Raw genomic sequence first — 72,089 nt, forward strand, 5'->3', positions numbered from 1 at the left:
ATTATTTTATTATTATTTGCTTTTATCTATTCTATTTTTGCTTCATTATTTTCCTTATTTTAATTTTGTTTTATTTATAATATTAGGAACAAATGTATAGGTTGTAAATTTATTCTTTCTCGCCCGATTATTATGTATCTGTCCCATATCCATGTAATAGTTTAGGAATTTATTTTTCTTGCTTTTATTTTTGTAAATATTTATTGCGTGGTTAGTAATTTAGAGAGTGCAAAAAACTAACGGTAAATAATTGAACTTAGAAGATTAAATTCAAGAAAAATATCTGAAAAATAACACTCGCACACGTAAGTCGATCTTTGATCGCCATCTGTACTTCCTAGGGTATTCCTCTTGGTTGCCTTCTTTAAATGGTCAAATCCCTCAAAAATAGGGGTGTCTTAAGCAAAGTCCCTTCAAACAGAAAAATCATCAAGTCCCTATAAACTTAAAAGATCAAGTCCCTACGAGGTTGCCTACCATATAATGATCTTGTCCCTTCGGTAAATATGATGATAGTCCCTACGAGTTGCTAAAGACACCCCTTATGTTGCCTTCATTGACCATACGATAACCCTACGCCCGTCCCTTAAACACATCCAAGGTAATGACTACCTATTCCTTAATAATAGGGACAATCTTACCATTGAAAGAATATACGAGAACACGAAAGACTTAATCTAGGGTAGGTATCTCATAGTTACTTGCTCACACTTTTCAAAATTACTTTTACACCTCACAATTTCTAAACTAGGCTTTGTATACACCCATACGAGGGTCATTACTAAGTACTTAAAGAATTTTTTCTAATCACACACTACACTCTTGCAAACAAACAAAGTGAGCTAAGTAACTAAGAGCCCATGGATAACCATGGATATAAAGGGTGCTAATACCTTCCCTTTGTATAACCTACCCCCCGAACTCAAAATCTTTTTAAGGTCTTTCCTGTTCTTTTATGTCCTTTCCTTTTGGATAAAATAAAAGTCGGTGGCGACTCTTGCCATCCGCAACATTTAACTAAAGTCAGTTCTCCCACCGTGTTACAGAACTGGCGACTCTGCTGGGGACTTAATAAAAGAGGGGTACCCTTAGGAATTAGATCACTTTAAAATTTTTTGCCTTGTTTGCTTTATACTTATCTGTTGGGTGCTCTTATGTGTGAAAGAACCTAACCCGGATCTAGTGTACCTTAGGTAAATGGCAATAGACCAAGGAAACTGTACGGCGTATATCGATATGGTTGATCTGGTGGCCATAGTTAGTGTGACTTCTTGGTTGGTGCTTATGTTCCTTAAGAAAGTTGAGGATAATATGAGGCTGCCATATGTTGTCAATACACTAACTGACTTTTAGAACCCTAGTCATCCCATCTTGGCCTTTAGAAAGTAGTGAGGTAACCGGCTTTGGTGAAGACTGAAGTTGGTTGATACTCGATACTACACTCATTGAGATCCTAAACTTGGAGGGTTTTGGTTGGCAAGTAAGTTGCCTACTGAATAACCACCCTTGTGAAGGATCAATGATTTTGAGATCCCTTAGAACCTGGTTACTTTTGTAGGACAGGATGAATCAACTAAACTTCAGGGGAGGGTACATACCTTTAAACCTCATGCAAGCCTTCAAACCTAGGGCTATTGTGTGACTTGTTTGTGTGTGCCACATGTTTGTGATTGAACATAACATCATAGCATCATCATGCATCATAAGCATAGCATTTTCACTAACCATTTCGAGGACCAAAGGATTTATCTTTGTTCTTTGTTGCAGGTCATGGCTTCTGCTCGTAGGAATACTATCTGGATCAACTTTGTAGGAATACCTCCTAAGCTTAAGGAATTGGTCTCTCAAGTTTCTGAAAACTCCCAGTTCATCAAGAGGCATGGTCACCTACTGGATCTAGTCACTTCAGGGTTCAATGAAGACATGATGAGTGTCCTGTTTCAGTTCTTTGACCCTAAACATCATTGCTTCACATTTCCCGACTATCAGCTGGTTCCTACAATGGAAGAGTTCTCCAAGCTTCTGGGTATACCTATTCTTGATCAGAAACCCTTCACAGGCTTGGAAAAAGAGCCTAAACTTGAAGTCATTGCTGCAGCCTTACATTTAAAGAAATCAGACATTGTCCTAGAAACAAGGAGTGGAGTTAAGGGTATTCTTGCTAAGGTATTGATGGAGAAAGCTCAAGTATTCCTGAAGGCTATGAGTTATGATGCTTTTGAGGAGATCTTCGCCCTATTGATTTATGGCTTAGTACTGTTCCCCAATCCAGACCAGTTCATAGACGTACACGCCATCAACATATTTCTGACTCGCAATCCAGTGCCTACATTACTTGGAGACATCTTACACTCTCTTCATACCCGTACTACGAAGGCACGAGGAACTCTGATGTGTTGCATACCTCTATTATCTAGGTGGTTTATTTCTCACCTTCCTCGATCAGTGATGAAGAATGAACAAGGGTTCAGGTGGTCCAAGAGGATTATGTCACTTTCTCATTCAGATATTCGTTGGTGCTCTAGATCTATGGAGAATGTTACCATCATTGACCATTGGGGGGAGTTCCCTAATGTGCCACTCCTTGGCATAAGAGGGGGCATTACCTACAACCCTTCTTTAGCTCTACGTCAGTTTGGTTACGCTCAGACTGATGGTCCTCATGACATGCTTATTCAGGGTATTGTGTTCGACTACGACAACGATCTTCAAGGTTACCGTCAAAGGTCCATACGAGCATGGGGTAAAGTGAACAAGGTTGACAGCAAGACTCTGGAACCCAAGTACACTATTCCTATGGAACCATATCTCAGATGGGTACGATCTCGTGCTCAGACTCTTATGATGCCATATCCTGCTATCCTGCCAGTTACCATGGAGCCTGTTGCTGAAGGAGATACTTCTTACATCATTCTTCATCCAGACATGCCCACTGACATGGAAGAGTTACAGAGGTCCTGGATCCAGTTGAAGGAGCAAAGAGATACTTTTGAGACTCATTACAAAGCAAGTCAGGAAAGAATCCTAGAGCTAACAAAACAACTTCACGAGGAGCGGAATCTCAACTCATACCTCAACACAAAGAGGAAACGTCCATGGGAGACTTAAAACCCCATTTTTTGTATTCATTTCATTTTTATTGTAAGCCCAAGGGGCAAACAAGTTTATTACTAATAAAAGTTTACTTTTTGGTGGTTTAAACAAATTTAAATCCTACGGTCCTTGAAAACATTGCATAAGCATCTACATACCATATTATTGCATCATAGGTTTCTTATGAACATGTATCTTATCTTCTCGCTGCTTATTTCAGCAGAAATGGCTCTTGAACAGACTGTCAAAGATCTCCAGACTCAGAATGCACAATTCCAAGAGTTGATTCTGAACTTGTCCAAGGGGCAAGATGAGTTGAAGACATTGCTGGCTAAGAAGAAGAAGAAGACTAGAAGATCAGGAGGCCTTATCAATCTGGGAAGAAGATTCAGAGGCCCTATCAAGACAAAGGAACAGGTTGATGATTATGAGTCTGAAAATTCTGAGAAAGAGGGAGGTAGTCCCCATGATACTGTGGGAGATTCTGATTCTGAAGCAAATTATTATCATGATCCTAATGAAGATAAGTACAAGATGCTGGTGGATAGAATGAATGCTATGGAGTTACAAAAATCTTCTGGGCTGGATTTTGAAGATCTGAGTTTAATATCTGGAGTGGTTATACCTATTGGTTTCAAGGTTCCTGCTTTTGTGGTGTATGATGGTGTCTCATGTCCCAAGCTGCATTTAAGATCCTATGTCCGGAGGATTCAACCACATACGACTGATAAGAAGTTATGGATTCATTTCTTCCAAGAGAGCTTGTCTGGAGCTCAATTGGAATGGTACTATCAATTGGAGAGTGTCAATATCCGTGATTGGAATGATCTTGCTGAGGCCTTCTACAGGCAATACCAATACAATGCTGATTTAGCACCTACTCACATGCAGCTACAAAGCATGTCAATGGGTGCTAAGGAGAATTTCAAGGAGTATGCCCAGAAATGGAGAGACCTGGCTGGCAGAGTTCAACCTCCTCTGACTGACAGGGAGCTAGTGGATATGTTTATGAGTACGCTGAATAGTCCTTTCTATAGTCACCTCATTGGAAGCTCATCATCTGGTTTCACTGAGCTGATAATGACTGGAGAGCGTGTGGAAAGTGGCATAAGAAGTGGTAAGATACAGGTGGGTGCCTCTTCATCAAGCACTGCAAAGAAGCCCCCTAGTGGAAAGAAGGAGTCTAATGTTGTGTATGGTCAACCTGGCCGTAACAGAAGTCACCAATCCGTAGGAGCAGTTCACATTTCTAATCCTACTCCTGCAACACCAGAGCTACCACAGAGCAATCAACAGAAGCCTAGAAGATAATTCACCAAGATCAACATGTCACTGGCCCAAGCCTTGCAACACATGTTGAAAGGGGAACTCATTACTTTGAAGGACCCTCCTCAGAATCCTAATACTTCCTCTCCTCGGTACAATCCTAATGCACGATGTGCCTATCATTCTAATTGTCCGGGACATGACACCAACAATTGCTGGGTGCTGAAAAATAAGATTCAAGATATGATTGAAGCTGGGGAGATTGAATTTGACCCTCCTGGGACTCCAAATGTGATTACTGCTCCCATGCCCAATCATGAGAAGACTGTTAATGTTGTTGATGAAGTTTCATATGTTTCCTTAGTAGCAGATGTGACTACTCCCTTATCTATTATCAAGAAGAAGCTGGTGCAGGCTGGATTCTTTCCAGGTTGCAACGAAGACTGTTTTTATTGTGCCTACAAACCTGATAGCTGCTGGAAGTTGAAAGATGGTATTCAACGCCTCATGGACAATTACACTATATTGTTTGAGAGAACTCCTTCTGTGGAAAGTATGTGTGAACACCTAACTCGAGGTAAGAAGTTTGAAGATGTGGATATGGTTGATAAAGTGCCAGTGAAGATTACCTCCAAAGGCCCTGTCAAGATCACTTCCAAGGGTCCTATCAAAATTACTGCTGAAGGCCTGGTGAAGACTGTTGCTGAATTTAGAGTGCCTCCCATGATTATTACCACTCCTGGCCCTATTCCTTATACTTCTGATAAAGCTATACCCTGGAATTACGGTTCTGATGTTTATATCCATGGTGTTAAGCAGGAACCTTTGACTGATACACCTGTTACTAATGATAACCTTGATGTTGATAATATTGCTGGATCTAGTAAGATCACCAGAAGTGGAAGAATTTTCTCTCCTCCAGCTACCTCAAAAAATACAGTTCTTCCAACTACTACCTCCACTTCTGAGCCAAGTACTGATGCTCGAGGCAAGGGTCCTGTGGTTGAACCTGTGCAAGCTGAAGCACCGACTGCTGAAAATCTCTCTAAACAGATGGAAGAAGTGCTGAAGATCATTCGTAAGAGTGATTATGATATTGTTGACCAGTTGGGGCATACTCCCTCCAAAATTTCCATGTTGTCTTTGTTGTTGTGTTCTGAGGCTCATGCTAAAGCCTTGATCAAATTCTTAAGGACTGCTCATGTACCAAATGAAATTTCTGTGGATCAATTTGAAAATTGTGTTGCACATCTGACTTATGATAATGGGTTAGGTTTTTCTGATGCTGACTTGACTCCTGCCAAAAGAAACCATAACAGAGCTTTACATATCTCCATTGAATGTAGGGGCACTACCTTGTCTCATGTGTTGATAGACAATGGCTCTTCATTGAATGTACTTCCCAAAGAGGTTCTGAACAAGCTCAGTCTTGAAGATGCTGTGTTAAGATCAAGTAATATAGTGGTGAGAGCCTTTGATGGTTCAAGAAGAGTGGTGCATGGAGAAATAGACCTCCCGATCAAAGTAGGCTCTCAAGTCTTCGATTCTACCTTCTATGTAATGGATATTCGTCCTGCGTACTCTTGTTTGCTTGGGCGCCCCTGGATCCACGGGGCAAGTGCTGTGACCTCCACTCTACATCAGAAGTTGAGATATCCAGTGAAGGGGAAGATCGTAACTGTTTATGGAGAGGAAGAATATATGGTCAGTCATGTGAATACATTTAAGTATGTTGAAGTAGAAAGTGAATATGTTGAGACTCCTTGCCAGACATTTGAAGTAGTTCCTTGGGTCGTTCCCGCTACTGAAGCTCCTCCTGTGGTTAAAAGAGTTCCTGTGGTTACCAGAGTACCTCCTACAATGGCTTCCCTCAAAGATGCTAGAGCTGTGGTTGAAGAAGGTGGTTGTACTATTTGGGGTCAGCTTCCCGACATTCCTTACAAGTCTGACAAGTTTGGTATGGGTTTCACTGCAGAGTCCCAGAAGGTTGTTCGTCGTGCTCGTGCTGTTCGTATCACCAATCCAGGGAACATGAAAGATCAAATCAATGTTGTGGGTGACTATAATGAAGACTACAATCTGGATAACTGGATTTTTCCTACTGTGGGTGATGGGCTCAACAATTGGAAGACTGAAGACGTTATTCCTATCTCCTTTAGTCAGGAGTAAATAATATTATTGCGTTGTTATTTTTAAGCCTTGTGCCTTACCCGGGGCATAATGGTATGCTTGTTTCGGGATGTCATTTCATTTGCATACTTCATTCAATAAAAATCAATGGACGTTTCGTTTTCGTAAATATTGGGCTCTTTGTTTTTCTTTTATTTTATTTTCATCAGCTATGTGTTCCTACACACACCCACATCACTAAAATGAAGATCCTCATCCACTCTGGATCATGTTGATAACAGTTCTACTATTGCCAATTATAATTTCGAGAATCCGATCTATCAAGCTGAAGATGGAAAGGATGAAGATTGTGAAGTACCTGTAGAGCTTGCTAGGTTATTACAACAAGAAGAGAAAGTTACATAGCCGCATGAGGAATCAATTGAGGTTGTAAATCTGGGTACTGAAGTAGACAAGAAAGAAGTCAAAATAGGAGCAGGCTTGGAAAACAGTGTCAAAGAAAGATTGAGTCGGATGTTACGTGACTATGTAGAGGTTTTCGTTGGAAAAATCAAGAGATGATATGGAATGATGAATGTCAAGAAGCTTTTGACAAAATCAAGAAGTATCTCCAAGAACCTATAAATCTGATGCCACCAGTTGAAGGAAGACCTCTAATCATGTATTTGACCGTGTTAGAAAATTCAATCGGGTGTGTGTTGGGGCAACATGACGAGTCTGGTCGAAAAGAGCATGCAATATACTACCTTAGCAAAAGGTACCGACTGTGAAACAAGATACTCCCAGCTCGAGAAAGCTTGCTATGCTTTGGCTTAGGCTGCTCGCCGACTAAGACAGTATATGTTGAATCATACCACTTTATTGATTTCTAAGATGGATCTTATCAAATATACGTCTGAGAAACCTGCTCTCTCCGGAAGAACAACAAGATGATTGCTGAACTCTGCACGCAGTTCAAAATAAAACACCATAACTCTTCTCCGTACCGGCCAAAGATGAATGGCACCGTGGAGGCTGCTAATAAGTATATTAAGAAGATCATACAAAAGATGACAGTAACATACAAAGACTGGCATGAGATGTTACCCTTTGCTCTTCATGGTTATCGCACTTCAGTGCGCACTTTGACAGGGGCAACTCCTTTCTCTTTGGTCTACGGAATGGAAGCCGTGTTACCAGTGGAAGTTCAGATTCCCTCTCTAAGAATCATGAAAGAGGCAGGTTTAGACGAGGATGAATGGATTCAGACTCGACTCGACCAGATAAATTTGATTGATGAGAAGAGGTTGGCAGCTGTTTGTCATGGTCAGATGTACCAGAAACGGATGATCAAAGCTTTCAATAAGAAGGTTAAGCCAAAGGTATATCAGGCTGGTGACTTGGTAATCAAGCGTATCATACTACCACAGGGTGATTCTAGGGGCAAGTGGACTCCTACATATGAAGGACCATTTATGGTCAAAAGAGTATTCTCGGGAGGTGCCATGATGCTTACTACTATGGATGGTGAAGACTTTCCACAGCCTGTAAACGCAGACATAGTTAAAAAATACTACGCATAAAAAGAGACCCGCTAGGTTGACTGGCCTAGGCAAAAATAAGGGCATCCCGGCAAACCAAAAGGGTTCAGGCAAAAATTAGGGATATATATAGAAAAAATGTACACCCGGCAAGTCGAAAACCTGAAAAGGCGGCTTGGGCAAAAAAGGGTATCCCGGTGGATTGAAAACCTGAAAGGGCAATCCAGGCAAAAGTTAGGGATTAAAGCGTATGACTATGTCTCGTTTGGATCACTCATGTAACTTCAACTGATGGTGCTACCTAAATCAAGTTCAAACAGATAAAGATCAATCCAATCGTTTCTGTCTCAACAACAGAAGATGAGATATTTGAAGATAATGGCAATAGTAGAATTGAAACTCAATAGGATCATTTTTCACATAGCTGTTTTCTTTGTTTTATAAAAAATTTACGACGAATTCCTCTTACTAGGATTTCTGTCTCCTTGTACAAACTTGCCTATGTATAGGTCACTTTGTGATATAAATAAAATTTCATCTTTGAATCCAGATTTACTTTTACTCTATTTACATAAGCGAAAACGTCCATTGGTTGTGTTTGAATGTATGTATACTTTTGAATACGATTGATGTTTACCAGAAATGCATAAAATGCAGTAATAGTATTTACTAAGGACGAACGAGGGTAGTAGTTCAACGAAGCTTCGCCGGTTCATCCCCACTACAAATCCCCAGTAGAGCAAATCTATCCTTATAGATGCTTCGAATTACGTCTCCCCTTGAATTTATGTCCATCTCTTTTATCCTCAGTCGGGATACTCAGGAACTTATTCCTTCAATAGAAGTACGACGAACGAATACGGGAAGTGACAAATACTATACTATCAAACAAGACGGGAACGAGTTCCTCATATTCTTCAGCAATGAATCGGGATTTATTTTCCCTAGCCAACAGTTGTTATACAAAGATATCCGGACGCTTCAGGCCGCATGATTCATACATACATCATTTACATCATACCATGGCATATCCATAAGTGCATAATACATTTACTTAGATGCACCATGCCATGCATGCATACATATTGCATAAACTAACCTTTTCCTTGCAGGATGGTTATATACAGATAAAATACTATCAACAATTCACAACAGGTCAGAAACGATCTATACGAAGATCTATTGCTGATACTTAATCATTACTCAAGGTGTCCTTGGATAGTAGGCAAACGGTTTATACGAAGATATATTCCCTAGTCTAGGATGTTTTCAGGAGAGTTAATCCTAATACTCTTTTGTCCTCGGATAGTAGGCAAACGGTCTATACGAAGATCTATTCCCTAATCCAGGATATTTCCAGAAGAGATAATCATCACGAAGATTTATTTCTACTGGTTTATTCAACAATTCAAAACAGTTCAGAGACGATCTATACGAAGGTCTAGTGCTGATACTTAATTCAGGAAGAAATCGCCACGAAGATTTGGTTCTGACACTTAAATTAAAAGTATGTTCTTAGATACGATTCAGAGACGGCCTATACGAAGACCTAGTACTGGTATCCAGTACCAACATCAAGATATTATCACCTCCTGATATTATGGATGGCATCTATAAGCCCATCTCCAGTTCTTCCAAGTGGCATCTTCAAGCCCACTTAAGCATATACAACTAGTCATTAGTGTTACTTTACGCACCGGCGAGTGCAAATTTTTGGGCTTTTGTGTTCAATTCCCTTCAACCTTCCAAGTCACGAATGGCACACAGGCCAATCTAACTCCTCAGGTTTCAGAAAATTGAATAGGGGCAGCTGTTGCACCCCAAAATTTGCCCTCTATTTTTAACTCTAACCAATTTTTTGTTTCACATTCATTTGCATCATCTTCATAGCATAACATTTTTTTCTGTCTTAATATTAGCCGGAATAATTTCTCAGAATTTACAAACAGACTGGTCAAATTAACTTTTTAACTGTGCCTAAAAATTAGTCAACGAAAAAATGTCAAGTTTAAGTTTGCAAATGTCGGTAACATTAATCTGCGGTTCACGTGGTTTAATTTGACATGCTAAAAATATTTTTACGACTATTTTTGTTCATATGTTGATCAGTCTGAGCGGTTTAAACAGTCATAATTTTTATTTCAAAATCCGACCAAACGTTGTATTTTTCCGAGTCATTTATTTCGCGCTGATTATTTTGACGTGTTCATTTTATTTTTTCGAGCATTTTGGTGCCCGACTTTTTTTTTTTGAGTCTATTTATTTTTATATTGGGTCTAGAATAAATAAATAGGTTAATTAGTTTTTATTTTAATTTTAACTATTTTAATTATTTAACTTTATTCAGTTTTTAATTTAATATTGGGTTTCAAAATAAACTTAGGCCCATTATCATTAACCTAATTTGTTCCTATATATATTTACTAGCATGACTGATAGAGGGAGGCCAAAAGACAGAACAAAAAAGAGAAACTGAGAGTGGTTGATCTATACTATCGTACACACAGTTTGGTAATAGTTTATATATGATATATACTTTATCTATTTTGTTGATATATTTGTTACTGTGTTTCAAATACATGTTCATATGTGTGACTGTGTTATGTATTCCAGATACATGCGGTTTGATTAAATATATCAGGATATCGCCGTTTTGCTTTTTATGCACATAAGTATAACATGTATAATAATTTGGTTCATGGTATTATGTATTTGATGTGTTTGTTTTTATATAAGTTTTACATGTCTCATAATATATAATATAATATAATAATAATTTTGTGTTAATAAAAATGCATATGGATCATATAATATATAATATAATATGTAACTATATATATATATATATATATATATATATATATATATATATATATATATATATATATATATATATATATATATATATATATATATATATATATATATATATTCTATTTTATGTTATAATTTGATTATGTTTTCGGATCGGATCGTGTCAATACGCCGTTTTCACATATACGTGTATGAGGCGTGACATTTGTGTTATCCGATTCAGTTGCGATGATCGCAATTTTGCGCTAGCAACGCCGTTGTTTTTTTTTTAATTCATATTTTTTTTATATACATATATTTAGATCTGCACATTTTTTTTCATAACTAACTACCCTGATTTTTCCTAAACCCTGACAATTTCGCCACAAACTCTAAATTTCAAACCTAAAACTTTAACCATGTTGTTTCCTCTAAACCATAAACCTTTTCTTAAACCTTAACAAACCTTATTATTATTTCCTATTTTCGCTCATATTTATGTTATTCATACACTGTAACTGCTTCGCCCTTGTAATATTTTAAGTTTTAACTTGTAATATTTTCAGTTTTACTTTTCGCCATCTTTATTATGTAACTGCACCAAAGCGTTGTAATAATTAGGGTTTTATTTTCTGCCATTTATTTTCTGCCATTTTATTTTTCTGCCATTTATTTTTCTGCCATTTAAATTCCTGCCATTGATCCTATATTAACTGCGTGGTTTAGTAATGTAGGGCGTGAAAACCTACTAAATTAATTATTTAATATTTTTCTATAACCTTTATTTTTTTTTGTAAATAAATAATAAATACTAACTATTTTAATAACTTTTTTTATTACTTACTTATAATAATAAATCCTTATATATTTTTTGTAAATAAAATCTAATTGACCATTTTTCTAATTGAATAATAATAATAAACCTATTAATCTAATAATTTGATATTTTCTATAATCTTTATTTATTTTGTAAATAACTAACTTAATATTTTTCATATAACTCTTTTATTTTATAATTTGTACATTAATGTATTTTAAATTCTTTTATTATTACTGATTTATTTTAAACTCATATTTTTCTAATAACTTCTAAAAAAATCTAACTTGTTTAACCTAAAATAATTTCTTTTAAAATTCTAACCTTTTTATTATCACTTTATTATTATTGTTATTTTATTATTGCTTTATTATCATTGTTTATTTATTATTTTATTATTATTTGCTTTTATCTATTCTATTTTTGCTTCATTATTTTCCTTATTTTAATTTTGTTTTATTTATAATATTAGGAACAAATGTATAGGTTGTAAATTTATTCTTTCTCGCCCGATTATTATGTATCTGTCCCATAGTCATGTAATAGTTTAGGAATTTATTTTTCTTGCTTTTATTTTTGTAAATATTTATTGCGTGGTTAGTAATTTAGAGAGTGCAAAAAACTAACGGTAAATAATTGAACTTAGAAGATTAAATTCAAGACAAATATCTGAAAAATAACACTCACACACGTAAGTCGATCTTTGATCGCCATCTGTACTTCCTAGGGTATTCCTCTTGGTTGCCTTCTTTAAATGGTCAAGTCCCTCGAAAATAGGGGTGTCTTAAGCAAAGTCCCTTCAAACAGAAAAATCATCAAGTCCCTATAAACTTAAAAGATCAAGTCCCTACGAGGTTGCCTACGATATAATGATCTTGTCCCTTCGGTAAATATGATGATAGTCCCTACGAGTTGCTAAAGACACCCCTTATGTTGCCTTCATTGACCATACGATGACCCTACGCCCGTCCCTTAAACACATCCAAGGTAATGACTACCTATTCCTTAATAATAGGGACAGTCTTACCATTGAAAGAATATACGAGAACACGAAAGACTTAATCTAGGGTAGGTATCTCATAGTTACTTGCTCACACTTTTCAAAATTACTTTTACACCTCACAATTTCTAAACTAGGCTTTGTATACACCCATACGAGGGTCATTACTAAGTACTTAAAGAAATTTTTCTAATCACACACTACACTCTTGCAAACAAACAAAGTGAGCTAAGTAACTAAGAGCCCATGGATAACCATGGATATAAAGGGTGCTAATACCTTCCCTTTGTATAACCTACCCCCCGAACTCAAAATCTTTTTAAGGTCTTTCCTGTTCTTTTATGTCCTTTCCTTTTGGATAAAATAAAAGTCGGTGGCGAATCTTGCTTTCCGCAACATTTAACTAAAGTCAGTTCTCCCACCGTGTTACAGTCTTACATGAAGATTTGGGGTTGCGAAGTTTATGTGAAACAACAAATTTCAACTAAGCTTGAGCCCAAATCTGACAAATGCTTATTTGTGGGGTATCCTAATGAAACAAGAGGGTATTACTTCTACAATCCTTCTGAGGGCAAAGTGTTTGTCGCTCGAACTGGAGTTTTCCTAGAAAAGGATTTTATTTCCAAAGGAACCAGTGGGAGGAAAGTAGAGCTTGAAGAAATTCAAGAATCACAAGGCATTGGTACACCTATGGAGGAATTAGAGCAGGAAACACAAATAGTTGTGTAAAGAGCAACCTGCTCAAGTAGAACATGACCAGCGTAGGTCAAGCAGGATACGTCACCTACCTGAGAGATATGGATATCTCATAACAGATCAAGGTGATGTATTGCTCATGGATCAAGATGAGCCTGTGACCTACTCATGGAATCTTCGTGTTGATGAAACAGTAAAACAATGTGGATTCATCAAGAACGAAGATGAGCCTTGTGTCTACAAGAAGGTTAGTGGGAGCATGATCGGGTTCCTGGTATTATATGTAGATGACATATTACCCATTGGAAACGATATCCCTACCCTGCAACAAGTAAAGTCTTGGTTGGGGAAATGCTTTTCTATGAAGGACCTAGGTGAAGCAGCCTATAAATTAGGAATTAGAATCTATAGAGATAGATCACAAAATGCTTGGCCTAAGTCAGAGTACATAGACAAAGTGCTGAGACGCTTTAATGGTTCCAATGGTTATGTGTTTTGCTTAAATGGTGGCGCTGTGAGATGGAAAAGTTCAAAGCAAGATACAGTTGCTGATTCTACAACCGAGGCCGAGTATATTGCTGTCTCAAGTGCAGCAAAGGAAGTTGTTTGGATCAGGAAGTTCATTAGTGAACATGGCATAGTCCCTAGCGTTGTGGATCCCATTGGTCTCTATTGTGATAACAATGGTGCTATCGCACAAGCTAAGGAGCCTAGACCTCACCAACGATCCAAACATATACTTAGGCATTATCACCTCATACGAGAGATAATAGATAGAGGAGATGTGAAAATATGTAAAGTACCTACACTTGACAATATTACTGACCCACTAACAAAGCCTCTTGCGCAGTAGAAGCATGATGGCCATACTAGATCAATGGGCATACGGGGTATGCCTGATTGGCTCTAGTGCTAGTGGGAGATTGTTGGTGTAAGCCCTAGAGGCCAATACTTTTGGTACTTGTATCGAATTATTTATTAATAATAAAAGGCATTTTCTTTATTATGGTTGATTAATAAAGTCCCTGGAATAGATAGTCTGTTTAATGTATTAAGTGTGACTTAATCATGAGAGCACATTAAACATAAGGACACTATTCTTAAAGTATCCGTAGTCGAGCTTTAGTGTGAAGTGGGATAACATTAAAGCATTAAGACTATTATGTTTGTAGACTGATGATCACATCTCAATATCTCATGGATCATGGATAAAGAGTTATCAAGTCTTAAACATAGGTATGAATATTAAGAGTAATATTTATACCGGATTGACCCGCTATGAGAATACTATATAAAAATTTATGCAAAGTGTCATAAGTTATTCTCATGGTGATAATAGTGTATACCACTCTTCGACCTGAAACCACTATGGATCCTAGATGTAGAGTCAAGTGCTTTATTGTTGATCCAACGTTGTCCGTAACTGGATAACCATAAAGACAGTTGATGGGTACTCCACGAAGCATGCTGAGGGACATGAGTGACCTAGATGGAATTCGCCCATCCTGCGTAACAGGATAAATGTCTATGGGCCCAATATTGAACTGGACAAGGATGACACGGTCTATACCTTGTGTTCAATATAGACATAAGGGCAAAGGGGTAATTATACACATAATTATTATCATAGGAGGTTTTGTCAGATCACATGACATTTTCGTGTCTTAGGTAGCAGTGATGTGTTGCTAGATACCGCTCACTGTTTATTATGTTAAATGCGTGATTTAATATAATTGCCAATGTCGCGAAAACCTACAGGGTCACACACAAAGGACAGATTGATGAGAGATAGAGTAACTAAGGAACATCGTAAGGTACGGTGCACTTAAGTGGAATACGAAATATGGTAAGGTACCAAATACTTAAGTGATTTTGGCATATTATGAGATATGGGCCAATGTACACTTAAGTGGGCTTTTAGCTTGAAGCCCACACAAGTGATTCTATAAATAGAACCCTTGGGTAGAAGCATTGTAACTCCACTCAGACTGAAATTCAAGTGAAGACTTGGAATTTCGTTTCCCTCTCTCTCTCACTCAAAGCCTTCATTCGTACCAGCTAGCACTGAGATTGAAGGAATACGTTCGTGTGGACTGAGTAGAGACGTTGTCATCGTTCAACATTCGTGATCGCCCCGTGGATTTGTATCCAAGGTTTTGATCGTTACAAGAGATCTGCACCAAAGGTTTGAATCGCCACAAGAGGTAACGATTCTATCACTGATCATGCCCATTTGTAAGGATCACTAAATGGAGAAATTTTTAAATTCCGCTGCGCCTTGGATGGCAATTCTCCTTCAGTGGTATCAGAGCCACTTACGAAACCATGAATCCAATAACTGTTTTTGTTCTGTATTAATATAATTAAAGACAAAATGAATCAAAGATTAAATTGAGATCGATCAAGTTACATATATATGATATATGTAATCCTGATGCAAAATACATTATATATGATATAGTGTTCTCGTTTCGTTCATTCAAACACTCAATGATTGTTTTCCTTTGAGCGATCAATGGTTGTTTGCTTCTTGATCCGACATTAGTATGGTGAAGCAATGACGTGTTGATCAATCATACTGAATTAACAATCGAGATGTGTTTGACGGTCTGAAATTGGTGCATCAGGGTTAGTGACGGCACAAGGGTTGTGTTATCAGAGAGTTATGCGATTGAGGTTGTGACTGCACAAGAGTTGTGCTTTCTAATCACTTTTCCGAACAGTGTTAACCGATTAATGCATATGGTTAACCGGTTAACGCAACACGAAATAAAAATTTTGAGTTTTTCAAACAGTGTTAACCGGTTAACGCTTTTGGTTAACCGGTTAACACAAGGCGGAAAACAGTTTTCCAAGACATTTTTCAAACAGTGTTAACCGGTTAACGCTTTTGGTTAACTGGTTAACGCAAGGCGGAAAACAGTTTTCCAAGACATTTTCAAACAATGTTAACCGGTTAACGCATTTGGTTAACCGGTTAACGCAAGGCAGAAAACAGTTTTTTGAATAGATTTCAAACAGTGTTAACCGGTTAACGCATTTGGTTAACCGGTTAACGCAAGGCAAAATTCACCCGTTCGGCTAACTCAGTGCTTTAAAAGTATCAAGTGTTGATACGAAAAGCGACATCTATTTTAAATGAATTGTTCATTAAAATGTGGTGATCGGTCGTCGAAATTTAATTTGGTTTTAATTAATTAAAGGAATTAATAATAATAATAAAGTGTTTATTATTGTCTTGTGGTGATCGGTTATGGCCTTAGTCTTCCTTTATTTTATTTTGGGTTTTAAAATACGACCTGCGTGACGTGCCTCTCTCTTAATCTCCCAAATGTAACTTCTTTTCTTATCTCACTCCCTCGTATGTAAAACGAGTTTCTTTATGTAATGTAATGATATGAAGAAAGCAAAGAAGTCAATACCAAATCTCAATCGTTTAGAGTCACCTATACACAACTCTATCATTTAGAGTCACCTATCTTACCACCTCTAATCTCAATCGATCATCATTCATCTACCATTGCCACCAAGAGTGACCATAGTTGATCAGTACTCTATCCGGTTTACATTACTATTTTAATCATCTTTGACAACTACTCTAACAACCCTCAATGACGACGCTGACAATAGTGTCTTACTTTTGATAATCATTATTTTAAATTTCTATTATTAAAATTCTTAATAAAGAAATAAATTATACACTTAGATTATCTTAATGAAAATACTTGTATTTGTTAACATTTTTATAAATAAATAAATTTGTTTTTATTATTATCTTCATTTTAATATATTTTTATGCTTTGATTTTTTTATTCCAAGAATATTTATAGGGAGAAATATAAAGATTTGGATTCAATTAAAAAAGAAGACTGAAATTCAGAAATGAAACTATACTTTATTCTTAAAGTTACAAAAATAAAAAATAAAATCACCACAAAGAAAACTTTAAGTAGTAGTTCTTAAGTTATTTTACAAATTCATACTAATCTTAAATTACATGGAAAATTTATTTTTAACAAGATTAACCATCACAAGTTTTTGACAATTTTTCAATGGCACAGGTATGCCACCATGCAACTTAGTATTATAAATATGCAGTGACATTTAGTATTATAAATATGCAGTGACATAAGGTTGGATAAGTTACCCATTGAATGTGGAATAATGCCGGTTAGATTATTTTTTCCTAAATCAACATGAATAAGTGATTTCCAATTTCCCCAACATTCAGTGAGCTCTCCAGATAAATTGTTATTAGAGACATCAAAGTAATTCAAAACAATCTTGTTTGTTGGACCATGTTGACAATATTCCTAATGGATCAGTGAGGCCGTGTTAAAAACCAACAAGTATTTGCTTGTCTTTTTGGTTGCAACAAACTTTTGTTTCACATCTTACTAAATTACATATGACAACAACTGAAAATAATAGGGCGAGTTGTTTTGTTGGGGAAGGAAATCTCATTCTCGGCGTGATATCACTAGAAATGAAGGTTTAAGATATTGTGGTTGGCTTGTGGTTGGTTCTCAAATCTACCTTGGATGCATTATTTATAGGTTGCAAATATGGAGTATCAATTGGTTTAAAGACCATAAAAGTTTTCTTTTTTACACCTGCATTATGGTTTTAAATTGCGGTTGCAACTGCTGATTCGGTTGCAGGTATTGCAATTGCGGTCATTATGCTTGTTGCGATTCACATTGCGACCGTTGCGATATGAATTTTTATAGATAGGAGGTATTTGAAATACAATGCTGAAAAACATTTAAATTATAAGTTTTTTAAAGATTTTAATATTTTGTTTTTTTGATTAAAATATTCAAAAAATCATGATTGGAACTGTTTTGTTTCATATAGTTCCTAATATAGCTACCATGTACAGTAATGTTTTTCTCATTGGTTTAGTTGTCTCGTCTCGCTAGTTTCATTCATCATTTTGGTTCCTTTTTGTATTTTCTTGCCAAGTTTCATTCCTATGTCTTATTACCTCCGTTTTTTTCATTGTAATATAGAAAAGAAACATTATAAAAAAATTTATAATATTATTCTTCATTTATTAATTGTATGAAAAAAATAAAAAAAAATAATCGAAAGAGGATATAATAATAAATACTTAAGAGTATATTTCATTCGTAATGGCTTATAAACAAAAACAAAACTGATTTTTCTTGTAAAAAATTACAAGAAAAAAATATATCAATTTTATTTCATTTAAGCATATTTTTTAAAAAAATACTTCTTTTTCAAAGTAAAATTTGTAAGAGCACAGAGTTGAAGATGAAAAAGATGATGGGAGAGAGGGAGAGAGAGAGAAATCTATAACTAACTTTTCATATGCAAAATAATTACCCTGGAAATCTAATACAAGTTGAAGTTGGTTACACGATTTATAACATCAGAACCTATCAAATGAAATTCAAATGCAAATCAAATTAAATGCAAATGAAACTGAATCTGAATTACAACTAACATCATCCCTTAATTCATATTTAACTAATTAAAATCAACATCACCAATTCCAACCCTCAAATGGATAAAGTATTCAGTCTTGATTATTTTGGTCAACACAACTGCAAGTTGCTTCTAATTGCTATAGTGAACAACTTCAAGCACTTTATTCTGAACGTAATTGTGCAGAAAATGGCAATTCGTGTCAATGTGCTTGCTCCTTCCATTCAACACTAGAGTTTTGACAAAACTTATAGTTAATTTATTGTCAATCATCAACTTCACATGCCTGCTCATCTTGATCTTCAGATCCTGCAATAAGTTCATAATCCAAACAGCTTGACAAGTAGACAAAGCACCTGGAATGTACTTAACTTCACAAGTTGACAATGCAACCATTGGTTTCTTCTTGGAGCACCAAGAAATGGGACCTCCTAGATACTTGAAGAAATATCCAGAAGTACTTCTTTTGTCAACTTTGTCTCTACACCAATCAGAGTCTGATAGCATATCAACTCTGAATCAGATTCAGCACCAAAAGGAAACAAAACTCCATACTTCAAAATATCCTTATTGTACCTCAATATCCTGACAACAACGTGGTAATGTGATCACTTTGGTTGTTCATAAGCCTACTCACTATTTCAACTGCATATCAGATATCAGGTCTAGTATTGTAGAGATATCTCAATGAGCCCACCAACTGTTTAACAGTTGTAGCATCTACTTCATCACCCTCATGCATCGATTCCAATTTTTTCCCATCAAATACTAGAAGCTTTGTGTTCAAGCTACCATTTCCGCCGTTCATCTTCGTTGTTGTACAAATTTACTCAAATCTCACTAACACTGGTGTTTCCTGTTCCCTCAGAATCAAGAAATATGATTATGTTTCAATTCAAATCTCCAATTCACTATGAATTGAATGAGTAGAATCAATCACACACGCCTCTAGATACCCATTATTGGAGCACAAGGTTGAAAATGAAGAAAATAATGGAAGAGAGAGAGAGAGAGAGATTTATAGCTAACTTTTCAGATGCAAACCCGTTACACAAACAGAAATTGATTACACAATTTATAACATCAGAACCACATAAAAATCCAAATGCAAACCAAATTAAATACAAATGAAACTGAATATGAATTACCACTAACAAAATTAAATACAAATTGCATTTAATTTAATTTCTCTCTATTTTTTTTATATAAACAACAATCAATCAAGATTGTTTACTCCATTAATAATGATGGTTCATGTGATGTTGTTGAAATCAATGATGCTAAGAAAACAGCCAATGTCATCTACACATTAATTGATATTTTCTTCAAAGACAATTTGGTCATGATGTCGGGTTACTTTTTTTTTAAATGTGACAACTTTTTTTCGGATATTATTTTTTAAAATGTGACAAATTATGATATACATAAAATATCTAAATAATTTTATTTTTTTAAAATATTTTTTTCGGTCCTCTTAAATATTTTAAATTTTTTTTAATTTCTCAAATATTTTTTTTCAAAGAATGATCCTTATAAAATTTTACATCCATATTTTTGGTTCATTCTACAATTTAGTGATGGTTTTTACAACTTAGCAACTGAATTAGCGACGGTTTTAGCGATGGTTTATTATTTAACAACATAATTAACGACACTTTTAACGACGATTTTAGAATTAGAGACTAAAAGTATGGAATGGAAAATTTTAGAAAAATTATTCTTAAAAGAAATATTTTGCGGGTTTAAAACTAAAATTTGAGATATTTAGGAGGAACACAAATTATTAATCCTTATTTTATACGGGGAAAATTCATATATATTATTTATTAAAATATTTACGCTACAGATAAATAAGATGATTTTTAAATATTCGATTCCAAACAAAATAATATAAAATAATATTTTTTATTATTATTATTATTATTATTATTATTATTATTATTATTATTATTATTAGTATTATTATTATTATTATTATTATTATTATTGTTCCAATCGATGAAAAATTATATTCCGTAGAGGTAAAGTAGTGCCTTTTCATAAAATTATGAATATGAAAATTATGAATATGAAATTGTTGGAAATCAAACTCATTATCAGTTTAACTTTTTTTCTTGGTTACAGATAGATCGAGCTGAAAACTTAGGGCTTTTCACAACATTCTTTATTACTTTTCTCCAAAAATCAAAAAAATATTGTTTTTCAATTGAGATAAAATAAATTATTTATAGTAGGGATAAATTTTTAATGTCTTAATAATTAAAAAATATCATTCAAAGTGTACCTCAAATTTAAAAGCAGCACATGAGGAATATGAATTAGTTTACGAGACCTTGACTTATGAAGTCTACCCTCGTTTATTACCTTCATTATTCCTTCTGCTCAAGTTTTATTAGATGAATTTGTACAAGTTTTTTTTTTTATATTATTTATACATTGATAACTCGTTTCATTATTTCAACATAATAAATTATATTTACGAATTTTGAACCATAACTTTATTTGACCTTTAAATTTGTTACACATTTACCTAATTTTCCCTCCTATTTTTGTCACATAATGTTTTTCTCAGGGTTTAGCTTGTCTCCTTAGTTTCATTCATCATTTTTGCTCCACCTTTGTATTTTTTTGCTAAGTCTCATTCCTATATAGAAGTATGTCTTATTATTGTACTCTATTAGTAACGATGGTTGATGTGATGTTGTTTTCTTAGTGAAGTATTTTATTTATCAACTGATGTTGAATATAAGGAGGAATAAAATTAAAAGTACTACATCTAGTTTAAGAATTGTCCACTTGATCTAACAAGTAAGCAAATGAATTTGCTTGTCGTTTTACAAACTTTTCCTCAAAGTTGAGGATACATTGTAATAAATTTTTGATGGACTTAATGATAACACTAAATTCATAGTTACCATCATAGTTGGTATGGATTGCTTGAACCAACATTTGAGAGACGCTTTCAAATATCACACAATTCAAATGCATATGGATGACTGCTTGAATCGCTTCTTTCATGACCATGTCTTCTGCTTCTATGATCGAATAATGATCAAAATCCCACAATGTACCACTAATGATGTATCTACCAAAGCAATCTCTAAGACACTGTTACCTCGGATTTTTGACACAAATAAATAATTATAACGATATGATAACTTTCATGTATAAATGGGTTTATTACCAAAAAACAAAGTGGTCAATTATGACCTTAGAGATCTCGACGAATTCGATTGTCAAAAGATTAACCACTCTGGTCGAATTGCAACCAATCAGAGACCAGGGAGGTTATTGATTTTTTGGACTTGGTGAAATTCAAAATACCCTAATTGTTTTTTCCAAGCAGTCGAATAAGGTGTAAGTGGATAAGATCAGACAATTACTTGAGAACACGTGGGAACCTATCGAAGACATGACATATTTTGCTTAGTCGGCTGTTGTAGACGGTTAACTTAGGACTAGTATATAAGTAAGCATTCACTTATGTTTTAGAGAGTCCAGAATTGTACACAAATTCTGTAAAACTCATGGTATTCGTGTGCTTGTGAGAAAAGAGTAAAAAATATATGTATATGCATTCCATTTTTTACATATCAAAGCCTTTATCTTCAGTTATTTATTGTATTGAACTTTATTTCAATTATCTTTTTGTTTCTTCTACATTTTGATTTCAATGTCAAAACATGTATCAAACCATCGATTTTCACACAATATGTCCTGTGATATTTTCGAGTTTAATCCCTTAAATGAAATCAAACTTAGTTTTGGTAGCCAAATTTCACTGTAAATAAATTGGCACATCCGGTGGGACACTTTTGTGTGAAAATTTATACTTTTTCATTTAAAAAATCATTTTGCAAAGTTTTTCATTTAAGAAACTTCTCATATTGTGAGTGTGCATGAGATTGAGGAGTGGTAAGATAACCACAAAAGAAGTTAGAAACCCAACAAGGAGATACATTAGGAGAGTGGTTACTCCTAGAAACAAGAATGGAGAACAACCATCCAATAGCACATGGACATGCACGGTCACTGCAAGTTTGTCATACGGTGAACTGGACTTTTTGTGTTTTTAATCGCAATGTCGCGGTTAGCAAGAGTCGCCACCGACTTTTCTTTTATCCCATAAGGAAAGGTGGAAAAGAACAGGAAAGACCTTAATTTAGATTCTTAGGTTCGGGAGGTACGTTATACAAAGGGAAGGTGTTAGCACCCTTTATATCCATGGTTACCCATGGGCTCTTAATTGCTCAATCATTTATGTTTTCTATTTTGAAAGAGGTGGTTGAAAAATGTGTAGGAAATGTTTTGAAAAGGAGAATTTAACTTTGTAATGATTCTTGCATGAATGTATACAAAGTGGTTATCTCATTTAGATTTGAAAGTTATTTAGAAAAATATAACTCAGCAATGATCCTAGTACGGATGTATGCTAAGTGGTGATTTTCCAAAAGGATGTTTGAAATGCGTAAGGTGGGAAAAATATTTTAGGTTATGAATGAGCAATTAAGGGTTATACCTGTCCGAGGTCTTTCCGGGCATTTCCTATCCTTATGAGGGTAAAACTGTCCTTACTATTGAGAAGTAAGTAGTTTTATCCTTGGGATGTAAAGGGTCATCGTAGGGTCATCGGCCGGTCATTGAAGGCAACAGTTGTGAGGATACCTTAGCATTCGAAGGGACTATCATCATTTAGCCATAGGCTACACCGAAGGGTCATCGAGGGACAAAATCGTAATTTCGAAGGCAACATCCGAGGGACCATGATTTATTTTATGATGATTTAACCGAAGGGTCTTTGCTAGGGGTATCCCCATATTCGCGGGACATGACCGTAATACCGTAATCGTGGGGTAACGAAGAGAGGTCCGATATCATTTATTTAAAGTCCATATTTTAACGTTCATTAGGTAATTATGGTGAATCAACACGTTAAAATCAACACATTAAAATCAATACATTAAACATTAATACATTAAAATTAATTAGGCAATCAATATGAGTCTTCACATTAAAGTGAAGTAATTTAGAATCCATCTCCACGAAGGTCTCCCACACGTAAAGTGGAGTACCTAGCCGGCCGCTTCATTGAGGATATGGAAGCCTTTACACCATTCAACACACGGGTTAGAGCATTGAGATAAAGTATGATTTGACAATTGCACCATAAGATAAACATAACAGTTATGAGTCCAGGCCAAGTGATGCAAAAATCGCAATTAGATAAACATAAGATAGAACAGCAAAGAGACAAAGCAGCCACTGTCCCGTTCGCCTCTGCTTCGCCTAGCGAAGGCTCAGCGACTGCTCGCTGCAGGCTCGCTTAGCGATGAGCTAGCGAGCGGCCACGGGTTTGGAGTTTGACAACAGCATGACTTCCGAAAACCTGCACTCTTATGGCATTTGATCACAGGCCTGTGTGCAATTGCGATATTGAAAGGGGCTGATTACTCTGGATGGCGGCTTGAGTTGGGCGGCGGTAGCTTCGGTGCGGATAAGCTGCCTTCAGGGTTCCTTACTCTGAATTCTCTAGGTCAGCAGGGTTTCTGCGCCAGGGTTTCCGTCCTTCTCTCTCCGTTTGTGTCTGTCTTTTTCGTGGCTGAAAGGGCTGGTATTTATAGTAGTAGTGGTGGTGACCTAATGGGCTCAGAATGAGGTCCAAAACTTCTGATTTTCGCAAGCTTCGCTAGGCGAAGGAATTGCTCGCCTAGCGAGCAAGCTAGTTTTGGGCTTTTTCTGGACCTGGCGCTTCGCTGGGCGAGCGTCATGATGAAGTGTTCGCTAGGCGAAGGAATTGCTCGCCTAGCGAGCAAGCTATTTTGGGCCACTTTTGGATTGGGCCTGTTGTGAGTTGGGCCTTTGTCCGTTTGATGTCAGTGCCTTGCAGAACAAGTCAGAGGAAAGCTTTGTAATATCGATGGGCAAATTTTGGGGTATGACAAAGTTCGACTAAACCAATCCCCTCTATTGCTACCACGTCGTCCATATCGTCAACCATAGTCATGTCATCGACCACAGTTATACCGTTGATTGTGAAAGAGGGGAAGGCATTCTCCCCCTCGATAACACATAGTCATTCACTGACTCCTAGATCAACTATGGCAACTGACTTCATGCCTTTTTCCACAAGTTTCATAATGCACATATGCTTGGGCACGAATAACCTTACAGTATGCCAATATCAATGATGGCAAACTTACATAACAACCCTTCGACATTTTCTACAATGTTGCAAATGTATATTCTCCATTATTGGCATCAAGGTCAGCCATAGGTAACCCTGGTCGAATCGTACAACCCCAACTAGGGATGGGATTCGGTTCCCAAGTGATGCCAACATTCACTGTAAATTCTGTGATGGCGAAAAGACAACAGATGAACGAAAGTAAGCATGATATGGTTAACACGTTTACCGAGGAAATGGGTACCATATTTAACCCTTTGATTCAAAATACTAATCAGAGTTAACAACAATTGGAAACTCAAATGAATCGAATCGTTGATTTTTTTGGTGCTCCTCAGGCAGAGGTTCAACCAATTGTGCAACCCCAAGTGGTTAGACCGAATCGAAACAAGGGGATAGTCCTTGAAGAAAACACAGTAAATTAGGGATAACCTGTACCCCCACATAGTCGAACCAGAGAGGCCTAGAGAAGTCGATCGCCTGTGAATTTTAGTGGTAAATTGAAACCATGACCCAGACCAAGTGGTCCACCGAGTCCGACAGGAAATTTTGGTAGGAGAAAATAACCTTGCAGCCATAGTCGAAAGTATAATGGCGCATAATGGTGTGAACATGGGTCTATAGAGGAAATATTTTACCTCTCCCTTGTTGGAGTATGTGTTACAATCTGAACTCCCTAAGGGATTGAAAGTCTATAACAGAAACTCCAACGACATTTTTTCAAACCTGTTCGCCTTAGTGGAGTAATTAAAAGTAAATTTTTTTAACAGTTTAATGGATGGAGTTAGCCAGCTAGGAATTGGTGTTGCTTCAACAAACAACGTTTGTGGCTGACACAAATGATAAAGAAGTGCATTAATTGCAATATTTTAATCTGTTTGTATCAAATTAACATTGAATATGAAAAAAATATTTATATTTGAGGTAAATATGTGAGACCCAATATAAGTTCTTTAGAGTTGCACCATTGGAATTAAAATTGAATGATTTGCTATAAAATGACGTGGCTTAATGGGTCCCACAAAAAACCCAAGTACGAGTTGCACCATTGGAGATGCTCTAAGTTCACCAAATTTGTCGGTGATACCAATGAGTCTACAATAGAACATATCGCTCAACATTTGACTGAAGCGGGGGACATAACGAATAATGAGAACTTAAGGATGAGATATTTTCCTAGTTCTCTTATAAATAACGCTTTTACTTGGTTTGCAACCCACCATACGCATCCATTAATGATTGGACTCATTTAGAAAGGTTATTCCATGAATAATTTTATGTGGGGCAATCTAAGATTAGTCTGAAAGAGTTGTCAAGTGTGAAGCGAAAGTCCACTGAGTTAATAGACGACCACCGTAATAGGTTCCAACTGTTGAAAAAAAGGTGTTTTACCCAAGTGTATAAGCATAAATTAGTCAAAATGGTCGTTGGGGTCTTAGATTATTCTATTAGAAAGAAGTTAGATACATAATATCGAAGTGATATGGCCCAGTTGACAGATAGAGTTTGACAAGTCAAACAATTGAAGGCTGAGAAAGTCAGAGTGAACAAAAGTAAGAAAGAAAAGGTGGCTTAAATTGACATGGAATATAATGACGTATCATCAGATGTCGAATATAACCATGTTGATGCAAACGAAGTCGATTTGGCCGAATTAAAGCTAAGACCCTCATACGTGTGTAAACTTCCTACACCAGCAAATGGGAAGAACCCTTCTAAACCTAAAAAGAGTGATAAATTCCCCAAGAAAACCTATACTTTTGATGTGACCAAGTGTGACGAGATCTTCAATTTGTTGGTTGTAGACGGTAAAATTTTAGTGCCACGAGGCGTGAAAGTGGCACCATTAGAACAAAGAAAGAAAAAAGGTCTTTATAAATATCATAACTTTTTAGGGCATAAAACTTCACAATGTTTTATTTTCATGGATCTTGTGCAGAATGGTTTGATTATTGGAGACTGAAGTTCACAAAGGGAAGCCTTCCATGAGGATAGATTCCGACCCACTATAGGTCGAGGAGGCCATCTACGTTAAACCACTAGGGGTCAACATGGTTGAGATCACTAAGGAGTTCAAGGATTTAGACATGGTAGCCGAAGTCAAAGTTGTCGAAGGTAGTGGAAATCAGATAGAGGCTATCTACCCAAAGGCTAGAGAGGACTGCTCGAGTTCCTTCACCGTTATAAATCCAAGGGTTCAGAGGTGATGTTGTGCCCGAGGCGTAGTGCGGTCTTCGACAAGAAAGCTGCTAGGAAGGTGGATGATGCTCGACAGGCCCAACGGAAGAAGGATTGGTAGAGGAATAAACCTCAGTGCCATTTCAACAAAAGGGGGGAGGCGAGGAACCAACAGTTTCCGACCCGTCAAAAGGGCAAGCCTGGCACCTATGTGCCATAATCCAATGTTGCCCAAGGGAAATGGGTAAGGTCTGCTGACTAGGAGATCTGGCCACCAAAAGTGGAGGAATTTCGAGATAGGTAGGGGTTCTTCACATATGTATCGAGAGAAGTTTCAAGTGACGGAGAAACACTCTAATGGTCCCAACAACTACAAAGGGAAGAATCTGATGTCAAGAACCCAATGGAGAAGGTTTCAGAGTTAAAAGAAAGATGAGAAAGAGGCTTTTGAATCAAGTAGTAATAAACCATACCAAAATAAAGAGAGTGACCAAGTTAAAAAATCAGTTGTGAGGCAATTATTTTTCCCCGACCCAGTCAAATCAAAGGGAAAAACAAAGGAGGGGGAATCACCCAAGGGAACTAATAATTTTAATTCAGGACCAGAGGATGACTTTATGTGATTTACAATGTGGCATCGGTGCTCCCAAGGGAGTATGACTGTGTCACAGAGGTATCTAAACTAGTGGGCTCTGACAATGAGGAAATGGTGAGGCACAAACCTCTGTGCTATTTTGCTATGAAAAATGGTTGCATAGAAGAACAAAATGCATTCTTTGAAAGGCCGGATGGAGGAATGAAGAGTCATTTGAAGCCTCTTTTCATAAGGGAAAAGGTTGACGACACTACAGTGAATAAGATTCTAGTTGATGAGGGGCTGCTGTAAACCTTATGCCTCATTTTTTGTTGAGAAAAATAGGAAAATACGACACTGATTTGAGGCCACATAATATGGGGCTATCGAATTATGATGTAAAAACATGACATATGGTAGGCGTCGTTCAGGTCGATATGACGGTTGGATCGATAACCCGGCCTATGATTTTCATGGTAATTACATCGAAGGTGAGCTATAACCTACTCCTTTGTTGAGAGTGGATACATGGCACATGCGTTGTACCTTCGTCGCTCCATCTGACGATAGAAATTTGAAGAAATGACGGAACCATGGAAAATGTAGAAACAGATCAGGGGTACTTCACTGCGGAGGTAAATCATGTTGATAAAAGGAATTTTGACAAGAATCTAGCTAACATAGCACCTTGAACATCAATATGGTTTGCATACATGCCTTTGGAAGAGGCATTTTATTCTCTCAGGCTTCACCCAACCCACAGATTTATATGGGATAGTGAAATCATGGACGACAAAAGTTATGACACCATCCGACAACTAGTTGGGGTGACGAATTGAAAGATGATGTCTAAGTTCAACGCTTTAAAAAGAATTTCGCCTTATGTAGCCGAAAATAGATTAAAAGCGGCCTTGGAGGCTGAGGTACCACATATGGTTGTTGAAGCCAATGGGTTAGAAATATTAGACGTGGGGGAAAAGAATAAACATTGAGCCCAAACCACTCAAAGAGCTGTAATTAGCAGGCATAGGAAATGATGGTGTGGGAGGCCAGAGGCTCGATTGCATCTATGATGATGAGTCTTTGGGCTTTGAAAAGGATCATGTTATATAAGCAACAAAGATGTATACCTAGGATCCTTTGGAGGAAGTCGTCTTCGGTGATGAAACCATTATAAGGTCGACTTATATCAGTGCGAATATCGACCCAGGTTTGAGATTATATGTAATTAATTTACCTCAAGAATTTAAAGATTGTTTTGCTATGGATTACAATAAAATGCCATGTTTAAGCAGAGAATTGGTGGAGCTAAAGTTGTCAATAAAGCCTGGTAAAAATTTGGTCAAGCAGATGCCAAGACGGTTGCTAATCAGTCTCCAATTCTACTTGTTTTCTGACACTCATTCGGCACCTTTGTACGAAGTCGGTAACACATTAGTCCACTTATTTTATTGTTTTATTTAGTAATTTAGATGTTTTGAATTGTTATTTCCAGTTGTTGATTACATGTTATATGCATAATTATACTCCATTTTATGTCCCTTTTGTGGTAGTTCTATTGGTTTCAGGTGTAAGCAAGAGTACCAGAGGGATAGACAAGCAAAACGGACGTTCCAGGCCCGTCGGAAGAAGAAAATTGGACAGTACAGTAGTCCTAACACGTTCACCCGTGTTGTCCAACACGGGCCGTGTCAGGAGAAGACACTTGGAAGAGGAAAACAGGGAGATGACATGGCCCATGTCAGCCTCCCTGAAGGGGCGTGTCAAGCCTTTTACTCCAGAAGCCCAACACAGTCTGTCATGTTTCCTGACATAGCCAGTGTTGGCTTGGACACTTGATTTTCCAATTTTGGGTTGTTTTTGGCACGACTTATCCCGGAGGGTATTCTGGACTTTTGCTAGATAAAAATTATCATCAGGAACTATTTAGGGGAGATTTGAATATGGAGAGAGGGAATTTTCACGATAAAAAATTAGAGACGATAAAGATTGAAGCAGTGGAAAGCAACAAAGAACATATATCTTACAAGAGCGTACGCGATTGAAGATCAACGGAATTCCGAACTTTTTGTAATGTCTCAATTTCATCTTGCATCTTTTTAAGTAATCTGAGAGGCTAAACCCCCCAATGCCAGGGGGTGTCCCTGAATTGATCATGTAATGACTCTGATGTTATAATTTCCTTAATATATGTTATTTGTTTCAAATTTCACTATGTAATTTGCGTAATGCTTTCTTTTTCAGAAAAATTAAGATTGATGTATGGTTAACGATTAACAGGATTGCAATTGTTAAGGTTTTTAAATAGTGAAACCATAGTAGATATCACCTAGGACTAGGGATACCCTATGGTTACCGGGTTATTCTTGTTAAACTAATATGACTTGGGTTCATCATAATCATCTAAGGACTTAGAGGTTAGATTGAATACCAAAGGTTTCCCTCCGAGGTCTTAGGGGGAAACAATCTTAAGATCCGGTAATTGAAACAATTCTCATTCTTAAGGAGATATACACTCAAGGGTCATTATAGGAGATTTTCACGCACCACCCTTGGTATATTATTATAATCTGTGAAAATATTTATTTTGTTTTATTATCCCTTACAGTAAATTTTACAAAACATAAACTATTACTTTTGTTCTATTGAGTGATTGTTTACACATATATTCTGCGTAATCCTCGAGATCGATCTTTAGGAAATATCTTTCTTATTACTACATCGGCAAAATAGTACACTTTCTATTTTCCCGATCAAGTTTTTGGCGCCGTTGCCGGGATTGCCAAATATAAGTTTAAAATTATCTCAATTGAAATTTTGTTGCTCTGCAACTAAAATTTATTTTCCGTTATTCTGAATATTTTATTTTGATTATATCAATTGATCAGTGTCTGATATTTGTATGCGAGGTAAGGCCTCAGCTGATTTTCCTTTTGACGTAGAAATCGAAAGAACCTTGCGGGCAATACTCGGACAAGCTCGATTAGCCAAATTGGAATCAGAAGAAGAACAACTTTCCATCCATTCAGGTTCTGATAGAGAGATCGAAACTATGGCCGATGTTCCACCGCCACCAGAAAGATTGTTGGGAGACTATGGAGGTGCAAATGCACAAACCGGCAGATTAACTATTATCAACCAACCAGTGAACGTGGCTAATTTCCAACTGCACCCGAGTACCATTAATCAACTTGAAAGGAAGCATTTTACTGGAAAAGTGAATGAAAAAGCAAACAAGCATTTGTATAGGTTTCTGACTATGAGCAACACATTAAAATATGATGGTCACACCGAAGAAGCTAAGAAATTGAGAATGTTCTCCTTTACCTTGGTGGAAGAAGATGAAGAATGGTTTTATTCCTTACCTGCCGGTAGCATCACATCTTGGGAAGAAATGGAAAAAGCCTTCCTGAATGAGTATTTTCCAGCATCGGTATTTTTGCGGAAGAGGTATGAAATTCTAAATTTTAAGCAGAAAGATGGGGAAACTTTGGGAGACGCCTACAAGAGATTCAAGAGAGTCCCAATGGCCTGCTCAACTCATAATATGGATACAACTGAACAAATGAAGATGTTTGCGAATGGTCTTAAAATAAAGACCAAACAACTGATTGATACTGCAGCCGGTGGTTCCACAAAATTTTCAACAGCTACCGGTATCAAGAAGATCATTGAAGCTATTGCTGCTAATGAGCACATGGAGTTGTACGATAGGTGTCAAAGCAAACCAGAAGGGGTTATAGATTTAAGGATGGAAACAAATAAAATCCGTATTGAAGATACTATAGATGCTAAAGTTGATAAGAAACTGAAGGCGATGAATATAGGTACCCAACAGGTGGCGCAGGTCCAACCAGTTCCTACTGTCTGCTGTGAAATTTGTAGTGGTTTGCACCAAACTGTCTATTATTTTGCAACTCCTCAATAAGTGGAGGAAATTAAATTTTTGAAGCAGAATAATCCTTATTCCAACATGTACAATCTGGGTTGGAAGAATCATCCCAACTTCTCATGGAAAGACCAAAAAGGAACCGCTCCTCAACATGGTCGGTACCAAACTCAATATCAACAATAACAGCAGCAATAGGCCCCTAAGAAAGCTGATTGGGAAATTGCTATTGAAAGAATGGCAACTCATAATGTTCAATTTCAAGAAGAAACCCGGAACAGTCAGGAAAAACACCACAACATCCATAAAGAATCTTGAAGTTCAAATGGGTCAAATCGCTCAGTAACTAGCTTCGAGTTCTCAAGCACAAGGTGCTCTACCTAGTGCAACCGTGACAAATCCTAGAGAGTATAATAATGTGAGTGCGGTGACAACAAGAAGTGGTAAATCGGATAAAGTTGTCTAGGAAGTGGATGAAGAGGAAGACCAATTGATCAAAATGGACCTTGAGATCAAAGATAATGAAGTTGTTAGGGAAGAAGTGGTAGCACCGAAACCGGTTGTGACAGAAACAATCAATGCACCCAAGCCGGTTGTTAAGCTTCCCTTTCCCACTAGATACAAGAAAAAAGGACAACATGAGAAAAACTTTGAAAAATTATTAGAGTTATTTAAGAAAGATTAACATTCCTTTGTTGGAGGCACTTGAACAAATGCCTACTTATGCCAAGTTCATGAAGGACATCACTTCGAAGAGGCGTACCACCGACACTAAATAGATTATTCTAACAGAAACTTGTAGTTCTATTTTGAAGGGTATGAAGATTCCGATAAAGAAGAAAGATTGAGGAGTTGTCACTATCCCGTGTACTATTGGAGATAGGTCATTCAACAAAGCGCTTATTGATCTGGGAGCTAGTGTGAGTCTCATGCCGTTATCCATTTACAAGAAGCTTGGTATAGGGGTTGTGCAAGTTACCAGGATGACACTCCAATTCGCCGATAATTCGGTCAAGAAACCGTATGGCATTGTCGAAGATGTTCTGGTGAAAATTGATAAGTTTTTATTTTTGGTGGATTTTGTAATTCTTGAAATGCCGGAAGATGAAGAGATTCCTCTCATTATGGGGAGACCCTTTTTGGAGACAGGATGGTGCTTGATAAACATAGAAGAAGGAACAATGACGTTAAAGGTTTATGATAAGAAATTGAAAATCGATGTTCGAAACACCATGAGGTACAAGGATGATATTTGTACCAGTCATACTATAGAGGTTCTGGATCAGGTGATGACATATGATAATCCTTTGCATACACCACAGTCACCGTTGGAAAGAGTGTTGAGTTTGTCCATTTTTTATTCAGATAAAGAGGTACATAATGGGGAATCTGAAGTGCTAGCCTTGTTGGATGCACAACCTCCGTGGAAAGGATCTCGACCACGTCGGTGGGAGGATTTACGCCTACCTCAATCTAGTGAGGAGAATGAAGAACCTAAGAAGGAAACGGAGTTGAAACAACTTCTTGACAATCTTAAATATGTCTTTCTCGAACCTGAAGGAAAATGTCATGCTATCATAAACTCGAGCCTTCAGAATATTCAAGAAGAAAAGCTCATTCAAGTCTTGAAAAAGTACAAAAATTCTATTGGATGTGCAATTGATGATTTGAAGGGTATTAGCTCTACTGTTTGCATGCATAAAATTCTCATGGAAGATGATCACAACCTGGTAGTCCAACCGCAGAGAAGACTCAATCCTGCAATAAAGGAAGTAGTTCGGAAATAGGTGGTGAAATTGTTAGACGCAGGTCTTATATATCCTATTTCTGTCAGCCCGTGGGTGAGCCCGGTTCATGTTGTCCCTAAGAAAGAGGGGACCACTGTAATAAAGAATGAAAAAAATGAGTTAATTCCTACTCGGACAATAACCGGGTGGCGTGTTTGCATTGACTACATAAGGTTGAACACATCAACTAGGAAGGACCATTTCCCTTTGACATTTATTGACCAGATGTTGGAGAGGTTAGTCGGGCATGATTACTATTGTTTTCTAGATGGATACTCCGAGAATAATTAGATTTCGGTAGCTCCGAAAGACCAAGAAAAGACAACATTCACATGCCTGTATGGTGTTTTTGCTTACAGAAGAATGTCATTCGGGTTGTGTAATGCAACAACCACCTTCCAACGATGCATGACTTCCATTTTCACCGACATGCTCGAAAAGCATATGGAAGTCTTCATGGATGACTTCTCGGTTTTTGGATCCTGATTTGATAACTGTTGAACTAATCTCTCTCTTATTTTAGACAGGTGCCAGAAAACGAATTTAATTCTGAACTAGGAGAAATGTCACTTCATGGTGCGTGAGGGGATAGTGTTGGGTCACAAAATTTCCTACAAGGGAATTGAAGTTGACCAAGCAAAAGTGGAAGTGATATCTAAACTCCCACCCCCGGTTAATGAGAAGGGTATCAAGAGTTTCTTAGGACATGAAGGTTTTTACCGCAGGTTCATCAGAGGTTTCTCAAAAATTGCAAAATCGCTGACCACTCTATTGGTTAAAGATACGGCTTTTCTGTTCAACAAAGAATGCACCATGGCCTTTGAGACATTAAAGAGCAAACTGATTTCACCACCCATTGTTATTTCCCCCGATTGGTCTCTTCCATTTGAGATCATGTGTGATGCTAGTGATATTGTTGTAAGGGCAATCTTAGGACAACGAAGAGAGAAGTTATTACATGTCACTTACTATGCTAGTCATGTGTTGAACCCGACACAGATGAACTACGTAACCACTGAAAAAGAGTTATTGGCCGTGGTTTACGCTTTTGACAAGTTCGGGCAATATTTTTTAGGATCGAAGGTTGTAGTGTATACATACCATGCCGCTTTGAAATATCTGTTTGCTAAACAAGACTCTAAGCCGAGACTTCTCAGATGGATCTTACTCCTCCAAGAATTTGATGTAGAGATCCGAGACAAAAGAGGGTGTGAAAACACAGTGGCATATCATCTATCCCGCATGTCACCTATTGAAGAAAGAGAACAAAAGAGATCGATAAAGGATGAGTTCGCTGATGAACACATCCTCGCTATTATCGGTATCCCGTGGTCCGCAGACTACGGGAATTATTTGGTGGGGGGTGTCATCCCCAACGATTTTGATTCTAACAAAAAGAAAAAGTTTGTTCGTGATTGTTGGTTTTACTTATGGGATGACCCATTCCTATACAAAAGAGGAGTGGATGGGCTGGTCAGAAGATGTGTCCCGGAGGAGGAGCAAATGGATGTACTTAGAGCTTGTCATGATTCGGACTATGGAGGATACTCAGTGGTGACAGAACAACGGCCAAAGTTATTCAATCATGTCTATATTAGCCCACATTGTTCAAAGATGCCCAGGACATCGTCAAAGAGTGCGAAAGATGTCAAAGGACTTCATGGGGCCATTTCCACCCTCCTGTGGGAAAAATACATCTTGGTAGCAGTTAACTATGTATCAAAGTGGCTGGAAGTTGTGGCATTGCCCACCAATGACTCTAAAAGGGTTGTGACATTTCTGAAGAACAATATCTTTTCGAGATTTGGGGTGCCAAGAGCACTTATTAGCGATGAGGGCACTCACTTTTTGAACAAACTGATGGAGAATCTGTTAAAGAATTATAATGTTAAACACAAGATCACCCTCAAACGAGTGGTCAGGTCGAAGTGTCCTACAAGCAGATAAAGCAAATATTGGAAAAGACTGTTTGCGCATCTAGGAAAGACTGGGCATTAAAATTAGAGGATGCACTATGGGTGTACATAATGGCTTTTGAAACGCCCATAGGTATGTCTCTGTATCAGTTGGTTTATAGTACAGCTTGCCACTTGCCACTAGAGTTGGAGCACAAAGGATTTTGGGCATCCAAATTCTTAAATTATGATCTGGCTAAAGTAGGTGAGTCCCGAATCCTTCAGCTCCACGAGTTAGAGGAGTTTCAGAATCAAGCATACGAGAACGCCAAGCTCTATAAAGAAAAAACAAAGAAATGGCACGATCAGAAGCTGTAGAGAAAGGAGTTTGTCGAGGGACAACTGGTGCTCTTGTTCAACTCCAGATTAAAGGTTTTTCCAAGGAAGTTGAAATCCAGGTGGTCGGGTCCATTCGTGGTTCACAAAGTGTTTCCCCATGGAGCTATCGAATTGAAAAATACAAATAATAGGGATACCTTCAAGGTAAATGGACAAAGGTTGAAAAGCTACTATAAGGGTCAGGAAAGTGGTCTCATCGATAATGTTCGCCTCCAAGGATGACGGAGACGACCGTCGAGCCATGCGATGTTAATCGCAACTGTAAGACCCCAATTTTGTCCCTAAGATCCCTCATGGCATCATATCATATCATTCATTGCCTCAAGGATCATTGTGCACCTTGCTTCCTCCCCTGTGGGTTGGTTATCTTTTGAGAGTGATTCTTGATCACCAAGCATGTTTTGCATTTGTATATCATTGCTTTTCTCTTTACCACTAACCAAAAGTACAAAAATATGTCATCTAACCTTTGTCTTGCAGATGAAGCAATCAACAGTCAAAGCAGTTAAAGGCAGTCATTGAGCAATAAGTGGTGGCCATTCTTGAGAATTTGGACCCCACAATCATTCACAAGAGTTCATATGAGCCATGATGTCATTTTGAATCAAAATCCCAAGTGGTAGAGGCTTGAAATTCATCTGAACATTACCAGGTCATCTGAAGGCCTAGAAAGTCAACTGCCAAGTCAACTGTGGATTTGGAGGTGGGAGGTGATTAGAAATACTTCATTCATGTTCAAACAAGTCTCATTTGAAATTTCAAACATCAACATTGAAGAAAATAAAGTCAGGTCAAAACTTTCCAAAAATAGAAAGTGACCTATAATTCAAATTTGCCAAAAATGGAAAGGTTTTAACCTAACTTCAACTTCAAATTACATCATCAAGAAAGCTTCAAATGAAATTTTGTTGAACATGAAAGTTGTAGATCTTTCTCTCCCATTTCCAAAAAGTCCAAGATCATCAATTTCTCATGTGTGGTTAAGGATATATGATCAAAACATGGCCAAGTGTGCGTGAAGATTCAAATGTGCATAACTTCTCAACCAAAGCTCCAATTCAAGTGGCTCTTTTTTGTACATTCTTCTCTTGAACTCTAGTTTCAAGATCATACATCACATTGCATCAATTATCATCATATGATCATTTGGAAATTCACTTGATTTTTGGAGGGAATTGATGGAATTTAAAATGGATGCATTATTTGAACATTTCACCACTTCCATTGGCTCCAAAACAGATTTTTGAGTGAATTTGAATGACATTTTCGTGCACTATTCACATGCACACCATGCATAAGGTGAAAATGATAATTTGCATATGCACCTCATTCTTGCTAATCCAATTACCATTTGCTTAAACATGATTAGGAGCATGATTAGGGAGAGGTATATAATACAAACCCTAACTGTTTTCAGCTAACAACACTCACAATTTTCAGATCTAGATCCAAACACCAAATTTTTCTCTCCCTTTTTTCTTGCAATTTCTTCAAACACAAACCATTTCCATTGCTTGATCCTGGTTCCTGAAGTATCATTGAGTAGAATTGCACGTGGAATCAAGAGATTTGGTACAGTTTTGAAGCATGCTCGAAGCTTGATGCATTAATGGTGAACTCAAAGTTTGGAGAGATCGTGCACAATTAAGCTTTAATTCTTCATCCAATCATCCATACAAGTGTTGTGGAAGACCTGTTGAGCATCACAAGGCTTGGATCCATTGAATTCCAGTTCTGTTTTCTCCAAGAGGTCAAGAATTGATTCTCTCCTTTCTCAAAATTATTGTGATGTTGTTATAGATCTTGATTTGCTGATTAAACTGAGCTTTGAACCACAAATTTTCATGCACAATTGAGTTAGATATGTTAGATTAAAGTTTCATGTGTGATTCTTCTTCTCTTCGATCCATGCGTGTTTGTTGATTTCTTGATGAAATGTATATGGATTGTTGATGTATGTTGCAAGATCTACATGATGATATGTTTGATTTTAATTTCTGAGAACTTTTGTTCTTGAGCATGGCACTGTTCATGATGAACACGTTGAAGATGATGAAATTTCATTTCCATAATTGCTTTTGATCTTTCTGCAGCGCTTTCATGTGCATTGCATGTGTTTTTCCATATCTCAACATGTACTGGTCCACGTTGCATCTACCTTGCATTTTGATTGGTCCTGGCGCGTTTGACTCACACACTCAGCATGTTGACTTACCAGCGTTTAAATGAAACGCTGAGTTTCACTCATTTGGCGCGCTTCAGTTTGAAATGTTTCCCTATTCGATTCCTGGCTGTGTCAAAAATTCAAATGCTTCACATATTATTTCTTTTTCCCTCCATTCATTCATATGCTATGCTTCATCTTTTTTTAATTTTTCTCCATCTTTAAAAATTCATATCTAATTGAATAATGCTCCAAAAATTATGTGGTATTTTGCATTGCATTCCTTATCTTGTCTATTATTTTTTGATGATTAATTTCAAAATTGTGCTTGGCTGGAAAATAATTTGTGCTAGGGTTTGTGAGCATATATGCATTTTGTACATTGCCTTGCCATATCATTTGTGAAATGCTAAGTTTTTATCCAATGAAATTGAAATCTTACATGATGAAACTAGATTCTTGGCTTGACATTTTGGTGTTGATTTGGTATTTTTATCATGTGTCATTTCTGTTTTATGATCATGTGAATGTAGGTGTGACAATTTGTGCCACACCTTTGCTTGTTCATCTTATGTGATGTGTTTGCCTTGCCAAATGAATTCCAATTGTCCTGATTTTTTGTATGATGCTTGATATGAATGTTGTGAATGAGCATGAATTTTCTTGGAATTATTTGATTGATTTATGATTTAATTGAGATTTTGCATTCTGGTTTGTCACATTTGAGCTTTAAAATAGTCTTGAACTTCAATTGATCATGAAATGGATTTGGTTAATGATATTGATGTGAGACATTTTGGATTGTTTCAAGATGTGTTTGAAGTTGATGCATGTTAATTTTCAGCTTCTGTTTTAAATTTTTTCTCCATCTTTGACCCTAGGCTTTGACCTAGTGGTTGGTTGCTTATCTTTGAGCTTTGATTTCAGGTTAAGCATTCAAGTTCCACAGTTGTTGATGCTTCAACACTTGAACCATTTGATGTTTACTTTTGACTACTAACATTGTGTGTTTTGTAGGGTTGTTAACTCCTTTGAGCTTGACTTGAGGCTTATGCCTTTGCTTATTGGGTTTGACTGTTGATATTGACTGTTGTTTGTTTGTCTGTATAGTTGAACTGATTTGTTTGATGTTTCCACAGGTACATTAGTTGCTTAAGTTCACTTTGAACTTGCTTTTGCTTGGTCGCTTAACCACTTAGGTATAACCTCTCTTCTTCATGTAGTCTGGAAGACCTGTCCTGTTATGTGGACAGGCACCTGTCTGAAGTCCTCATTAAGAGGCAATGCTTGTGTTTGTTTATCTTTGTGCCAAGTAGGAAAAGACCTCTTATGAGGCAATTGGCAGATAAAAGAGATGTGTAATCCATCTCCTGCTATTCAGTGTGTCATCCCTTTGCTCACATAACATGTTGATGCATTGAGGATATTAACCCAAGATCTTATAGAGTCAAATCACTTGTGGAGAAGAGTTCCTACTTTCTGAACTCCCACATCTTCTATTGTTTGAAGCTCTCCCAGGCCAGGGATAAGAGCTATGAGGCACACCCCTCATCTCCATTTCATCTGCTTCACCCTAACTCTCAATGTTAGGGTTAAGAGCACAACATACCCCATTCCAGTTGGCTGTAAAGTCTAACCTTGCTTGAGCCTAATTGCTTGTATATAGTGTGTGCTAATTGACTTGGTTGATTGCTTACTTGATTCATCTGTGCATATTTGCTTGAGTGTGCCTTTGTGCCTTTGTCATTATCATTTGTATATCATTTCATAAACTTTGCTTTATAGCATTTTGCTTTGACCATGGAGGAGACAAGCATAAGTCCATTACTTGGCAGTTGTTCCTATGATATGGTGGGAGACTAGTGTAAGTCCATTGATTGGCTTCTGGTATCCTTGTTATTTTGTTTTGTGAGACTAGTATAAGTCCATTGATTGGCATCTGGTATCATTGTTTCATTTTGTTTTAGGAGATTGATATAAGTCCATATATTGGCATCTGATATCCATGTTTGTTTTAGGAGATTGGTATAAGTCCATTTATTGGCATCTGATATCCATGTTTATTTTAGGAGATTGGTGTAAATCCATTGATTGGTATCTGGTATCCACCTTTGTTTGTGAGATTGGTGTAAGTCCATTAATTGGCATCCGGTATCCATTTGCTTTGTTTATTTGTTATTGCTCATTGCCTATTCCAAAGGAATCACTTGAATCATCTACATATGATTTCAAGAGGTGAACATCTAAGAAGTTTTACTTCCTCACCCTCCCATCCTTTTGTTTCTTTAAACCTCCATTTGCATGTTAATCCAAAACCAGAAAAACTATTGTGCAAACATTTTCATGTCTTTTTCAAATTAGAAACCTAGGCCTTAGGCCTTTGATTTCTTTTCAAACTTCATTTTCTTAATACTTCTTTGAATCAAATTCTAATCATACTTTGACTATCTTTTGTGAATAAATTCTAATTGGTTAATCCAACTCATTCAATTGTTTTGTGGCTTTGTCCATTCTTGATAAGTTTTCCTACATTAGCCATAGGTTTGATTTATCCTAGTTGGTTGATGTTAATCTCACCTTTTTTGTCCTTAGTGATTGAATTGTAAGACTTCCTTGCTTATTAGAGGGTTAACCCCTCACTAGCAAGTTGAAGCTTTTCTCACATGGTGGACTTGTTGTTTGTATAAGGTTGAGTTTTCTCCCGTGGATAACGAAAGACCTTAGGGCTTTTGTTTAAAATGAACCCACTCGTATTTTGGAAATCTTTTAGCCGAACTACGGCGTTTTGATCCTTACCTTCCATGGAAAGGTACGTAGGCAACAGGTTCATCCGTTCAAACACAAAAATAATAATTTGTATATTCTTTTCTCATCCCTTCAATCATGTTTGCATAATAAATATTTCATAAACAAATAACATTTCATTCGACAAGTGTGAAAAGGGCTCCCTAGGAGTACCTAGGACGTTTTGGGTGCCTAACACCTTCCCATTGCGTAATTTACCCCTTACCCCGATCTCTGATCTTTTCATTAGTTTTCTATGTGTAAAACTTCTTAGGCTTTTGTTCGCTTTTTAGCCATTCCTTTGGATAAATAAAAGTGTGGTGGCGACTCGATTTCTTTGTATGCTTTGCTTTTGGTTTAATCAATAAATCATAAAGTAACGAATACACAGCTACAGCAGCGCTTCGTGGGAGGTAACCCACGCGGTTTTATTCCAACTATTTCCATGTTTGGTGTATTTCCATGTTTGGTGTGTTTACAGGTTTTATTTCCATGTTTGGTCTGTCCAAATTGCCGGCACCATTCACAAAAGTTGCTATACTCTCCATCCTCTACAAGGCTACGGTAATCGTTTTTCTGTTTTCCCTACTTTTTTTGGTGATAAATTTTGTTGCAGGAATCAACAATGTTGCCAAAGCGAATTTCCAAAGGGAGGAAAACAGATGCGGAATCATCCCGTCCACGGAAACAAACCATTCGTCATCCGAATTCACATGATAGCATCTTTGACAACCCGGAGCATGGACGAAGGTACGCATCTCACGTCAAATGGAAAATCACTCCGATAAGGTACCTTTGCTCCGATACTTTATTTCAATTAGGTTTGTCAGAAGAATTGGATAAGATGTTCCATGTCCTCAGAATGCTTGAATTTGTGCATTGTGAAGCGCTAACCTATGAGCGCATCACCTTAAAATTCTTGAGCACAATTGAGTTCAAGTTGAAAAAAGGTTGGACGGGTACAACGATGTACTTTGGAGGAACGAGGTCTTTCAGGTTATACATTGTCGACCACGAGTTGACAGTGGAGCAGCTAGGTGAAATTCCCCGCCTACCCCTTTATGGCCCCAGAGCCGTACCAGATAGTTTTGATGCTAAGACTTTCTGGTTGGCCATCATGGGACGATATGATTATGTGGCTAAAAGGGCAAAGGCATCTGGCATTCAGAACCCCTGCTTCAGGTATGCATAAAAGGTGTTGGCTTTCACACGTTTTGGTAGGGGTGATAGCACAGGTGTAGCCACCCAAAGGGAATTCTTCTTTTTGTTTGCCATGGCAAACCGGGTAGCTGTGAGCGTTGCAGCATTTGTAGCGAATTACCTGGGTCGAGTGGGGAGAGCAGCCTAAAGGGGAATTTCCATAGGGGCATCATCACACAGATTGCCCACCATTTCGGATATGACCCTGCTGCATTAAATGAGACGCAGGTGGCAGGTAAGCATAAATTGGACATGAACGCATTGGTCCAGCAAGGTATGATTTCACAAGTTTCTGATTATTATGCCTTAATGAGTTATGGTCAGTTTATTATGGCTCTTTCTGGCCCTGCACGAATTAGTATTTCCAACAGGGCCAATTGACTATATGAGAGTGTCATCCAAAATGATATGGACGAGCACAATGCTGACACATTTGCTGCAGGTGACCCACCATAGGAAGAAGTACATGAAGAGATGCAGGAACATGAGCAATTTGTTGACCCACCAGAGGACACCACACACCCAGGTGTCGGGTCATCACATGTGACGCCGGATCAATGGTCGTGGATGCAAACAGAAATTGGCGATCTTCGAGCGGAGCAAACGCCAAGGCCTAGAGCAAGCCCGTCAAGGGACTCTTATGGACGAGATGCACGTGATGATGCAACGTCTGATGTTGCAATTTCCGCCACCACAGTGAACTGGTGTTGTAAGACCCCAATTTTGGCCCCAAGATCCCTCATGGCCCATATCATATCATATCATGGCCTCAAGGATCATTGCATGCCCTAGCTTCCCTCCTAGTGGGTGGGTTGCCTTATGAGTTGATTTTTGATCACCAAGCATGCTTTGCATTTGTATATCTTTGCTTTTCATATGTTTATTAACCAAAAAGTACAAAAATATTGTCATCTAACCATGTTACTTGCAGCTGAAGCAATCATCAGCCAATTAGGTCAAAAACAGTTAAAGTCAGTCATTGCAATGGATGGTGGCCATTCTTGCAGAATTTGGGCACCATGGTCAATAATCAAGAGTTCATATGACTTGGGACATCATTTGGAATCAAGTTCTCAAAGAATCAGGGTTTGGAATTCATCAGAAGTGGTTCAATCATGCAAAACCCTAAAAAAGTCAACAGGAAGTCAAACTTGGTCAACTGTGGATTTAATCAGTGATTTGATGGATGAAATTGATTTGAAGGAGCTCATTCATGTCCATACAAGCCTCATATATCATGTCAAACATCATCATGGAAGAAAATAAAGTCAGACAAGAAATTTCCCAAAATAGAAAGTGGACCTGTAATTTTAACTGCCAAAAATGGAAACTTCTTGATCCTCAACTTACATCATGATACAAGCTTCAAATGAATTTTTGCCCAACATGAAAGTTGAAGATCTTGTTCTCCCATTTCCAAAAAGTCCAAGAACTCTCAAATCCCATGTATGGTTGGCAAGATATGATCGATTCATTTTCACAAAATCATGAACTTCAAAAGGCCATATCTCATGAACCATTTGGCCAATTTTAGTGGGGTTTTTTCCTACAAGATCTATTTGTTCCCCTCTTTCCAAAAATTCATTCATCATTCACCAAAACCACACCATGCAAAATGCCATTTTTGGACTTGACTTCTTTAAATTCAAGTGTGTGCAAAAGTTGACTTTTTGATTTAGCAATTTTTAAACAATTTGGCCATTTGGGATCTGTTTTAGATGGTATTTGAAACATGCTCAAGGCCCAAACTCGGCCAGAACCATACACCTCCATATGCATATGTCAAAAGTTAGCAAAATGCAAATTGGCTTCATTTGAGTTAACCAAGCTTAGCACCTTCATTAACTAATGCTAAACAGTCCATATATAAGTCATTTTCTGTGAGATTCAACCCTAGCAGCAGCCTTTACACATCAGAAAACTCTCATTCTCTCCCAATTTCGATTTTGACATTTTGCAATTTCTGCTCAAAATCTCCAAACAACTCGAACAATCCTTCATTGTCCCATCATCTAACCACCATTGAGAGTTGTTTCTAAGCATAAAATACCAACTGGAATAGCATTTCAAATTCTGTTTCTCCATGAATCCAACAATGGTGATTTTCGATTTTGGTGTTTCCAAGAGTTGCTGAGCTTCAAGCCACCCTCCAGCCATCATTTCAAACCAAGAGCTTCATCTGTTTCGAGCTGCATCGCCAAAATAACCACTGCTCCACTCCTTTCTTCAAAATCAAGTAAGGTTTCGACCACCTTCTTTCTCTAATCCATGCTATGCTTATGATAGTTTACTCTTTGCTGATTCTAATGAACTATGGATTGCTTGAAATGGTTGTGTCATGCATGAGAAATCTGGATTTTCATTTGTATGCTCAAATATGTTTTCAGTCGATTTGCTTTGATGATGATGATTTCATGAAAACCATGTTTGGATTATGCTTGTGCTTGGTTTGCTGAATCGATTGATATGCTTGCTGTCGATTTCTGGGCATGATTGTATTCCACGATTTTTGGAGAAGATGAATATGCGTTCTACTGTAGCAAACCCTAGGTAATTTTCCAGAAATTTGGTTTGCACGTATCTGCTGCGTTCTGTTTACTGTTCCATTGGTAGCGGACCAATCAAAACATTTTATTCCCATGCACTTAAGCGCACCGTTTTGTTTAATGAGGGCGTTAATTACCAGAATGCCACTCGGTCAACATGTTGACCTAGTATTCCATGTTCATTTTGTTTGTTTGTTCCAAATTGTTACTCAACTTCTAAAAATCATTTCTCACTCATTTCAACTCCAAAATTCATGAAATTTTTTCCATCATATTCACATGAATGTCTACTTTTTTATCATGATTTTTGCTGATTTTTTGGATGGCTGGATTTTTAATGGCATTAGGTTTCTTGACATGTATGCATATTTGATACCTTTTGCCAAAACCATTGTGAAATTGTGATGATGTATCCAATGACCCTGAAATTTTTTGTGCTTAATCTACACTCATTCATGCTTGTTTTGATGTAGAGTTTTTGAATTTATCGTATGTGGTTTGTGAGATATGAATTTTGGAAGTAGGGTGTGACAATTTGTGTCACACCAATGATGTGCAACTTCATGATTTTCTTTAACATGCTTCCTGACCTCCAATTGATGTGAAATTTTGCATGAACCTACTTGCATATGTCTAGTTGACTTGTGATTTTTCTTGGAATTATTTGAGGCATTTCCAAATTGTTTGAGATTTTATCCCCTGTTTGACCAAAATGTTGACTTGTGTGATACACCTTGCCATTTCATTTGGGAAATTCTCATACTTTGTTGGATGATCATGAAATTTTACATGTGCATACTAGACATCTTAAGCTTTGCATTAGTGTTGATCCCATTCATTTCTCATCTGTTGGCATTGAGTTATGATTTTTTGAAGTTGATACATGTATGTTTAACTTCTTTGTGCATACTTGGAATTGTTTTGACTTCCTGATTTTAATTGACCATCTTCCCATGATCCAATTGAGCTGAAATTTTATATGCATGTCATTATGTGGATTGTGTTTGAGCATGAATTATTTTATGATTTTTGGAATTGATTATGTTTGAGTTTGAGCTAAGTCTTGCTGTTGACTTCTATGAGCTCCCATTTGCCATGCTTTGCCTTCCTTTGCTTATGAAATCATGATGATGAATGATATGCATGTGGTACCAATTGAGTTTGCTTCTTGATTGTTTAAACTTGATTTTGGTTGACTATCCCTTGCTGTTTTGACTTTCTCATCTCATTTTGACCCTAGGCTTGTCCTAGTGGTCCTGTTGCTTATGTTTGAGCTCATTGTTTCAGGTTAAGCACAAATGCTTCAAAGAAACTTTTTGCAAGTTGATTAAGTTTGATTTGTATATCATGTGCTAACCTTTATTTTGTAGGTGGTATGACTCATATGAGTTGGGTCTTGTGCTTTTGCACTTCTGTTTGTTGATTTAACTGTTTGATTCATTTCCTTCTGATTTAAACTGTTGAACTGTGTACTGATTTGTTTGACTATTTCAGGTACCATTAGTTGCTTAAGTTCTTTGAACTTGCTTTGCTTTGCTATTTAGCAATTTGCTTTGAGGTATAATTCCTTTTTCTTCATGTAGTCTGGAAGACCTGGCCTGTTATTTGGCCAGGCAACTGTCTGAAGTCCTCCTTAAGAGGCAATGCTTGTGTGTGTTTAATTTTGTCCCAAGCAGGAAAAGTCCTTCAAGTAAGGCAATTGGTAGATCAAAGGGATAAGCAACCTATCCCCTACTATTCAGTGAGTCTTCTCCTTGCTCCCATTACATGGTTGTAGCATTGAGATCAAAACCCAAGATCAATCGAGTCTAATATGTGGAGAGAGTTCCTACTTTCGGAACTCCCACACTTTCTGATATTCAAATGCTCTCCCTGACCAGGGATAAGAGCAATGAGGCACACCCCTCATCTCCTTTCATCTGCTTCACCTTAGCCTCTCAATGGCAAGGTTAAGAGCAACTTTTTACCCTATTCCAGTTGGCCTCAGTGCCTAACCCTCTTATGTGAGCCTCCTTGTTTGGCTATAGAGTGTGCTGTTTGATATTGATTGATTGATTGATTACTTCATATGCACATGTTTGCTTGTATGCTTCATGCATTTATCATCATCATTAATTGCTCATTAATGCACAATCATCTCATTTGTCTTTGTGATGTTGTCATTGTTGTTTGCCCATTGAGGACAATTGTAAGTCCATTTCTTTGGCCTTTGTTCCTATGATGTGGAAGGATAGAGTGTAAGACCTCATTGGTCACTCATATCTTCTGTTGTTGCTTTGCTTGTATGTGAGGAGGCAATTATAAGTCCCTGTAAGTTGGCATTTGCTTTCCTGTGATCATAATTTGTTTTGACTGTTGGTATGTGAGGATGCAATTGTAAGTCCCTGTGATGTGGCATTTGTATTCCTAGGACCATACTGTGGAAGTTAGAGTAAGCCCAGATAAATTGGCATCTGACATCCATGTTTTGCTTCTGTTTGTTTATGTGAGGTTGCAATTGTAAGTCCCTGTAAGTTGGCATTTGCTCTCCTGTGATCATAAGTTGGTTTGTTTATTTATATGTGAGGTTGCAATTGTAAGTCCCTGTAAGTTGGCATTTGCTTTCCTATGATCATGTGTTGCTTCTGTTCTTGTATGTGAGGATCAATTGTAAGTCCCTGTAAGTTGGCATTTGCTTTCCTATGATCATGTGTTGCTTCTGTTCTTGTATGTGAGGATCCATTGTAAGTCCCTGTAATGTGGCATTGGTTTTCCTATGAGCATATGTGGAGTTAACCTAAGCCCAGATAGATTGGCAGTTGACTTCCATATTTCATCTTTGTTTTCTTTTGAGGAGATTAGTGTAAGACCATTGAGTGGCCTCTGATATCCCGTTCTGTTTTAGGAGATTGGTATAAGCCCAGTGATTGGCATCCGATATCCGCTTTTGTTGACTTTCTTGTTTGTTTGTTATTATCCATTGCTTATTCCAAAGGACACACTTGAATCATCCTCTATATGATTTCAAGAAGTGAACCTTCTAAGAAGTTTTACAATCCATCTCCATCCATTCATCCTCATTATGTCCTAAACCTTTTCACACTTTACTTTCAAACTTGACATAGATATTGTGCAAACATCTTCATGCTTTTTCTAATTAAAAACCTGGACTCAAGTCCTTGACTTTTTTCAAACTCCATTTCATAATACTTCTTTGAATCAATCTTAATCATACTTTGACTCCACTTTCATAATCACAATCAATTAACTTCACCCATTCACTTGTTTTGGCTTTGTCCATTGTTAATCTTTTCATGCATTAGCCATAGGTTTCAATTATCATTGTGGTTGATGTAAACCTCACCTTATCTTTAGTGAGTCGACAGTAAGACTTCCGTACTGAAAACAGGGCTAACCCCTCTAGTACGTCGAAGTTATCCTCGCATGGTGGATGTTGGTCTTGGTCGAGTGTTCTCCCATTGATAATGAAAAGCCTCAGTGCTTGTGTTTAAAATTGAATCCACCAACTTTTGGAAATCTTTTAGCCGAACTACGGCGTTTTGATCCTTACCTTTGATGGAAGGTACGTAGGCAGCGGGTTCATCCGTTCAAACCCAATAATAAAAATTTATTCTTTTCTCATCATCCCACTCATGTTTGCACAATACTTATGTCATAACAAATAACAATCTTTATACAACAAGTGTGAAAAGGGTTCCCTAGGAGTACCTAGGACGTAGTGGGTGCCTAACACCTTCCCATTGCGTAATTTACCCCTTACCCAGACTCTCTGATCTTTTTATTAGTTTTCTACGTGTAAAACTTCTTAGGCTTTTGTTCGCTTTTTAGCCAGTCCTTTGGATAAATAAAAGTGCGGTGGCGACTCGAAAATTCATTGTATCCCTTGCTTATGATTTAATCGATAGATCATATAGCGACGAATACACCGCTACAGAAAAGTGGCGACTCTGCTGGGGAAACAAACAAAATGTTCGACAAAAGAGTTCTCCCCAGTAGAGTTGCTTATGCAGTTAGATTCTATTTGGATGATATCATTCTCCCTCAGTGGGTTGTTCCCCAGTGGGATTGTGTGGAGTTGCTCCTACAGCAGTTCGTGCTTGTACAACGCACCCTTTGTTTCTCAGTTGGCACTGAGACCCCCTGCAGATATCTTGGATTTTCTCTTGTTCCCCGACAGATTTGTCTTGGTGGCTGTCTTTGCCCGTTGTGACTTTCTGTACCCTGATTGGGTTGTTTCCTGATATCTCTGATCCTCTGCTTCTTCAGCAGTACCCGCAGATCTTTGCTTTACAGCATGAAGATCTCCGCAAATTGGCTCTCCAGCTGGTTTTTCCCCTGGAAGTATAATACCGGGCGTTTGGTTCCTGAACCTGTTTGTGTTAGAACTGTCTGTTTTGTCAGCATTCATCAAACATAAATCACGCATATTCATGCATATTCATAAACATTCAGATATTCATGTTGCATTTCTTGCCATGTATCCTTTGTTTGTCGTTCCCTGCTTTTGGGTGATATAGATCTCTTTACAGGTCTCCCCAAGCAGATGTCGGGTGTTATAAAATCTCTCCATATAGAGTCAGCCCATAAGCAGAAAATGTTTGTCTTTCTTTCTGTAGTTCCCCACTGAGATATATCCTCGTGGATGACGGTTTCTTCCGTTTCCTCCCAACACATATATTGGGATGGATTTTCCTATTTGAGTTACATCCTCATTAGGACATGTCTTTATTCAGTCCGTCTTTTCGGATTATTCCCGAATTGGCTATTTGTCAAATGTCTTGTGCTTCCCAGTGGGTTGTTCCCCAGTGGAGTAGTTTTTGGGCCCCTACCCTCATACTGGTAGCTATAAGTCCTATTTTTCCTGGCTTTCTTGACAGAATTTGTGGTTATACACCTTTATTCTCCAGCCAGAGTTTTGGTTTTCTACCTAACACCCGGTAGTTGTAAATCCTATTTTTCTGCTCTTCAGCAGTTTGTGGTTTGTTATAAACCCTATCTTGGTTTCCCGTGCGGATTTGTGATTTATTCTATCCCCACGCGGAGTTTTGGTCTTCTACCCCGTATTCGGTAGATGTAAACCTTAATTTTGTGGTTACCTCCACCCTTTTGGCCCTCTGCCTACAAACCAGCAGTCGTAAGTCCTATCTTTGCGGTTTTTTCTACTTACAAACCGGTAGTTATAAACCCTATTCTCTCCTTGCAGAGTTAACATTGTTGTTCATCCTAACCGATGACAATTCCCCCTTTGTGGTTATCTTCATCTAATGTTTGATGTTGATTTTCCTTTGCTCGGATAAGTTGTTCAGATCAGCACTTATATCCCTAGCGAGTCTTTTGTGGATAATTGCCGTATGCTAGCAATTTTATCCCCAGCGGGTCCTTTCACCTTGTGTCAGTGATTGTGTTCCCCGGATCTTTGATTTTCATCAATGAATCCTCAGCAGATTGTCTTTCATTTACCCTTTTGTTGGTAATGTCTGTTGCTCCTTTTGATTGGTTATCATTATATACCTAGTTTGGTATCCCGATGCCTTTCTTTTCGGTTGATTTATCCTTTATTAACCCAGTAACCGGTTGTGGATAATCTTCCATGCGAGTATATTATTCACGGTCTGCCGGTAATGAATAATATGTCTCATGCGCTCTTTAGTTGGAATCCTTTATTGATTTTCCCAGCTGAGCAAGATTCGTATTCTTTGTAGAATCGAATATCCATCCTTTAACCAGTTTGTGTTTTGGATGATGAGTGTTTTGGAAGTGAAATCCAATTCACGTTTCGGTAGATCACCTATTATATACCCAGTAACCGGTATCTCTGGTGTTTCTTACCATGCGAGTTTATTATCTACGTTCTGACGGTAATAGATAATATATCTCATGCGAGTTTCTTATCCACGGTCTGCCGGTAATGGATATTGTATCTCATGCACTCTTTGGGTTTGTGTCCCCAGTCAAGTAAGATTCGTTTTCTCTTTGTAGAATCGAATGTCCATCCTATAAACAAGTCTGCTGTTCTGGCTTTCTTCAGGATGATGAGTGTTTTGGAAGTGAAAACCAATTCACGATTTCGGATCTTATCCTATAAACAACCCAGTAACTGGTTCAGGATAATTTTCTTTGCGAGTATATTATTCACGGTCTGCCGGTAATGAATAATATGTTTCATGCGCTCTTTGGTCGGAATCCTTTGTTGATCTTCCCCAGTCGAGTAAGATTCATATTCCTTGTGGAATTGAATATCCATCCTATAAACAAGTTTGCTTCTCTAGCTCTCTTCAGGATGATGAGTGTTTTGGAAGTGAAAACCAATTCACGTTTCGGTCGGTCACCTATTATATACCCAGTAACCGGTATCCCTGGTGTTCCTTCCTTTCTGCTCCCTATTATGACTTTGGTCCCCTGTGGAGTCAGATTTTTCCTGAGTTATGTACCTTTTCCAGGTCTTTCTCAGATGTTTGGTTGATTGATATCTCTCACCCTTATACCGGTCTTAGATATTCATTCTTCCTGAGTTTGTTACCCTTATACCGGTAACACCTCGTTCTTGTGTTTCCCTAATGGAACTTCTTTTTACTTCTCCCCAGGAGTTAGCTTGTGTCTCTCCAATGGATTTATTTTCCTTTGGAAATTCTTTTCCCCAGTGTGAGTCCTTCACTCCCCAGTGAGGTCTCCAGTCTGTTTTCTGTTTCCCTAATCAGAGTCGTGTCTTGTACACGCTGTGTCAGTCTTATTTATCCCCAACTAGAGTTTTGTTAGAGTCTCTGTTCCTGGTGAGTGTATTACTCCGATGGATCGTCTTTTCTTCTGTGTGAATCATATTCCCCACAGAATTTGTGTCTTTTGCATACATACATTTGCATCATGAGGTCTCTTAGGGACCAAAATTTGTCTCATTACTGTTATTTAAGCCCATTCTACCGCGTCGAGATGAAGATTTCTAAACTTCACTTCTCCGGCTAGAATGACCTTAAATAGGGGCATCTGTAAGACCCCAATTTTGGCCCCAAGATCCCTCATGGCCCATATCATATCATATCATGGCCTCAAGGATCATTGCATGCCCTAGCTTCCCTCCTAGTGGGTGGGTTGCCTTATGAGTTGATTTTTGATCACCAAGCATGCTTTGCATTTGTATATCTTTGCTTTTCATATGTTTATTAACCAAAAAGTACAAAAATATTGTCATCTAACCATGTTACTTGCAGCTGAAGCAATCATCAGCCAATTAGGTCAAAAACAGTTAAAGTCAGTCATTGCAATGGATGGTGGCCATTCTTGCAGAATTTGGGCACCATGGTCAATAATCAAGAGTTCATATGACTTGGGACATCATTTGGAATCAAGTTCTCAAAGAATCAGGGTTTGGAATTCATCAGAAGTGGTTCAATCATGCAAAACCCTAGAAAAGTCAACAGGAAGTCAAACTTGGTCAACTGTGGATTTAATCAATGATTTGATGGATGAAATTGATTTGAAGGAGCTCATTCATGTCCATACAAGCCTCATATATCATGTCAAACATCATCATGGAAGAAAATAAAGTCAGACAAGAAATTTCCCAAAATAGAAAGTGGACCTGTAATTTTAACTGCCAAAAATGGAAACTTCTTGATCCTCAACTTACATCATGATACAAGCTTCAAATGAATTTTTGCCCAACATGAAAGTTGAAGATCTTGTTCTCCCATTTCCAAAAAGTCCAAGAACTCTCAAATCCCATGTATGGTTGGCAAGATATGATCGATTCATTTTCACAAAATCATGAACTTCAAAAGGCCATATCTCATGAACCATTTGGCCAATTTTAGTGGGGTTTTTTCCTACAAGCTCTATTTGTTCCCCTCTTTCCAAAAATTCATTCATCATTCACCAAAACCACACCATGCAAAATGCCATTTTTGGACTTGACTTCTTTAAATTCAAGTGTGTGCAAAAGTTGACTTTTTGATTTAGCAATTTTTAAACAATTTGGCCATTTGGGATCTGTTTTAGATGGTATTTGAAACATGCTCAAGGCCCAAACTCGGCCAGAACCATACACCTCCATGTGCATATGTCAAAAGTTAGCAAAATGCAAATTGGCTTCATTTGAGTTAACCAAGCTTAGCACCTTCATTAACTAATGCTAAACAGTCCATATATAAGTCATTTTCTGTGAGATTCAACCCTAGCAGCAGCCTTTACACATCAGAAAACTCTCATTCTCTCCCAATTTCGATTTTGACATTTTGCAATTTCTGCTCAAAATCTCCAAACAACTCGAACAATCCTTCATTGTCCCATCATCTAACCACCATTGAGAGTTGTTTCTAAGCATAAAATACCAACTGGAATAGCATTTCAAATTCTGTTTCTCCATGAATCCAACAATGGTGATTTTCGATTTTGGTGTTTCCAAGAGTTGCTGAGCTTCAAGCCACCCTCCAGCCATCATTTCAAACTAAGAGCTTCATCTGTTTCGAGCTGCATCGCCAAAATAACCACTGCTCCACTCCTTTCTTCAAAATCAAGTAAGGTTTCGACCACCTTCTTTCTCTAATCCATGCTATGCTTATGATAGTTTACTCTTTGCTGATTCTAATGAACTATGGATTGCTTGAAATGGTTGTGTCATGCATGAGAAATCTGGATTTTCATTTGTATGCTCAAATATGTTTTCAGTCGATTTGCTTTGATGATGATGATTTCATGAAAACCATGTTTGGATTATGCTTGTGCTTGGTTTGCTGAATCGATTGATATGCTTGCTGTCGATTTCTGGGCATGATTGTATTCCACGATTTTTGGAGAAGATGAATATGCGTTCTACTGTAGCAAACCCTAGGTAATTTTCCAGAAATTTGGTTTGCACGTATCTGCTGCGTTCTGTTTACTGTTCCATTGGTAGCGGACCAATCAAAACATTTTATTCCCATGCACTTAAGCGCACCGTTTTGTTTAATGAGGGCGTTAATTACCAGAATGCCACTCGGTCAACATGTTGACCTAGTATTCCATGTTCATTTTGTTTGTTTGTTCCAAATTGTTACTCAACTTCTAAAAATCATTTCTCACTCATTTCAACTCCAAAATTCATGAAATTTTTTCCATCATATTCACATGAATGTCTACTTTTTTATCATGATTTTTGCTGATTTTTTGGATGGCTGGATTTTTAATGGCATTAGGTTTCTTGACATGTATGCATATTTGATACCTTTTGCCAAAACCATTGTGAAATTGTGATGATGTATCCAATGACCCTGAAATTTTTTGTGCTTAATCTACACTCATTCATGCTTGTTTTGATGTAGAGTTTTTGAATTTATCATATGTGGTTTGTGAGATATGAATTTTGGAAGTAGGGTGTGACAATTTGTGTCACACCAATGATGTGCAACTTCATGATTTTCTTTAACATGCTTCCTGACCTCCAATTGATGTGAAATTTTGCATGAACCTACTTGCATATGTCTAGTTGACTTGTGATTTTTCTTGGAATTATTTGAGGCATTTCCAAATTGTTTGATATTTTATCCCCTGTTTGACCAAAATGTTGACTTGTGTGATACACCTTGCCATTTCATTTGGGAAATTCTCATACTTTGTTGGATGATCATGAAATTTTACATGTGCATACTAGACATCTTAAGCTTTGCATTAGTGTTGATCCCATTCATTTCTCATCTATTGGCATTGAGTTATGATTTTTTGAAGTTGATACATGTATGTTTAACTTCTTTGTGCATACTTGGAATTGTTTTGACTTCCTGATTTTAATTGACCATCTTCCCATGATCCAATTGAGCTGAAATTTTATATGCATGTCATTATGTGGATTGTGTTTGAGCATGAATTATTTTATGATTTTTGGAATTGATTATGTTTGAGTTTGAGCTAAGTCTTGCTGTTGACTTCTATGAGCTCCCATTTGCCATGCTTTGCCTTCCTTTGCTTATGAAATCATGATGATGAATGATATGCATGTGGTACCAATTGAGTTTGCTTCTTGATTGTTTAAACTTGATTTTGGTTGACTATCCCTTGCTGTTTTGACTTTCTCATCTCATTTTGACCCTAGGCTTGTCCTAGTGGTCCTGTTGCTTATGTTTGAGCTCATTGTTTCAGGTTAAGCACAAATGCTTCAAAGAAACTTTTTGCAAGTTGATTAAGTTTGATTTGTATATCATGTGCTAACCTTTGTTTTGTAGGTGGTATGACTCATATGAGTTGGGTCTTGTGCTTTTGCACTTCTGTTTGTTGATTTAACTGTTTGATTCATTTCCTTCTGATTTAAACTGTTGAACTGTGTACTGATTTGTTTGACTATTTTAGGTACCATTAGTTGCTTAAGTTCTTTGAACTTGCTTTGCTTTGCTATTTAGCAATTTGCTTTGAGGTATAATTCCTTTTTCTTCATGTAGTCTGGAAGACCTGGCCTGTTATTTGGCCAGGCAACTGTCTGAAGTCCTCCTTAAGAGGCAATGCTTGTGTGTGTTTAATTTTGTCCTAAGCAGGAAAAGTCCTTCAAGTAAGGCAATTGGTAGATCAAAGGGATAAGCAACCTATCCCCTACTATTCAGTGAGTCTTCTCCTTGCTCCCATTACATGGTTGTAGCATTGAGATCAAAACCCAAGATCAATCGAGTCTAATATGTGGAGAGAGTTCCTACTTTCTGAACTCCCACACTTTCTGATATTCAAATGCTCTCCCTGACCAGGGATAAGAGCAATGAGGCACACCCCTCATCTCCTTTCATCTGCTTCACCTTAGCCTCTCAATGGCAAGGTTAAGAGCAACTTTTTACCCTATTCCAGTTGGCCTCAGTGCCTAACCCTCTTATGTGAGCCTCCTTGTTTGGCTATAGAGTGTGCTGTTTGATATTGATTGATTGATTACTTCATATGCACATGTTTGCTTGTATGCTTCATGCATTTATCATCATCATTAATTGCTCATTAATGCACAATCATCTCATTTGTCTTTGTGATGTTGTCATTGTTGTTTGCCCATTGAGGACAATTGTAAGTCCATTTCTTTGGCCTTTGTTCCTATGATGTGGAAGGATAGAGTGTAAGACCTCATTGGTCACTCATATCTTCTGTTGTTGCTTTGCTTGTATGTGAGGAGGCAATTATAAGTCCCTGTAAGTTGGCATTTGCTTTCCTGTGATCATAATTTGTTTTGACTGTTGGTATGTGAGGATGCAATTGTAAGTCCCTGTGATGTGGCATTTGTATTCCTAGGACCATACTGTGGAAGTTAGAGTAAGCCCAGATAAATTGGCATCTGACATCCATGTTTTGCTTCTGTTTGTTTATGTGAGGTTGCAATTGTAAGTCCCTGTAAGTTGGCATTTGCTCTCCTGTGATCATAAGTTGGTTTGTTTGTTTATATGTGAGGTTGCAATTGTAAGTCCCTGTAAGTTGGCATTTGCTTTCCTATGATCATGTGTTGCTTCTGTTCTTGTATGTGAGGATCAATTGTAAGTCCCTGTAAGTTGGCATTTGCTTTCCTATGATCATGTGTTGCTTCTGTTCTTGTATGTGAGGATCCATTGTAAGTCCCTGTAATGTGGCATTGGTTTTCCTATGAGCATATGTGGAGTTAACCTAAGCCCAGATAGATTGGCAGTTGACTTCCATATTTCATCTTTGTTTTCTTTTGAGGAGATTAGTGTAAGACCATTGAGTGGCCTCTGATATCCCGTTCTGTTTTAGGAGATTGGTATAAGCCCAGTGATTGGCATCCGATATCCGCTTTTGTTGACTTTCTTGTTTGTTTGTTATTATCCATTGCTTATTCCAAAGGACACACTTGAATCATCCTCTATATGATTTCAAGAAGTGAACCTTCTAAGAAGTTTTACAATCCATCTCCATCCATTCATCCTCATTATGTCCTAAACCTTTTCACACTTTACTTTCAAACTTGACATAGATATTGTGCAAACATCTTCATGCTTTTTCTAATTAAAAACCTGGACTCAAGTCCTTGACTTTTTTCAAACTCCATTTCATAATACTTCTTTGAATCAATCTTAATCATACTTTGACTCCACTTTCATAATCACAATCAATTAACTTCACCCATTCACTTGTTTTGGCTTTGTCCATTGTTAATCTTTTCATGCATTAGCCATAGGTTTCAATTATCATTGTGGTTGATGTAAACCTCACCTTATCTTTAGTGAGTCGACAGTAAGACTTCCGTACTGAAAACAGGGCTAACCCCTCTAGTACGTCGAAGCTATCCTCGCATGGTGGATGTTGGTCTTGGTCGAGTGTTCTCCCATTGATAATGAAAAGCCTCAGTGCTTGTGTTTAAAATTGAATCCACCAACTTTTGGAAATCTTTTAGCCGAACTACGGCGTTTTGATCCTTACCTTTGATGGAAGGTACGTAGGCAGCGGGTTCATCCGTTCAAACCCAATAATAAAAATTTATTCTTTTCTCATCATCCCACTCATGTTTGCACAATACTTATGTCATAACAAATAACAATCTTTATACAACAAGTGTGAAAAGGGTTCCCTAGGAGTACCTAGGACGTAGTGGGTGCCTAACACCTTCCCATTGCGTAATTTACCCCTTACCCAGACTCTCTGATCTTTTTATTAGTTTTCTACGTGTAAAACTTCTTAGGCTTTTGTTCGCTTTTTAGCCAGTCCTTTGGATAAATAAAAGTGCGGTGGCGACTCGAAAATTCATTGTATCCCTTGCTTATGATTTAATCGATAAATCATATAGCGACGAATACACCGCTACAGGTGTGAGTCCCTCTGTATCTTGGATTAAACATTACGGACAATGTTTAGTTCAAGTAAGGGGGGGGGGGAGTTATTATTTGTTGCTTTTGTTGTTTGTTTTGTTCTTAGTATTTTTGTTTTAATTAGTTGTGTTGTATTCTATGTGTTACAGATAAAAGACATTCGTGTCGGATGACTGATGAAGCTTGGAGCGATTGGATGGAAGACACACCCGTGTACTTGTTCTCCTGGAAACCCCCGAAAGTTGATGCTACTGACCCGAACAATTGGACGCGACTCTCTATCACTGGACTTCTTAGGGATACTCTGTAACCGAAGGGAAGATGAAGCTACATCACACTAAGAGGTATCTTGGAAGCCTGTAAGCTAGACAAAACATGGTGAGGACTACAAAAAGCCAAACACTTGTCATCATGAGAGTTGTCCAGGTATGTCTCTGTCTCTTTGGGTTTGCATTAGAGATACTGAAATTTCATAACACACTATACACACTGAGGCATTGTTTTATTTTAACCCTGAGCCTTTCCAGCCAACCTGCCATTATTACCCTTTGTTCACCAGATTTGAGCCATATTTTCTTTTGTTTGATATTTAAGCAATGTATATAACCATAAGCCCATACACTACCACACCTTGCTTAGATAAGTCTTGTTTACTCCGGATCTGTGGAAAAGCCTAAGTTTGGGGTTTTATCAAAATGTCGGAGACACCGATGAAAGGTAGATAAGTGCAAAAAGAAAAAAAATTCAAAGAAAAAAAAAGAGAAAAAAAAATGTATATCATGATAAGTATCATGAAGCACTTATTTAGAAGTATTAAGGTTAGCAAAAAGCATGCTCAAAGAGAAATAAAAGAAAATATATGAGCCAATGAATCTCAACAAGAACGGTGTCCAAAAGAAATACCCCTGATTTTTAGATTGAACAACAGTTACGAGGGTAACAACATGAACTTTGAGCCTGAACCCCTAGTGTTTCCATTTTTTTTTTGTTTTGACTCCCACCTTACACCTTAGCCCCGCTACAACCCAAAAAGTCCTCGAATAATGTGTGTTATGTGTTTCTTGTTATGAAGGTATCTGTATTTCAAACTTAAGAGTTGACTTTGCATGCTCTATTTTTCTTGAGTGTAAACACTTTGATCCCGAGAGATTTGGTGAGAGTGTGAAAAGATACAGGCCAAAAGACGCGTCAAGGTGAAAGTGTGGCTGAAGTCAAAAATCGAGAAAGAGTAAAGATAAATAAGGAAAGAATACGATACGCAGAGATTTGGTAAGGAAGTTCCCCACTATCGTCCTCGCGTGTGGGTACGTCTCCCTCTCAATTTCAAATGAAATTGAGAACTGTAATTATCAATAATGCCGAATTCGTTGATACAAGGTTTCAATACAAAAACAGAAATCTAAATCCCAAGATCTTCTTCTTGTATAAAACCTCCACTTGATCTAAGCTCAATCAAGAATTTCCTGCAAGAAATTGCAAACAATTCACCGGTTCCACGACCTGTTTGCGAAATTACCCAATTTCCAAACCCTACGCTACGGCTGAATCTGTTCTGCAAACGTGACTAACAAACTCGCAAGAACACTCCAGTTCTTGAAGGACAAACCATTTGGTTTTTCCTCGAAACCCCCTTCAACCTTCAACTCAGCTAGATCCTCGATCGTTCCACTGAACACCTCAGCTAGATCCTTGATCGTTCCACTGAACGCTATCTCGTTGATCCTTTAATCCAAAGAACAAGAATGATTATGTGTTGATGTTCTTGAAGAAAAGAGATTGAGAAGATGAAGAATATGAAGTCTCTTTCAGGTTTCTAACTGCTCAAACAATTGCTGCTACACACTCCTTTGATTTGTGTTACAACTGTTTTTCACTTGTGAATTCGTGCTTTTTTACTGAGCTGTCAAAATACTTCTTATATGTGAAAGACAGAAGCTGTTAGTAGACAAAACAGAATTATGTATTGATACAAAAGATTATGCATCGATACATACTGTAGCTTTGATTAATTTTAGACAATTAATACAAGCATGTATCGATACAAAGCTCATATGTATCGATACATAGAACATTTTAACTAAGCATGTATCGATACAAAGCTCGTATGTATCGATACATAGAACATTTTAACTAAGCATGTATCGATACAAAGCTCGTATGTATCGATACATACTGAAGTAGAAACGTTTTATGATTTAAAACAAATTTATGTATCGATGCAGAAGAACATGTATCGATACATACTGACACAAAACAGTTTTTATGAGTTCTTTTAAGAAATGTATCAATGTGGATCTTTATGTATAGACACGAAACAATAGTATAGGCTAAAAACACAAATGAAACATGTAAAATAATGCACAACCAACAATTAGACAATGATCACACAATTTGCTATCATTCAAAACTTATTCAAAGTAAAGAATTTGCTCACAAACTCCCCCTTTTTGATGATGGCAAATTTTTAGCACGATGTGTGATACTCCCCCTGAGTTTGTGCATATCTGTCAACATCTGCATTTCTCCCCCTTTGTCAACATCAAAAAGAAGAAAAAAAACAGTTTTATCAAGGCAACATGTTGTAGCAGGACACAGCAAAAATGATAAAGAAGCTAACAATCACAAAGAAGGAAGCTTAAAAAGTAAAGAATCACTCACAAAGAATGACAAATAAGGGAAATAACACCACAAGTAAGCAGAAGGAAATAAGCATTTAACTAGTAGAAAGTATTTAAAAATTACATAAGCCAAGACATATAAGGTGCAACTAATCTGAAAAGAAAAAATGCATTTAATCCAAAGACAATCAGTATGTGTCGATACATATGGGAATGGATCGATCCATGTCATGAGTTTTTTGTTTTTTTTTAAAAAGGTTTATGTATCGATACAAACGACGAATGGATCGATACATACTGAACCAATTTTGACAAATGTGAAATGAAGAAGACATGAATCGATACATACATCTTTGAATCGATACATACTAATGCCAAACCAAATTTTAATTAATTTTTATGCAGTATGGTTATGCATTATGAAGTATGTCATGATAATGATGCCCAAGTATAATTCACAAATCAGATATTAATGTTCAAACAATATATGCAAAGAAATTCACATAAACGAAAATAAGGAATTTTGTTCTAACATACACAATCACATAGTTCTAAAAGAGATATAGAAAGGAGTGATATTACCTCTGTTGATGTAACCTTGTGAGGTATAAATGAAATCTAAAACAAATCTCATCAACCAAGGTGAGGCATAATATAAATAAGAACAAACATGCTTAAGACAACAATGGAGAGAGATCTAAGATCCCTAATTCACGATGAATGTTGAAGAACGGTTCCGTTGCCAAAGGTTTAGTGAAAATGTCAGCAAGCTGGTTTTTAGTATCAACATGCTCAAATACAACGTCTTCTTTTTCAACATGATCGCGAAGAAAGTGATGTCTAATCTCTATGTGTTTAGTGCGTGAGTGTAAAACAGGATTTTTAGTAAGGTTTATGGCACTAGTGTTGTCACATTTTATTGGAATACGTTTGAGTTGAATGTTAAAGTCTTGTAGTTGTTGCTTTAGCCACAAAATCTGAGCGCAACAACTACCGACTGCAACGTACTTAGCCTCTGCAGTTGACAAAGCCACAGATACCTACTTTTTGCTATGCCAACTTACCAAGGAGTTTGAAAACAAGTGACATGTACCACTCGTGCTTTTCCTATCTGATTTACAGCCAGCAAAATCAGAATCGGAGTAACCTACTAAGCTACAATCACTTCCTTTGGAATACCAAAGCCCATATTTAGATGTTCCATGAAGATATCTAAATATACGCTTAACAGCTTTCAGGTGTGATTCCTTAGGATTTGATTGATATCGTGCACACATACAAACACTACGGTTCTTTGGTATTCAATCCCTGTGTACCTTGAAAGTCTGACAGTCGTTGCTCTCATCCGTTCAGGTTCCCAGCTGATTGAATAGGGGCAGCTGTAGCACCTCAAATTTGCACCTCCCATTTTGTACATACATTTTCATCATTAGGTCATTAACATTACATTGTCCACTGCATAGCATTGCATTGTCCTTTGCCCAAGTGCAAGTCATCAGACAAGATTAGGTCAACTGGTCAGGAGATCTAGTCAATCAAGCAAGCAAGTGCAATTCCTATTGAAGCAAAACCCTAGGGTTGATTCAACAAGTTCACATGACCTAGGGATCATTTTGAAGTGGTTTGGCCAAGGATTGGATGATCAAAGCTCAACAGTCAAGCTGAATTTCATCTGAAACCCTAGAAAGTCAACTGTGGTCAACTGTGCCTAAAATCAAGGATTTGAAGGTGGGAGATTGCTTGAGAGGCTTCATTCATGTCCATACAAGTCCCATTTGACATTTCAAAGATCATCATTGAAGAATTTGAGGTCAGATGAAAAGTTTCCAAAAATAGTAAGTGACCTGTAATTTCAAACTGCCAAAAATGGAAAGGTCTTCTCCTCAAACTTACATCATCATACAAGCTTCAAATGAAATTTTGTCCAACATGAAAGTTGAAGATCCTGTTCTCCCATTTCCAAAAAGTCTAAGAACATCCATTTCTCATGTGTGGTTGGCAAAATATGATCAAATCATTGTCATTAGATTTTGAACTTCAAAGTTGGATAACTTTCACACCATTTGGCCAAATTGAGTGGGGTTTTTTGCTACATTCTCCTTTTGACATGCTCTATCCAAATCATTCATTACATTTCATCAAATCTCATCACACAATTATTTGATTTTTCACTTGATTTTTTGGATGGAATTTTCAAATCTTAAAATAATGCATTGTTTACACTTGGCAACATTTCCATTGGATTACAAACAGAGTTTTAAGTGGATTTAGGCCCAATTTCGTGTACTGTAGCATGCACTCCATGCACATGAGGGTGAATTCCCAATTGGCCATAACACTTGCATTCATTAATCTTTTTGGCTTGGCTTAATATTGATTAACAAAGATCATTAACAGATGGTATATATGCATAATCAAAACAGAAAACAGATTAGCATTTCATTTCTACTCAGATCTAGATCTAATTGCAAATTCTCTCAACTCTTTCTCTTCATTTTTTTCTGCAAAATTTCCATAAACCTGGCCTAGTTCTTCATTGTGCCATCATCCACAAGCAAGATTGAAGGTGTTGCAAGCAAGGATTCAACAAATTCGAGCCAAATTTGGAACTGTTACATTGAACATCATCCATGGCAGCTGCATTTTTGAGCTACATCAAGCAGCTTTGAACCACGATCCATCATCCTTTCATCAACTTGAGCATCAAAGAGTTGCTGTTTCAGCCTTACAAGTCCTGGAAACCTCAAATCCATTTTTGCTCTTCAAATCAGGTTGGAATTCGAATCTTGCAAATGTTGAAATGTTGATATGCTTATCATAGATCTTGCCATGCTAATTGCACTGCACTTTGAATCGTGAAATTTCATCAAGTATTAAGAAAGTTGTGTTGATTTTAATTATGATGTGTGAAACTTATTTTGCTAGATCCGGATTTATTAGTTAGAAGTAGGCTTAGCGGATGTTAGCATGTTGTTGTGCTTGGAAAGATGAAGCTATTGATGTATGCATTTTTGATTTCTGTGATATTTGTTCATGTGCTGGAAATTTGATGATGAACTTGATGAACGCACGCAGGAACCCTAATTTCCTTGCCCAGAACTCGTTGTAGATCCATGTTCCCGTGTGTTTGCATGGATTTCGCAGTTTGTGAGCCATGCACCAATGAGAGCACGCCACGAACTTAAGTGAAACGCGGCGTTTCACTTAAGTGGCGCTATATTTGAACCCAAGCGCGGATCGATTCCTGGCTTAAGATATTTTCACTTTTGGTTTTTTGTATTTTCTTCATCATGCTTCCATGTTTCACATGCTTCATTAATCTTTTTTTATTTTTTTCATGCCATTCCAAAATTCATATCTCAGTGAATACTTGTCCAAATCACATGAGGTTTTTTCCATTGTGTTCCTTGTGATCTCTAGTTTTTTTTGATGATTTTTATGAAAATTGTGCACGTGTGGAATCTGTTTGGGCTTAGGGAATGTTGATACATGTCATTTGTTGCACCTTGCTTACCATTTTGATTGTGAAATGATGATGCTTAATCCAAAATCCTTGAAATTTTATATGTGTAAACTAGACACCTTGAGGATCATTTTGGTATATAGTTTGTGATTTTTGCATTTCTGGTTTGTGAGATATGACCTGATCATTGGAGGTGTGACAATTTGTGTCACACCATTTACTTGAATTCTTGATTTTCTTTACCATGCCATATGAACTCAAAATGATCTGAATTTTTGCATGTTGAATATTCTGGACATTAAGTTTGAATATGAATTTTTGTGGATTTTTGAGTGCATTTCCAATTTGATTGAGATTTTCTCCCCTGTTTGACCAATTGTGGACTTTTTGTGAGTCATGATCTTATTTGATTTGTGAAATTCTTGTGGTTTATTGGATGGACTTGAAATTTGGCATGTGTATTATAGACATCTTGAAGTTTGCCATGGATTTGGTTTCATTCATTTATCATGTTTGGTTTCTGTTTTATGATTGCTTGAAGTTGATGCATGATTTGGTGCCTTGTATGAGCTTGTTTGAACTTGTTTTGACTTGATGAATTTAATTTACTTACTTCCCTTGGTCCAAATGACTTGAAATTTGGTGTGTAGATCATGTTTTGAATGCTGTTTGACCATGATTTTTTTTGGGGATTTATTGAAATATTTGTGAGTTGATTTGAATTGGATCTTTCTGTTTGGTCCTATGAGGTTCTAAATTGCATGCTTTGTACTCTTTGCCTCATGAAATGATATTGGTTGATGATATGAATGTGAGACCACTTGGATTTGTTTTCTTATTTGATTGAACTTGATTTTGGATAATTTTCATGTTCTGTTTTGGTTTTTTGCTCCCATTTTGACCCTAGGCCTTGTCCTAGTTTTTAGTGCTTAATGTTTGAGCTTTGTTTCAGGTCAAAGAGCACAATTGCTTATACTTGATGATATGCACTCAATTGGAGTTGGTCCATTGTTTGTTCATGACTAACCTTGAGTTTGTTTTGTAGGTTTTGAGACTTAGGCCTATGCCTTGTGGCTTGCACCCTTGTGCATTGCTTTGCTTGTTTGTCTGTTTATGTACAGTTAATTGTTGACCATTGTCTGTTTGACTTTTGCTTGTCTGGTGTACTGATTATGTTGGATCGTTTTCAGGTACCTTAGTTGCTCTAGTTCCCTTGTAAACTTGCTTTTGCTTTGCTTGATAGCTTGAGCATTGAGGTAGAATTTCTTTTCTCCATGTAGTCTGGAAGACCTGGCCTGTTACTTGGCCATGCACCTGTCTGAAGTCCTCCTTAAGAGGCAATGTTTGTGTTTGTTTACTTTTGTCCTTGTACATATTCAAAGACCTCCTAAGTGAAGAGGCATTGGCAGATACAAGGGATGTGCAATCCATCCCCTGATATTCTGTGTGTCATCTGCTTTGCTCACACCACTGTGTTGATGCATTGTAGATACTAACCCAAGATCATTGTACATTGTGTCAGTCATATGTGTAGAAGGGTTCCCACTTTTTGAACCCACACATTCCTTTGTCTAAAGCTCTCCCAGGCCAGGGATAAGAGCTGTGAGGCACACCCCTCACTTCCTATTTCATCTGCTTCACCCTAACTCTCAATGTTAGGGTTAAGAGCTAACATCACCCTGATACAGTTGGCTTGCTCTTGTAGCCTAACCCTTGTTTGAGCCCCACTTGGTGTGTATATAGTGTGCGCTATCTATGATTGTTTGCTTTGCTATTGCCTGTGCTTAGGTTTAGCTTGCTTCCTGTGCAAGTTAGATAGCAACCTTGACTTAGGGATGATATGCATGATAACATCTAGGCTCGAGTTAGTCTCCCTAGTTGTGTCTCCCTCTGTTATCTGGTTAGGCTAGTCTTGTGTCCCTGCGTAGGGGAACTACGTTACCCTGATCCTCATACCAGATGAGGTACGTAGGCAGGAGATGAGCTGATCTCTCAGGGCGCCCTTTTTGTTTTGCCTTGTGTGTGTTAGGAGACGGATGTAAGCCCAGCGATTGGCATTCCGTATCCTCTTGTTGTGTGCTTGGAGTCCGATATAAGTCCATCAAGTGGCGTTTGGTTTCTAGTGTGGGTGTGTTTGGTTCGGAGTCTGATGTAAGTCCGGTGATTGGCATTCGGATTCCATGTTTTCCTGTGTGGTTTTGTTTGTGTGTGTGAGCCGAGCTACGGATGCTCTGATTCTTCTTCGTCCAAGAAGATACGTATGCATAGGATGCGACATCCTAGCGAGCATGTTTTCCCATAGTCCGAACTACGTCGACTCTGATGTCTATGCCTGATAGACTACATAAGCCCAGGATGCGATATCCTACCGAGTCAGTTTCGTTTGTTTTCTTGTGTCTCTTTCAGCCGGTGTTTGCTTGTTTGTGAGCAGTGTTTTAGCAACCATTTTTCCGTCCTTTTGTGCGTGGATCCCGTCGAGTACGACAGATGCGTAGGGGTGCTAATACCTTCCCTTCGCATAACCGACTCCCGATCCCATTCTCTTTGGTCGCGAGACCATGTCTTTTCCTAGGTTTACTTCGAGCGTTTCCTTTCCCTCTTTTGGGATAAATAACGCACGGTGGCGGCTCTGTTGTTTCTGTTTTCCCGCCGGTTTTTCGCGTAATGCGATAGCTGGCGACTCTGCTGGGGACTTGAGAAGTTGACCTCTTGCTGGTCCATCTTCCCTAAGCGAGTCTCTCCTAGCACTCTCTAGGTTAGGGTTTGGTTGCTTCTGCTGTTTTATTTATTGCATTCATTTATTTATTATTTGCATTTATGTGTGCATTTATGTGTGCATTAATGTTTGCATTCATTCATATTCATTTGTTCATCTGGCTGGCTGGTTGTCTGTTTCTCTCTGTTGGGGTGGGAGTTACTTGAGGTAAAAGGCCCAATACCCAGGCCATGAGTGAAATCTAGGATACTTAGGAATAGAGTGATTCATGGGAAGCGGGTGGTATCGCGCCACTTAGCGGAACATTGATATCACGAGCAGTTCAGACCCTGGTGGGATATTATCGTTGCATACTTCGGGTGTGTATATGATGATATTCTGCGAAAGGTTATTTATGCTGCGTTTCGCTCGACCTTACCCTGGCCTAGACGACACCCGTGAGTGGGGAGGGATTGATCATTATTACAGGTACCGTTGGTGACTTGTGGTCCTGTTGGTGACTTTGGGTTCAGATGACAGTTTCTCAGTTGACTTTGGGTTTCAGATGAATTGGGGTTCTGAGTTTAAACCGAAGCTTCGATCCTGTGTTCTGAGATGCAAAGCCAGCCAGTCTTGTCTGCATCATTTGCATCATAGCATGTTTATTTTCAAAAAAATAAGCAAAAAAAAAACAAAAAAAAAAGAAAAAAAAAGAGAAAAAAACTAATCTCTGCATGCATATCATTTCTCAGGTACATTCCAGAGTCTATTCACTGATAAAAGATGGCAACAGTCCCAGAACCGAAGCGGAAGACTTGTTCCTACAGCTTTCACCGTGAGCCTTTGACGTCTCTGATAAAGTTGAGCAACCTTATGACCAGTGGTAACCAGAAGGGGTTTGTTGACCAGTATGGAGATATTCTGACATTATTGAAGATGGTAGTCGATCCGGTGCCGTTGCAGACTCTTCTTCAGTTCTACGACCCAGAGCTTCGTTGCTTCACCTTTCAAGATTATCAGTTGGCGCCTACTCTTGAGGAGTATTCTATTCTGCTGAGTGTCCCGGTTCGGTATCAGGTTCCTTTCTTGGACGTGCCCAAGGAGGTTGATCTCAGAATTGTTGCCAGAGCTCTCCATTTGGGTATCAAAGAAGTCAGCGATAGTTGGAAGACCAGTGGGGATGTTGTAGGGATGCCTTTGAAGTTCTTGTTGAGGGTTGCTAGAGAGGAAGCAGATAAGGGGAATTGGGAAGCTTTTCATGCTCAGTTGGCCATCATAATCTATGGGATTGTCTTGTTCCCGAGTATGCCCAACTTTGTGGACTATGCTGCAGTTATTATTTTCCTTGGAAGAGACCCGGTTCCTACTCTGTTAGCTGACACTTACTATGCTATTCACAGTAGGCATGGTAAGGGTGGGGCTATCAGATGTTGTCTCCCGCTTTTGCTCAGATGGTTCACGTCTCTCCTGCCAGTCAGTGGACCTTTTGTGGATGCTCAGAGCACGTATAAGTGGACTCAGAGGGTTATGTCTCTTACCTCCTATGATATCAGATGGAAGTCATACCGGATGGATGTGCGAAATGTTATTATGAGTTGCGGAGAGTTTCGGAATGTGCCACTTGTAGGGACTAAGGGTTGCATCAATTACAACCCGGTTCTTTCTCTTCGCCAATTAGGGTTTGTGATGAAAGGAAGACCACTTGATGCTGAGATAGCTGAAAGTGTGTATTTTGAGAAGCAGAGTGACCCGGCTAGATTGGAGCAGATAGGAAAAGCTTGGAAGTCTATGGGTGTGAAGGATGGATCTGTCTTAGGGAAGAAGTTTGCCATTGCTATGCCTGATTACACTGATTGGGTCAAGGAGAGAGTGGAGACTTTGTTGTTACCCTACGATAGGATGGAGCCGTTGCAGGAGCAACCACCTTTGATCCTTGCTGAGAGTGTGCCTGCCGAGCACTACAAGCAAGCTCTGATAGAGAATCGCCAGTTGAGAGAGAAGGAGCAAGATACCCAGATGGAGCTTTACAAATCCAAAGCTGATAGGTTGAACTTGGCTCATCAACTCAGAGGAGTGCAGGGAGAAGATGCTAGCAGACTGAGAAGCAAGAAGAGATCCTACGAGGAGATGGAATCCATGTTAGATGCAGAACACCGGGAGTGCTTGAGGCTGCAGAGAGCTGAAGCCAGTAACCAGAAGAAGATCAGAGACCTGGAGAAGCAACTCAGAGACAAAGACATCCAGTTGAAGAAGGAGGTAGACTTGAGACAGGCATTAGAGAACCATCTTGGAGGAGAAGTTGTAGAGCTTAGAAGACAATTGAAGGAGAAGATCACCCCTCTACCAGAATGTTCAGAATGCGCCCTGTTGATAGACCAGTGCCAGTACCTGAAGACTCTCATTCCGGGAGACCGTTTGTCTTAGCTTGTATCTTTGATGTGTATGTTGAGAATCACCTCCAGGCTTGTTGGATGGGATTCATTGTTGTACTCCGTTTATTTGGATCTTTGTTGACTTTGTTGTATGATCCTGTTGCTCTTATATATAGATAAGGTTGTTGGTGTTTCATTTTGTTCTCATTTACCTCGTATATGTTGTTCCCTTGTTGCTGCAGGTTGCCATCTTTTAAGGATGAATCAGGCTCTTTGAATGCCTGAGAAATGAACATATCATGTGCATCATACGCATCATTAACATCATACTCATATCATTTTGCATAAGCAGGTGTTCTTGTTCGTGACTTCTCACTTTGGTTCCTGTGTTTAGGCAGGATAGCTGATCAAAGACCGCACCGCTACTCAACCAGACTGAATCATCAAAGGAACATGGATCAAGTGCAAGCTGAGCTAGCTGAGATGAGGGCTAACATGGCCCAATTCATGCATATGATGCAAGGGGTTGCGCAAGGTCAAGAAGAACTTCGAGCTCTAGTTCAGAGACAAGAAGCTGTAATTCCACCGGCTAACCAAGCTCTGCCAGAGGGAGGCCCGATCAATGACAATGCTACTGCTGCTGTTCCCATCAACAACTATGTTGTAGGTGATAAGTTGAGGGGTATTAGAGTCAACGGTCAACCGATTGCTCCAGAGACTGTTAATGCCAGAGTAGTCCGTGCTCCGGCCCGTAATCAGGCTCCGATTGTTGACAGACAAGAGGATATGTTCACTCTGCTCAGTGAAGACGAAGACGTTTTGGGAAGGGTTGATGAGAGGGATCGTAAAGTTGATGCCCTTGCTGAGAAGATTCGGGCTATGGAATGTCAGAATTCTCTCGGTTTTGATGTTACCAATATGGGGTTAGTGGAAGGCTTGAGAATCCCTTATAAATTCAAGGCGCCATCTTTTGATAAATACAACGGTACTTCTTGCCCTCGCACCCACGTGCAGGCGTACTACAGGAAAATCTCTGCCTACACCGATGATGAAAAGATGTGGATGTACTTTTTCCAAGATAGCTTATCTGGAGCTTCCTTGGATTGGTACATGGAGCTTAAGAGAGATTCTATCCGCTGTTGGAGGGATCTGGGTGAGGCCTTCTTGAGGCAATACAAGCACAACATGGACATGGCGCCGAGCCGGACTCAGCTGCAGAGTCTTTGTCAGAAATCTGGAGAGAGTTTCAAGGAGTACGCCCAGAGGTGGCGTGAACTGGCTGCGAGAGTTCAACCCCCTATGCTGGAGAGGGAGTTAACTGACATGTTCATTGGTACCTTACAAGGAGTATTCATGGACCGGATGGGCAGCTGCCCATTCGGTAGTTTTTCAGATGTCGTTATATGTGGTGAGAGGACTGAGAGCCTGATCAAAGCCGGAAAGATTCAAGATGTGGGCTCTTTATCGTCTAAGAAACCATTTGCTGGGGCACCTCGCCGGAGAGAGGGTGAAACCAATGCTGTACAACACCGAGGGAATGTGTACAGAGGAAGTGTGAACAGAAATCAGTATCGCCCGGTTGCTGCTGTAACCATCCTAGCACCTCCACCTCGTCCACAACAACAACAAAGAGTTCAATAACCGCCACAACAACAACAACAACAACGTCCGTATCAGCCCAGACAAAGGATGCCTGATCGACGTTTTGATCCGCTACCAATGTTGTACGCCGAACTGCTGCCCGAACTACTCAGGTTGGGGTTTGTTGAGTTGCGTACAATGGCTCCGCCAACAATATTGCCTCCTGGGTACGACGCTAACGTCCGTTGTGATTTTCACTCTGGGGCACCAGGGCACCATACTGAGAAATGTCGGGCTTTCCAGCACAAGGTCCAAGATTTGATCGATTCCAAGACGATCAACTTCGCTCCAGTGCCTAACGTCGTGAACAACCCTATGCCTCAGCATGGTGGGCATAGAGTGAACAATATTGAAAGGGAAGAAGCTGAAGATCTGGTTGTTAATGTTGATGATGTTCAGACTTCTCTGCTAGTTGTGAAGGGTCGTTTGCTGAATGGGGGTGTCAACCCGGGCTGTGATGAGGGCTGTAGTAGTTGTGATGAAGTTGATAATGGTTGTGACCGGTTAAGGGCCGGTATCCAGGGTATGATGGATGAGGGTTGTTTGCAATTCAGTAGGGCTGTAAAAGATCGTGGGACAGTGTCAACTGTCACCATTTATTTCAAACCGTCTGAAGGGCGGGGCCAGAGGGTTGTTAGTGCACCTGCAACAAGTGGTACCCCAGTTACCATTCCCACTCCTGTAACCATCAGTGCTCCAACTACTATCGTCGCGTCTGGAAGAGGACCAGTTGAGAATAGTAGGGTTGTGCCATGGAGATATGATAATGCCTACCGCAGCAATCGGAGAGCTGAGAATCAGTTTAGGCCAGTAAGTCAAGCGTCTGTGACAATCAGTGCACCAGTTAAAACTCCTGTGGTTGTGAGTCCCGTTGTGGACAACGTTGGTGAACCAGGAGGTTTCACTCGAAGTGGACGACTGTTTGCTCCTCAGTCGTTGAGAGATGCTAATGCTGAGGCTTCTGCCAAGTCAAAGGGCAAACAGGTTGTCGTTGACGAAGAACCGGCTCAGAAATAGGTGTCTGAGGGTTCATTTGAAAAGGACGTAGAGGAGTTTATGAAGATCATAAAGAAGAGTGATTATAAGATCGTAGATCAACTTAATCAGACTCCGTCCAAGATTTTAATTCTTTCTTTGCTGCTGTGCTCTAAGGCACATCGTAATGCCTTATTGAAGATGCTGAACATGGCTTACGTACCTCAAGAGATTTCCGTGAACCAACTGGAGGGTGTGATGGCCAATGTGAGCACCAGGTATGGTGTAGGATTCACTGACCTAGACTTAACGCCTGAGGGTCGCAATCATAACAAAGCCTTGCATATTACTATGGAGTGCAAGGGGGCAGTATTGTCTCACGTATTGGTAGACACCGGGTCATCGCTAAATGTGCTACCTAAGCAGACTCTGAAGAAGATTGATGTTGAAGGGGTTGTGCTTACTCCTAGTGACCTGATCGTTCTTGCTTTCGACGGATCCAAGCGTTCTGTGTTTGGGGAAGTTACTTTGCCGGTGAAGATAGGTCCGGAGGTCTTCGACATTATCTTCTATGTTATGGACATTCAGCCCGCCTACAGTTGTTTGTTGGGGCGTCCGTGGATTCACGCAGCAGGGGCAGTCTCGTCGACTCTCCACCAAAAGCTAAAGTATGTCTGGAACGGTCAGATTGTGACCGTGTGTGGCGAAGAAGAGATTCTGGTGAGTCACCTATCCTCGTTCAAGTATGTCGAGGTGGATGGCGAGATCCATGAAACCTTATGCCAGGCGTTTGAGACTGTGGCTCTTGAGAAAGTGGCGTACGCTGATCAGAGGAAGCCAGGTGCTTCGATTGCTTCATACAAGCAGGCCAAAAAGGTTGTTGACTCTGGCAAAGCTGAAGGCTGGGGCAAGATGGTGGACTTGCCTGTCAAAGAAGACAAATTTGGCATTGGTTATGAGCCTCTCCAAGCAGAGCAGAGTGTGCAGGCGGGTCCGAGTACCTTTACCAGCGCTGGGCTGATGAATCATGGCGACGTCTTTGCAACTGGTAGTGAAGACTGTGACAATGATTGCGATTTAGACAACTGGGTCCGCCCGTGTGCACCAGGGGAGTCTATCAACAACTGGACGGCTGAAGAAGTGGTCCAAGTTACTCTTCAGACAGAGTAATTTTCTTTTGTTTTTTTTCATTTTGCATGAAAACCCT

The sequence above is a fragment of the Lathyrus oleraceus genome, chromosome 4 (genome assembly GCF_024323335.1).
Source record: "Lathyrus oleraceus cultivar Zhongwan6 chromosome 4, CAAS_Psat_ZW6_1.0, whole genome shotgun sequence".
In the NCBI taxonomy this organism is placed as follows: Eukaryota; Viridiplantae; Streptophyta; class Magnoliopsida; order Fabales; family Fabaceae; genus Lathyrus; species Lathyrus oleraceus.